General features: G+C 51.5%; 3 protein-coding genes across 8 annotated transcripts in view; 1 reads left to right on the top strand and 2 right to left on the bottom strand.

Moving 5' to 3' along the window:
* Positions 1 to 3,876: 3,876 nt before the first annotated feature.
* On the bottom strand, positions 3,877 to 14,984 carry LOC146064922 (uncharacterized). The gene is made up of 7 exons (XM_083178938.1): positions 13,196 to 14,984; positions 12,718 to 12,932; positions 12,474 to 12,600; positions 11,337 to 11,429; positions 10,572 to 10,697; positions 7,387 to 7,482; positions 3,877 to 7,258 (listed from the first exon to the last, which is right to left on the bottom strand). Exons 1-7 carry the CDS (start codon positions 14,208 to 14,210, stop codon positions 6,798 to 6,800), a joined length of 2,133 nt encoding a protein of 710 aa, XP_083035064.1. The 5' UTR covers positions 14,211 to 14,984; the 3' UTR covers positions 3,877 to 6,797.
* A 9,581-nt stretch (positions 14,985 to 24,565) lies between these two features.
* LOC146064924 (zinc finger protein 777-like) lies at positions 24,566 to 52,017 on the bottom strand. 3 transcript variants are annotated; one of them, XM_083178944.1, is made up of 8 exons: positions 51,865 to 52,017; positions 45,762 to 45,837; positions 45,533 to 45,659; positions 41,859 to 41,963; positions 39,547 to 39,660; positions 36,014 to 36,118; positions 35,749 to 35,859; positions 24,566 to 31,466 (listed from the first exon to the last, which is right to left on the bottom strand). In XM_083178944.1, exons 2-8 carry the CDS (start codon positions 45,831 to 45,833, stop codon positions 30,625 to 30,627), a joined length of 1,476 nt encoding a protein of 491 aa, XP_083035070.1. In that variant the 5' UTR covers positions 45,834 to 45,837; positions 51,865 to 52,017; the 3' UTR covers positions 24,566 to 30,624. The 3 variants fall into 3 exon arrangements, with proteins under 3 accessions (XP_083035070.1, XP_083035072.1, XP_083035071.1); XM_083178946.1 differs by having other exon boundaries at positions 51,860 to 51,966; XM_083178945.1 differs by lacking the exon at positions 51,865 to 52,017 and adding an exon at positions 45,928 to 46,669.
* Positions 52,018 to 59,662: 7,645 nt separating this feature from the next.
* Positions 59,663 to 60,666, top strand: part of LOC146064926 (zinc finger protein 39-like) — a 12,882-nt gene continuing 11,878 nt past the window's right edge. Inside the window, exon 1 of one of the 4 annotated variants that reach the window (XM_083178948.1) lies at positions 59,663 to 59,716. In XM_083178948.1, the coding sequence (XP_083035074.1) occupies positions 59,678 to 59,716 (39 nt within the window). In that variant the 5' untranslated portion in view covers positions 59,663 to 59,677. The other 3 variants (XM_083178947.1, XM_083178951.1, XM_083178950.1) reach the window with 3 other exon arrangements.

The following is a 60,666-nucleotide window of genomic DNA, read 5'->3' as shown; positions in this document are numbered from 1 at the left end:
GTACAGAGACGTAACACCAGGATAACACAGCAGACAGGGCTGCAGCTCAGACTCCTCCCCCCAATCAGCTGTTTCCATATACTATAGCGTCCAATCAGCTGTCTACATATACTATAGCGTCCAATCAGCTGTCTCCATATACTATAGCGTCCAATCTGCTGTCTCCATGTACAGGGGGCTCCGCTGTGCTATAGCGTCCAATCCGCTGTCTCCATGTACAGGGGGCTCCGCTGTGCCATAGCGTCCAATCAGCTGTCTCCTTGTACAGGGGGCTCCTCTGTATTATAGCGTCCAATCAGCTGTCTCCGTGTACAGGGGGCTCCTCTGTACTATAGCGTCCAATCAGCTGTCTCCATGTACAGGGGGCTCCTCTTTACTTTAGCGTCCAATCAGCTGTCTCCATGTACAGGGGGCTCCTCTGTACTATAGCGTCCAATCAGCTGTCTCCGTGTACAGGGGGCTCCTCTTTACTATAGCGTCCAATCAGCTGTCTCCGTGTACAGGGGGCTCCTCTTTACTATAGCGTCCAATCAGCTGTCTCCATGTACAGGGGGCTCCTCTGTACTATAGCGTCCAATCAGCTGTCTCCGTGTACAGGGGGCTCCTCTTTACTATAGCGTCCAATCAGCTGTCTCCATGTACAGGGGGCTCCTCTGTACTATAGCGTCCAATCAGCTGTCTCCGTGTACAGGGGGCTCCTCTTTACTATAGCGTCCAATCAGCTGTCTCCATGTACAGGAGGCTCCGCTGTGCTATAGCGTCCAATCAGCTGTCCATGTACGCAAGGCTCCGCTGTGTTACAATAATTACACAATTATATGCAGACTGTACAGCTTTATTACACACATCCATACACCATTCACACACAATCATACATATACTCACCTTGTCACACGTTTCCCCACAGGTCTGTCCTCTTCTTCAGTAGGATCCGCGGCTTTAAAATAAAATGCAAAACCCAAACTCTAAACTTAAGAAGCCACAGGCGACTCTCCCGTAGCGTCAGTCACACGGAGTCCCCTCAACCAAGCAGGGGTGGGCTCAGCCCTGATTGGATGTAGCTGTTTCCATGGAGATGCGGTTTTGAATGTGCACATTTTCAGGTAACAGAAACACGTGCAATTTGTACCGCGAATTACACTATTACATGTGCGATTTTCTGTGCTGCAAACAATGACATGTTACATGGTATTCAATATAAAATACTCGCATATAAAGCTATTACCCATACTGCACCAGGTTATATCTCTGCACTTATCACAAAATATCTCCCATCTCGACCACTCCGCTCTGCACAAGATCTGCGTCTCTCTTCTGCACGGATCACTAGCTCCCATTCACTATTACAGGACTTTCATCGGGCTGCTCCCATCCTATGGAATGCCCTTCCACACACAATAAGACTCTCCACCAGTCTCCAAACTTTCAGTGTTACCTGAAAACTCACCTCTTCAGGCAAGCCTATCATATTTATATACCGCACACATAACCCTCTGAGGCACTTATGTATTATATAGCTTCTCCTCTGGACTTGTAACTTGGTGACCGATTCAGATCTGTTCACTTAGGTCAGAATCCGGCCCCGTTTCCGACGGTGGGGGTTGCACATGCGCGAATATACCCATATGCAACCCCCCTTCGGTGAGTTCACACTTACTATGCAATCCGCTCACTGATGGACAAGCAGGGGCACTGTCTTCCGCCTTGCATTTCATGGCTGGGGGCATCTGTCCGGCCTATTGTGTGAGGTGCGGCCTACACCTGGCAGTAACACATATGTAATCATCAGTGTGGTGGGGGCGTCTGTCCGGCCTATCGTGAGAGGTGCAGCCTACAACTGGCAGTAAAACAGATGCAATAATAAGAGTGGAGGGGGAATCTGTCTGGCCGATTGTGTGAGGTGCGTCCTATGCCTGGCTGTAACACAGATGCATTAATTAGTGTGGCGGGGCGTCTGTCCGGCCTATTGTGTGAGGTGCGGCCTACACCAGGCAGTAACACAGATGCAACAATCAGTGAGGCGGGGGCGTCTGTCCGGCCTATTGTGTGAGGTGCGGCCTACACCAGGCAGTAACACAGATGCAACAATCAGTGTGGCGGGGGCGTCTGTCCGGCCTATTGTGTGAGGTGCGGCCTACACCAGGCAGTAACACAGATGCAACAATCAGTGAGGCGGGGGCGTCTGTCCGGCTTATTGTGAGAGGTGCGGCCTACACCTGGCAGTAACACAGATGCAACAATCAGCGAGGCGGGGGCGTCTGTCCGGCCTATTGTGAGAGGTGCAGCCTACACCTGGCAGTAACACAGATGCAACAATCAGTGAGGCGGGGGCGTCTGTCCGGCCTATTGTGAGAGGTGCGGCCTACACCTGACAGTAACACAGATGCAATAATCAGTGTGGTGGGGGCGTCTGTCCGGCCTATTGTAAAAGGTGCTGCCTACACCTGGCAGTAACACAGATGCAATAATCAGTGTGGCGGGGGCGTCTGTCCGGCCTATTGTGTGAGGTGCAGCATACACCTGGCTGTAACACAGATGCATTAATCAGTGTGGCGGGGGCGTCTGTCCGGCCTATTGTGTGAGGTGCGGCCTACACCTGGCAGTAACACAGATGCAATAATCAGTGAGGCGGAGGTATCTGTCCGGCCTATTGTAAGAGGTGCGGCCTACACCTGGCAGTAACACAGATGCAATAATCAGTGTGGCGGGGGCGTCTGTCCGGCCTATTGTGTGAGGTGCGGCCTACACCTGGCAGTAACACAGATGCAATAATCAGTGAGGCGGAGGTGTCTGTCCGGCCTATTGTGTGAGGTGCGGCCTACACCTGGCAGTAACACAGATGCAATAATCAGTGAGGCGGTGATGCCTGTCCGGTCTATTGTGTAAGAGGTGCGGCCTACGCCTGGCAGTAACACAGATGCAGTAATCAGTGAGGTGGTGATGCCTGTCCGGCCTATTGTGTAAGAGGTGCGGCCTACGCCTGGCAGTAACAAAGGTGCAGTAATCAGTGAGGCGGTGATGCCTGTCCATCCTATTGTGTGAGAGGTGCGGCCTACGCCTGGCAGTAACACAGATGCAGTAATCAGTGAGGCGGTGATGCCTGTCCGGCCTATTGTGTAAGAGGTGCGGCCTACGCCTGGCAGTAACACAGGTGCAGTAATCAGTGAGGCGGTGATGCCTGTCCATCCTATTGTGTAAGAGGTGCGGCCTACGTCTGGCAGTAACACAGGTGCAGTAATCAGTGAGGCGGTGATGCCTGTCCGGCCTATTGTGTAAGAGGTGCGGCCTACGCCTGGCAGTAACACAGGTGCAGTAATCAGTGAGGCGGTGATGCCTGTCCGGCCTATTGTGTAAGAGGTGCGGCCTACGCCTGGCAGTAACACAGGTGCAGTAATCAGTGAGGCGGTGATGCCTGTCCGGCCTATTGTGTAAGAGGTGCGGCCTACGCCTGGCAGTAACACAGGTGCAGTAATCAGTGAGGCGGAGGTGTCTGTCCGGCCTATTGTGTAAGAGGTGCGGCCTACACCAGGCAGTAACACAGGTGCAGTAATCAGTGAGGCGGGGGCGTCTGTCCATCCTATTGTGTAAGAGGTGCGGCCTACACCTGGCAGTAACACAGGTGCAGTAATCAGTGAGGCGGAGGTGTCTGTCCGGCCTATTGTGTAAGAGGTGCGGCCTACACCAGGCAGTAACACAGGTGCAGTAATCAGTGAGGCGGGGGCGCCTGTCCATCCTATTGTGTAAGAGGTGCGGCCTACGCCTGGCAGTAACACAGGTGCAGTAATCAGTGAGGCGGGGCGCCTGTCCGCCCTATTGTGTAAGAGGTGCGGCCTACACCTGGCAGTAACACAGACAAATGGTTTTAGTTTGTTTTTATTTAAAACCAAAAACAGGTTTTATTGCTAAACTTAACACTACAGAATTCAGGCAGTAAGAAAGATATATAAAATGCAAAATCCTAACTACGTAACATATTGCAGCACTGACACCAGTAGTGAGTGAGGCCTACACCTGCACCGTGCCGGTAATGGACATAACTTCAGCTCTGGACACACTGAGCAGAGGGGTCTAGCATCTGTCCAGCAGCCTGTACAGTGCTTGGCCGGAAGAGTCTAGCACCTGACACGCCGCAGTCTGTATGGTGCATGGTCATAGCGGTCTAGCACCTGACACACCGTAGTCTGTATGGTGCATGGACAGAGCGGTCTAGCATCTGACACGCAGCAGCCTGTACAGTGCTTGGCCGGAAGAGTCTAGTACCTGACATGCCGCAGTCTGTATGGTGCATGGCCAGAGCGGTCTAGCACCTGACACACCACAGTCTGTATGGTGCATGGTCAGAGAGGTCTAGCACCTGACCCACCGCAGTCTGTATGGTGCATGGTCAGAGCCCACAGTCTGTATGGTGCATGGACAGAGCGGTCTAACACCTGACACCGCAGTCTGTATGGTGCATGGACAGAGCGGTCTAGCACCTGACACACCAAAGTCTGTATGGTGCATGGTCATAGCGGTCTAGTACCTGACATGCTGCAGTCTGTATGGTGCATGGTCAGAGCCCACAGTCTGTATGGTGCATGGTCATAGCGGTCTAGCACCTGACACACCACAGTCTGTATGGTGCATGGTCAGAGCCAACAGTCTGTATGGTGCATGGACAGAGCGGTCTAGCACCTGACACGCCGCAGTCTGTATGCATGGACAGAGCGGTCTAGCACCTGACACACCACAGTCTGTATGGTGCATGGTCATAGCGGTCTAGTACCTGACATGCTGCAGTCTGTATGGTGCATGGTCAGAGCCCACAGTCTGTATGGTGCATGGTCATAGCGGTCTAGCACCTGACACACCACAGTCTGTATGGTGCATGGTCAGAGCCAACAGTCTGTATGGTGCATGGACAGAGCGGTCTAGCACATGACACACCGCAGTCTGTATGGTGCATGGACAGAGCGGTCTAGCACCTGACACGCCGCAGTCTGTATGGTGCATGGACAGAGCGGTCTAGCACCTGACACACCACAGTCTGTATGGTGCATGGTCATAGCGGTCTAGTACCTGACATGCTGCAGTCTGTATGGTGCATGGTCAGAGCCCACAGTCTGTATGGTGCATGGTCATAGCGGTCTAGCACCTGACACACCGTAGTCTGTATGGTGCATGGACAGAGCGGTCTAGCACCTGACACACCGCAGTCTGTATGGTGCATGGACAGCGCTTATGAGGAGAGTGGATATCAGGGACGGGATACTCTGCGGGGGAAATAAGGGGGCAGCACTTATGGAGGAGAGAGCGGATATTAGGGAGGGGACGCTGTGCGGGGGAAGCGCTTATGGAGGAGGAGAGAGCGGATATCAGGGAGGGGACACTCTGCGGGGGAAATAAGGGGGCAGCGCTTATGGAGGAGGAGAGAGCGGATATCAGGGAGGGGACATTGCGGAAAAAGTAAAGGGACAGCGCTAATGAGGAGACAGCGGATATCGGGGAAGGGACACTGCGGGGGAAGTAAGGGGACAGTGCTTATGAGGAGAGAGTGCGGATATCAGGGAGGGGACGCTCTGGAGGGAAGTAAGGGGACAGCGGTTATGGAGGAGGAGAGAGCGGATATCAGGGAGGGGACGCTCTGCGGGGGAAGTAAGGGGACAGCGCTTATGGAGGAGGAGAGAGCAGATATCAGGGAGGGGATGCTCTGCGGGGGAAGGGGACAGCGGTTATGTAGGAGGGACCAGATGTCAGGGAGGGGACGCTCTGTGGGGGAAGTAAGGGGACAGCGCTTATGGAGGAGAGAGCAGATATCAGGGAGGGGACGCTCTGCGAGGGAAGTAAGGGGGCAGCGCTTATGGAGGAGTAGAGAGGAGATATCAGGGAGGGGGCAGCGCTTATGGAGGAGGAGAGAGCAGATATCAGGGAGGGGGCGCTCTGTGGGGGAAGGGGACAGCGGTTATGAAGGAGGGACCAGATATCATGGAGGGGGCGCTCTGTGGGGGAAGTAAGGGGGCAGCACTTATGGAGGAGGAGAGAGCGGATATCAGAAGGCACCCAGGATGCTCTGCGGGGGCAGTGTTATAGTCAGCGTGGCATTTCTTCACCCATTTTAGTACGGCGCCATATATCCCCTACTGGCAACTTGCCGTCACTTGCGGAATCCTATCCGTTTGCTAGAAAATTTGCCGCCTTCACGTAACGGCTGCTCCCTCTATGATCAGGGAACACGACAAGACATAAAAAAGTAGTAGTTAAAATAAATATTATACAGTGCAACAACTTGGAAGCAAAGGCTTCATCAGCCAAACCAGTCACCTAATACTGCGTCAAGGCATAGAGGGCCGAGTGCTGGGGTGAGAGACGCTGGGGACCGCACCCCTCAGCACCGGCGTCAGTGCGTCTACTACATGTACATAGAATGTGTCCTGCTAAGAGGATTCTGGGAAGACTGGTATCTTAGACTAAGGCACACTTCTGTCCCCAGCAATGCTCACCCACATCTACAAGGCCATTCCCTGCTCCTTAACTAAACAAGCCACAAACCGCTCCGGAATGCTCAGTCTGAGGGGGCCGATGGGAGAAAAACTATAATTTACTGAATGTCACAGCGATATCACCCTCAGATAGGAGATGGCCCCACATTCAGGTCTCTAGAGGCAAACTCAGCGATTCATGACATAGCAGGGAATCACCCGGTGACGAGGATCCTATGCTGGTGACCACTCTGGTGCTGAAGTAACAGGCTTCTCTCGTCTCTATAGGAGGCATTAATAAATTAAAATCCAGTGTACGTCACAGGAGAGCCCAGCAGCTCACCCTACCGGCCCCTGCATTGGGTGGGAGAAACCGGTATCCACACTGATGTCACCGAAGCGTAGCGTTTGGGGAAAGCCGGCACAAGTGTCAGAGCCCACCGGCCGGTGGAAAAGCGAGTGCGTGTTCGGGGCTCCACTACAGTGAGGGCAGGACACAAACGTCTCATTGGAGCGGTCGCTGTAGGTTCTCTCACACAGAGGGCACTGGTACAACTTGTCCTCTGCCATCCAATCTGCCCTCTCCACCGCAGCCAGGTTCCGGCAAGGAAGCCGATGGGTGGGCTCATCGGTGTCGCCATCTGAATCCGACCTCTGCTCGTTGCTCCTCCTCTGAGGCGGGCGTCTCTTCCTCTTGCCAGGACGGGGACCCTCCGTGTAGCCGGGATTGTAGAGAGCTGCAATCTCCGGTAAGGGCTCTTTGTATGAAGAGGGGACATGTGACAAACCAGCTCCATAATCTGCGGAAACACAACATCTAAAGAACATGCTCGGCCTCAACAACACAACACCTCACACTCTACTGTGCCAACGTGAGGCAAAACTACAAGTACCAGCATGCCCTAGAGGCTGCACTAGGGAAACAAACCTGTGTCAGGAGTCGGGTCTTTCTCCTCTTCCGGGGAACTGAGGTCTGGTTCCCTAAATATCCACTGGGAGAGATCAGGATCGAAGACTGGGAGACCTGTAAACAGTAAGGTGAGGCGTGATAGTCTGCACACAGAACAGCGACCATTACTGGTGGTGACACCGGGAGACCTGAGGGCGGTAAGGAGAGGAGCGATAGTCCGCACACAGCACAGCGACCATTACAGGTGGTGACACTGGGAGACCTGAGGGCAGTAAGGAGAGGAGTGATAGTCTGCACACACCACGGACAGTACAGTGAGCATTACTGGTGGTGACACCGGGAGACCTGGGGACGGTAAGGAGAGGAGCGATAGTCCGCTTACACCACGGACAGTACAGCGAGCATTACTGGTGGTGACACCGGGAGACCTGGGGGCGGTAAGGAGAGGATTGATAGTCCGCACACAACGGACAGTACAGTGAGCATTACTGGTGGTGACACCAGGAGACGGTAAGGAGAGGAGCGATAGTCCGCACACACCACGGACAGTACAGTGAGCATTACTGGTGGTGACACCGGGAGACCTGAGGGCGGTAAGGAGAGGAGCGATAGTCCGCACAAACCACGGACAGTACAGCGAGCATTACTGGTGGTGACACCGGGAGACCTGGGGGCAGTAAGGAGAGGAGTGATAGCCCGCACACACCACGGACAGTACAGTGAGCATTACTGGTGGGGACACCGGGAGACCTGGGGTCGGTAAGGAGAGGAGCGATAGTCCGCACACACCACAGCGACCATTACTGGTGGTGACACTGGGAGACCTGGGGGCAGTAAGAAGAGGAGGGATAGTCCGCACACACCACGGACAGTACAGTGAGCATTACTGGTGGTGACACCGGGAGACCTGGGGGCAGTAAGGAGAGGAGAGATAGTCCGCACACACCACGGACAGTACAGTGAGCATTACTGGTGGTGACACAGAGACATGGGGGCGGTAAGGAGAGGAGCGATAGTCCGCACACACCACAGACAGTACAGTGAGCATTACTGGTGGTGACACCGGGAGACCTGGGGGCGGTAAGGAGAGGATTGATAGTCCGCACACACCACGGACAGTACAGTGAGCATTACTGGTGGTGACACTGGGAGACCTGGGGACGGTAAGGAGAGGAGCGATAGTCCGCACACACCACGGACAGTACAGTGAGCATTACTGGTGGTGACACCGGGAGACCTGGGGGCAGTAAGGAGAGGAGAGATAGTCCGCACACACCACGGACAGTACAGTGAGCATTACTGGTGGTGACACTGGGAGACCTGGGGACGGTAAGAAGAGGAGGGATAGTCCGCACACATCACGGACAGTACAGTGAGCATTACTGGTGGTGACACCGGGAGACCTGGGGGCAGTAAGGAGAGGAGAGATAGTCCGCACACACCACGGACAGTACAGTGAGCATTACTGGTGGTGACACCGGGAGACCTGGGGGTGGTAAGGAGAGGAGCGATAGCCCGCACACATCACGGACAGTACAGTGAGCATTACTGGTGGTGACACCGGGAGACCTGGGGGCGGTAAGGAGAGGAGCGATAGTCCGCTCACACCACGGACAGTACAGTGAGCATTACTGGTGGTGACACCGGGAGACCTGGGGGCGGTAAGGAGAGGAGTGATAGTCCGCACACACCACGGACAGTACAGTGAGCATTACTGGTGGTGACACTGGGAGACCTGGGGGCGGTGAGGAGAGGAGCGATAGTCCGCACACACCACGAACAGTACAGCGAGCATTACTGGTGGTGACACCGGGAGACCTGAGGGCGGTAAGGAGAGGAGCGATAGTGCGCACACACCACGGACAGTACAGTGAGCATTACTGGTGGTGACACCGGGAGACCTGGGGGCGGTAAGGAGAGGAGCGATAGTCCGCACACACCACGGACAGTACAGTGAGCATTACTGGTGGTGACACCGGGAGACCTGGGGGCAGTAAGGAGAGGAGTGATAGTCCGCACACACCACGGACAGTACAGCGACCATTACTGGTGGTGACACCGGGAGACCTGGGGGCGGTAAGAAGAGGATTGATAGTCCGCACACACCACGGACAGTACAGTGAGCATTACTGGTGGTGACACAGAGACATGGGGGCGGTAAGGAGAGGAGCGATAGTCCGCACACACCACAGACAGTACAGTGAGCATTACTGGTGGTGACACTGGGAGACCTGGGGGCGGTAAGGAGAGGATTGATAGTCCGCACACACCACAGACAGTACAGTGAGCATTACTGGTGGTGACACTGGGAGACCTGGGGGCGGTAAGGAGAGGAGGGATAGTCCGCACACACCACGGACAGTACAGTGAGCATTACTGGTGGTGACACTGGGAGACCTGGGGGCGGTAAGGAGAGGATTGATAGTCCGCACACACCACAGACAGTACAGTGAGCATTACTGGTGGTGACACTGGGAGACCTGGGGGCGGTAAGGAGAGGAGGGATAGTCCGCACACACCACGGACAGTACAGTGAGCATTACTGGTGGTGACACTGGGAGACCTGGGGGCGGTAAGGAGAGGAGGGATAGTCCGCACACACCACGGACAGTACAATGAGCATTACTGGTGGTGACACCGGGAGACCCGGGGGCGGTATTTTTACTTTCATTACTTTGTATTACTGGCCTTTCCCACAACACAGATGTAATGATCCTGGTGCCGCGGAGAATACCTCGTACCACGCGTAGACCCAATATAGAGGTGATTCGGCAGCACTCAGTCACAAATAAGCATGGAGACGGCCAGATGACGCCAACGTTTCAATGTCATTCACATTTTCGTCAGGGCAGCAGTTAACATTAAACAATTCACATTCTTGTGGTGCTAGCCATCACCAGATCCTCCTCCTGAGTGGAAACCGGCCACTGCCGAGGTCGCGCCCGGAAGTTGTCACCCCGTGCACCCATCACCACCATTTTGCTTAAGGGAAACAGTGCATAGAATGAATACAATTAAGTATTGGCAAAGTTAACTGAGGATGGGTGCACGGGGTGACAACTTCCGGGCGCATTCACGGCAGTGGCAGCTTTCAGAACCCTCGCCCCTGATACCACAACATGGCTGCCCCAGTGTGTGTGGCCACTACTAGAACCCATCACACACACTCAGACACAACCTCACACAGTAAGACGCTCACTCACTAGAGTTAGACGTGTCCAGCTCCTCCTCCTCCTTCTCCGGCACCTCCAGGTCCCTCCAGTCCGGCAGCTCGTCATGTCTGATCCTCAGTAAGATGTCAGGACTGATGCTCTGACCTCCGCCTGGCACTGATGGAGAGAACACAGGGGTCTGAGTGACATATGGCGCTACACGGCGGTGACACGCAGACAGGTACTATACATGGCAGTGACACGCAGACACGTACAACACGGACACCGGCCACTATACACATGAACTTAACAGATGCGGATCAATTGGTCACCAGCAAGTTCTTAGACAGTCATTAGGTCAACACCCAAGAAGGTCGACATGAGTCTAAGTCGACATGGGTTAAGTCAACAGGGTCATTAGGTCAACATGGGGTTTTTCACGTTTTTTTGACCCGACATGGACACAGGTTAAAGTGCACCGCGTCCCCTCGCATGGCTCGGGACTATTACATTCTCCCACCACGCCCTAGTGGACGGTAGGGCATGAAATACCGCCTGTCGGCACATGTCGGCTCAGAAAAAAAAAACAGTAAAAAAAACCAATGTCAACCTTTTGATTGTTCACCTAACCCATGTTGACCTAATGACCCTGTCGACGTAGACTCATGTCTACCTCCCTGCATAGGGGACTAGACGAGACCCCAGAGACCCCGCAGTGTTAGGGAAAGATACTACAATGAGTGGCCCAGAGACATCCCTGAGAGCTGGAGACGTGGAGCAATCACCCGACACAGACAGCAGAAGGCTGGTACTGACCTCTTGTAGCTTCCCGGTCCTCAGCCGGACATTTCTTATTAGGGTCCCCATCTCTTATCTTCAGAAGAACATCTGCGTTCACTATCTTATACCCTGCGGAAATGAGTGGGGCAAATCATCACCTCCCTCTATATAACACATGCCATCTGTACGACGCAGCACAGCACCACCTCCTCTCTCTATAGAACACCTCTGGTCACGTGCCATCTGTACGACGCAGCACAGCACCACCTCCTCTCTATATAACACCTCTGGTCATGTGACATCTGTACGACGCAGCACACCGTCACCTCCTCTCTATATAACACCTCTGGTCATGTGACGTCTGTATGATGCAGCACATGTCACCTCCTCTCTATATAACACCTCAGGTCACATGACATCTGTACGACACAGCACAGCGCCACCTCCTCTCTATATAACACCTCTGGTCACATGACATCTGTACGACGCAGCACAGCACCACCTCCTCTCTCTATAGAACAGCTCAGGTCACGTGATGTCTGTACGACGCAGCACATGTCACCTCCTCTCTATATAACACCTCTGGTCATGTGATGTCTGTACAACCCAGAACAGCGTCCCCTCCTCTCTATATAACACCTCAGGTCACATGACGTTTGTACAACGCAGCAGAGCGCCACCTCCTCTCTATATAACACCTCTGGTCACATGATGTCTGTACGATGCAGCACAGTGTCACCTCCTCTCTATATAACACCTCTGGTCACATGACATCTGTACGACGCAGCACAGTGTCACCTCCTCTCTATATAACACCTCTGGTCACATGATGTCTGTACGATGCAGCACAGCGTCACCTCCTCTCTATATAACACCTCAGGTCACATGACATCTGTACGACGCAGCACACCGCCACCTCCTCTCTATATAACACCTCAGGTCACATGACATCTGTACGACACAGCACAGCGCCACCTCCTCTCTATATAACACCTCTGGTCACATGACATCTGTACGACGCAGCACAGCGTCACCTCCTCTCTATATAACACCTCTGGTCACATGACATCTGTACGACGCAGCACACCGCCACCTCCTCTCTACATAACACATCTGTATGAAGCACAGGAAGTAATGTCATTTATGTTATGTCACAGAACAGGTCTCACGTACCCATGGCCTGCATTGCGGCGTGGATCTCCCGCATCACATTCTTGTACAGCTCTTTCTGCCAGTCCTCTAACACCCCCCACTCCTCAGCGGAGAAGGAGGCCGCCACATCCTGGAACATGACTGACCCCTGGAGGAAAATGAGGGGACAACACAGATTAATGAATACCAAATATGCAAACCCGCGCATGACACTGACATATACAGGAGATGCCCCATCATTTAACGGAAGGATCGCACCACGCACCTGGCCGGGGAAAAAGTTCTTATCCTCCGCGATCGCTCTACGTTCGGCAGAGTCCTTTGTCTCCCACTCCTCCTTAATGGTCTTGTTTTTGGGGCTTCTGACTGGCGGAGAAGAAAGGACATCACCGCGCTCTTTTGCACCTACGTCGCCCTTATGTGGACCCTTGCACAGAGCGTCGCTGTGTGTGCCATCATCGGCGCGGCAGGAGTCCACACCTGCAGAGACAGATTTACAGCTTCACCAAAAGCTGCCACAGAACATGCCAGGCGCTTCCCACAAAACTACCCAGGGGTCCTATGTAGCGCCAGGACCTAGCATGACCACCAGGATGTGGAGGGACCGCTTCTTATTTGGACCCTGTGGGCCTGTGTGGTGGGTCTTTAGCAGACCAAACACACAATACCACAAAGTGTTCTAGTAAGTTCTGTGCTACACCCAATCCCAGACACCACCATATCCCCCACACCACATCACATACCTTCCATCTTCACAGCATGGCCATTACTCCGGCAGCCATTCAGAGGCCGGCTTCCTCTTGGAGATTTCATTGGGGGTGTCAGGGGTACGGTCTTGCCACTTCCCTTCATGTTGGGACTTTTCAGAGCACAGTGGTTGGTGACCCTTCTTTTCGGAGACAACCCGGCCGCCATCTTCAGGTTTTTCATAATACTGCGTATCCTGGTCTCTCCCATGGGAAGGTTTTTGAACCAGCGGGCGTATCCTGGCCTGCAGTCCGGCTGCGGGGTGAGGTAAAAAGGGGCATCCTTGCACTTCATCTTCTCTGGCCTCTCGGCGGTGTACTTCTGATAGGCTTTGACCACATCTCTCTCAGGCTGCTCCGGGCTCTCGTAGATCTGCATGGCTAAGATGTGCGCTGGATGCAGTTTTCCCCCGTTCCGGCCTGGGGTAAGTTTCTTTGTGTGCTCCAGGTACTTCCTCCCCTGAGGGTCGGCTTTCAGTACGATATCGCCCCACTTCAGGCTGTGCTGCTCCATGGTGCGGAGGCTGAAATGGAGGCCAATGTTAAAGAACAGCATGTGGAGAAGGGCGGTGGGGCTGTGGAGGCCGATGGCACCGGTGGAGTACAGGAGCTCAATCTCCCTCTCGGTCAGTGGCTCGGCATGGTTGGGGTGGTTCCCTTTACCAATGGTCTTCAGGTAGCTCTGCTTCTCCTTCATGGTGCTCACCGTCTTCAGGAACTTGGTCTCCCGAGAGCGGTAGATGGCGTGCGGGTAGCCACATTTCTCGAAATGGCGGTCCAGGCTGCCCAGGATACCACGCAGGGTCCCTGGTTCATACTCAGAGCCGTCCTGCTTGCGGTGGGAGCGGATGAAGTTGGCCAGGTGGGTGTCCAGCTCACCTACAGGGATGGTAAGCAGTGGACGTTGCTCCTGCACCCGGCACAGGTACGACTGGACAATGCGCAAGTCGAACTTCGTCTTCTTCAGGGTGTTCTTATTATCCAGCCGGATGGAATCCGCCATGGCTGTCATCACGTAACCCTGGGGTTGGTATCACACCAGTGATGTCATATAGGGGACAATATCACAACAGTGACCTCACACAGGGGACGGTATCACGCCAGTGACCTCACACAGGGGACGGTATCACGCCAGTGACCTCACACAGGGGACGGTATCACGCCAGTGACCTCACACAGGGGACGGTATCACGCCAGTGACCTCACACAGGGGACGGTATCACGCCAGTGACCTCACACAGGGGACGGTACCACGCCAGTGACCTCACACAGGGGACGGTATCACGCCAGTGACCTCACACAGGGGACGGTATCACGCCAGTGACCTCACACAGGGGACGGTATCACGCCAGTGACCTCACACAGGGGACGGTATCACGCCAGTGACCTCACACAGGGGATGATATACAATGAATCATAAAGTTGATGCTACTACACATCCAGAGGATGGTAGCACATGAGTGACGTCATACAAGGGATGGTACCACACAAATGACGTCATACAAGGGATGGTACCACACAAATGATGTCATACAAGCGATGGTATCACAGCCGTGACCTCATACAGGGGGTGATTTCGCATCGGTGACGTCATGTCGGTAGTGACATCACATCGGTTACGTGAAGACAGCCTCATGGAGCTCCCGTGAGTGCGGGGTGCAGGGGTCTCCCTCTCCGTTACACAGCCGGGCCGCTCCCTCCGTAACCTGCACCGGGGATGCCGCAAGAGCAGCACAGGCCGGGGACAGGGCGCATGCGCGCGGGTACAATGGGAGGAGGTGACGCGTGCGCATTACAATGGGAGAGGTGACGCATGCGCATTACAATGGGAGCAGGTGACGCATGCGCGCGGGTACAATGGGAGGAGGTGACGCATGCGCATTACAATGGGAGAGGTGACGCATGCGCATTACAATGGGAGAGGTGACGCATGCGCGGTGATACCCTGGGAGGAGGCGACGCATGCGCAGCACTGGGGAGGGGGCGTTAGTGTGGGCATGTGAGAGGGGACATCGGTACTGCGGCTGCGCACTGCTCCCGTCTCACACACACTATATACATACACTATACATATACACACACTATATATACATTCATACACTATACATACACACACACACTATATATATACATACACGCACTATATATACATACACACACACTATATATACATATACTATACATACACACACGCAATATATATATATATATATATATATATATATATATATATATACTCTATATACATACACACACACTATATATATATATATATATATATATATATATACATACACTATACATATACACACATTATATATACATATACACACACTATATATACATACACACACTATACATACATATACACACACTATATATACATACACTATACACACACACTATACATACATACACACACTATATATACATACACTATACATACACACACACTATATATACACACACGCTATATATACATATACTATACATACACACACTATATATACATATACACACACTATAAATACATATACAAACACACTATATATACATACACACACTATACACACATTATATATACATATACACACACACTATATATACATACACACTATATACATACACACACACTATATATACACACACGCACACTGTATCATACCTCCCAACATGACCCAGTCTCCAGGACAGGGGTAGCCGGACTTTTGGAACCCAGGATCTACTTTTTGTACACTTACTTACTGGGGATCTGCTGGAATCTCCCCCTGTGCAAAATATTCACCTCCCAGTGCAATACGCCCATTGTTCTCATTACAGTATGTCACACAGAATGCGCCAAAAATCGCAATAAATCACACAGAATGCACCAAAATTCTCTTCACAAGTGTAATGTCGGCTCAGGTGCTGCCTGTGATGGAGTTTTGTGCCCAATTAAATATATATATATGTACTGTTAAGGGAGGCACAAATCACAAGCAGCAAGTGGGATGACATTACACTTGTGAAGATGCCCACTTCCCCCTCCCCCCCATGTAAAAGTATAGCAGAAGCCTCCCATGTGGACTGGAGAAACCCCCACCCACCCCACATGTAGTGCATGTCCCCACTTTAACATCTTACTATACTTGTCAGGATCCCCGCTGCCGCTGATAATCCCCACAGACACTGCAGGCGCCCGAATCCCAGCGCTGCTGAGCCCCCGGTCGGAGTCACTGCTTCGCTTCTATCTTTCTCCTGGTTGGAAATCCCGTGTCACAGGTCAGAGGTTGCGTGATGCGCACATTCCTGATCATCGATGCTATATAAATAATTTGTTGCTGGTTTTTACTTATCTTTTGGGATTCTCTAGAACTCGTCCTCTATCTCTTAGTTTTCCAAATACTTTGTATCAACGGCAAATGTATGGCTTCATGACAAAATCTCATTGTGAGCATAGAACATAATATGTATCACATGTAAAATAGACTAATTATTGTTAGTAATAATTATAAATGTTGCACGTATCCATATAATTCCCAGTCCCACTCTTAGGGCCTCATTCAACAACGCTCACTAAGCAGCAGTCGTTTACTGCTTAGCGAATCGGTGCCGAATTACCCCCTCAATGACCAATTAGGGAATGATATAGGAGACTCCTACAGTGGATCATTTCGAATACCTTCTATGTGAAACACATTGCTCCTGTCGAAGTCGAGTTATATATACCCCACAGTAGAATAGTATGGCCGCCATTTTGGTTCGCAGAGTTACGTAAATAGAGTATAGGAACCAGTAGGAGTAATTATGCGAACCCTGTGCGCAGCTATACTAAGGGCGGGATGTATTAAAATACATGGCCGCCCTTCGTGGCCCCCCCGCCGCGATGCCAGGGGTCTCCGTCACCTCCCTGCCGCCTGGCTCTCCCCTCATGCCGGGGACAGCTAAGCATGCTGTCCCCGGCGCCTCCTCCTCCCCCCTGCAGCCGGAAGGATGTCTGGCTGATTCACTAGGGGGAGGAGGGGTTTACCTTCCAGGGTCCAGGAGGACCTTTCAGGAAGGTAAGCCCAAGAGGGGGTCGGCGAGGCGGCGGGTTTGCGTCGGCGGGCGTCGAAAAGAAGTCCATAGGCTTCTATAGGGTATCGCCACCCAAAGGTGGCGATACCTTTCAATGCGGTATCATTTTTGATACATTGGAAAATGCGGTAAAACCGGGGTTTTACCGCATTTTCCGTTTGATACATCTCGCCCTATGTCACGGACCCACCGGTCGCCTGCTCCGATACGTCAATCTGAGCAAAATAGTTACAAGATTTTACAGTGATTTTAAAAGTACACACGATTTTTAAATGCAATTTCAAAAATAAAAAGGGAAAAAAGACAGAACCTATCTTACACTTAAATACAGATCCTGACGTGGGGGGGTCCTCCACAAGAAATCTCTCGTCGCCTACAGCCTGTTTTGCTAGACCCCCAGGTAGTGACTCTGACTATAGGGAGAAGGGTCTTAGTTATACCTTGCAGACTCCCTCATCCCTCCCACCCTTGGGATTCCACTCTTTCCATGCTGAAGGAGTGTGGAAGGTCCCTGGCAATGTACAGTCTGCTGTTTTCAAAGTGATTGATCCTCTTTCCTTGCATAGCAGACCCACTGATAAGAGATGTTAAGGAAGGGGACAAACTCTAACCTCTTCTTCTGGACCATGGTTTATGAGGGGCTCAGATCTTATCTTACATCCTGACTCCGGAGGAGTCCACAGATGTCACACTGAGGGGATACAGGCCTCAAACTCAAACCAGGGTCACCTACAGTTTACATACAAGACATGTCCTGATTCCAATACTCACAGGAGACATAACTATTACACCAATATCAGACATACATTGCTTGAACAGATAATCATAACAGGAGGCATACGTTAATTTGATCGATCACCTGATCTGATCGTTACACCCTAATACACATAAATTCATTTCCCACACGCACAAATAATAAAATATACTTATATGGTTTAAATTCGCTACACATAGTATAAATGGTAAAACACGATTTCCCCTGGACATAATTCGCATCTGTGTGTTCCGTCTCTCATGCGCAGCGCTCCGGTGATTGTACCAGTCAAAAGTTAGGGACCAAATACATATCTAATGTTTTACATGGCCATGAGGACAGTATGGCTGAAAGTTCCGGATAAAACAGGTCACACAGCATGACCCCTAGACCTATGACGAAGCCTGTGGATAAAGACACAGCTGTGGAGAACTTTACTGTCCCCTTTTGTCTGGGCCCTATATAATGTTGAACACAGCATAAGGACTCTCTCACTCTTTCATTCTATCTTCTATTTTGGACTGTACTCTGGATTGAATACAGGAATGTGTATCCAATTATTGCTTATTTTTAAATGTATCCAATATTCTGTTCTACTTTGCAACATTGTATCAATTTGATTATTGTATAACATTAAATGAAATGCCGAATAGCCCTGGTGAATGCAAGATAATTAAAGCCGGGCACAGGTTTAATTTGGTTGGGTATTGAAGATCATGTGAAACACCCTGCTTCCCCTCAAATAGCCGGGCCGGGAATGACAGCTGCAATCTTGAAAAAGGATAGTTTACATCCGAAACGCGTTGATTTGGCGGTTTCTGAGGGTGGAGGACAGCAGCACTTGTCACAGAGATCAAAGTAAGAACGGACTCTGATCTCAGTGTCACCCGTCCATACTGATAGCGTCTGCAGCACTCACATCGGGACACTGTTATAGCCGCCGGAGCTGCTCTGTCCAGGATCCCTCACCGCTTCGCCTTGTTTTTGTATATTTTAATCTTGTATTCGTTGCCTGGATTACGTTTGTATTGGAATAAATCCTGTTCATTTCATCATCGCCTGCTTGCCGGTATATGGGGATAAATAAACCATTATAGGAACGCAGGTCAGAACTTTAATGTAAGTTCATTGCTATGCTATACTCTGAAGTCTTTGTTAAAGATACCTTTATGTGCACACCTGAATAGAATATTGAAGTAAGTTTTAGGGGAATCTCAAGTCCCCTGTATGGTAGAGTGGCCAGAAGGAAGCCACTCCTTAGTATAAAGCACATGGCAGCACCCCTGGAGTTTGACAAAATGCACCTGAAATACTCTCAGACCATGAGAAACAAAATTCTCTGGTCTAATTAGACAAAGATTTAACTTTTTGTGGTGAATGCCAGGCGTCAGGTTTGGAGGAAACCGGGCACCGCTCATCCCCAGGCCAGTACCATCCCTACAGTGCCCGCATGGTGGTGGCAGCATCATGCTGTGGGGATGTTTATCAGTGGCAGGAACTGGGAGACTAGTCAGGTGAGGCATGGTGGTGGCAGCATCATGCTGTGGGGATGTTTATCAGTGGCAGGAACTGGGAGACTAGTCAGGTGAGACATGGTGGTGGCAGCATCATGCTGTGGGGATCAGCGGCAGTAACTGGGAGACTAGTCAGGAGAGGCAAGGTGGTGGCAGCATCATGCTGTGGGGATCAGTGGCAGGACCTGGGAGACTAGTCAGGTGAGGCATGTTGGTGGTGGCAGCATCATGCTGTGGGGATCAGTGGCAGGATCTGGGAGACTAGTCAGGTGAGGCATGTTGGTGGTGGCAGCATCATGCTGTGGGGATCAGCAGCAGGAACTGGGAGACTAGTCAGGTGAGGCATGGTGGTGGTGGCAGCATCATGCTGTGGGGATCAGCAGCAGGAACTGGGAGACTAGTCAGGTGAGGCATGGTGGTGGCAGCATCATGCTGTGGGGATCAGCGGCAGTAACTGGGAGACTAGTCAGGTGAGGCATGGTGGTGGTGGCAGCATCATGCTGTGGGGATCAGCAGCAGGAACTGGGAGACTAGTCAGGTGAGGCATGGTGGTGGCAGCATCGTGCTGTGTGGATCAGCGACAGGAACTGGGAGACTAGTCAGGTGAGGCATGGTGGTGGCAGCATCATGCTGTGGGGATCAGCGGCAGTAACTGGGAGACTAGTCAAGTGAGGCATGGTAGTAGCAGCATCATGCTGTAAGGATCAGCGGCAGGAACTGGAAGACTAATCAGGTGAGGCATGGTGGTGGTGGCAGTATCATGCTGTGGGGATCAGCGGCAGGATCTGGGAGACTAGTCAGGTGAGGCATGGTGGTGGCAGCATCATGCTGTGGGGATCAGCGGCAGTAACTGGGAGACTAGTCTGGTGAGGCATGGTGGTGGCAGCATCATGCTGCGGGGATCAGCGGCAGGATCTGGGAGACTAGTCAGGTGAGGCATGGTAGTGGCAGCATCATGCTGTGGGGATCAGCGGCAGGATCTGGGAGACTAGTCAGGTGAGGCATGTTGGTGGCAGCATCATGCTGTGGGGATCAGCAGCAGGAACTGGGAGACTAGTCAGGTGAGGCATGGTGGTGGTGGCAGTATCATGCTGTGGGGATCAGCAGCAGGAACTGGGAGACTAGTCAGGTGAGGCATGGTGGTGGTGGCAGCATCATGCTGTGGGGATCAGCAGCAGGACCTGGGAGACAAGTCAGGTGAGGCATGGTGGTGGCAGCATCATGCTGTGGGGATCAGCGGCAGTAACTGGGAGACTAGTCAGGTGAGGCATGGTGGTGGTGGCAGCATCATGCTGTGGGGATCAGCAGCAGGAACTGGGAGACTAGTCAGGTGAGGCATGGTGGTGGCAGCATCATGCTGTGGGGATCAGCGGCAGGACCTGGGAGACTAGTCAGGTGAGGCATGGTGGTGGCAGCATAATGCTGTGGGGATCAGCGACAGGAACTGGGAGACTAGTCAAGTGAGGCATGGTGGTAGCAGCATCATGCTGTGGGGATCAGCGGCAGGAACTGGAAGACTAGTCAGGTGAGGCATGGTGGTGGTGGCAGTATCATGCTGTGGGGATCAGCGGCAGGATCTGGGAGACTAGTCAGGTGAGGCATGGTGGTGGTGGCAGTATCATTCTGTGGGGATCAGCAGCAGGAACTGGGAGACTAGTCAGGTGGGCATGGTGGTGGCAGCATCATGCTGTGGGGATCAGCAGCAGGAACAGGAACTGGGAGACTAGTCAGGTGAGGCATGGTGGTGGTGGCAGCATCATGCTGTGGGGATCAGCAGCAGGACCTGGGAGACAAGTCAGGTGAGGCATGGTTGTGGCAGCATCATGCTGTGGGGATCAGCGGCAGTAACTGGGAGACTAGTCAGGTGAGGCATGGTGGTGGTGGCAGCATCATGCTGTGGGGATCAGCAGCAGGAACTGGGAGACTAGTCAGGTGAGGCATGGTGGTGGCAGCATCATGCTGTGGGGATCAGCGGCAGGACCTGGGAGACTAGTCAGGTGAGGCATGGTGGTGGCAGCATCATGCTGTGGGGATCAGCGACAGGAACTGGGAGACTAGTCAAGTGAGGCATGGTGGTAGCAGCATCATGCTGTAGGGATCAGCGGCAGGAACTGGAAGACTAGTCAGGTGAGGCATGGTGGTGGTGGCAGTATCATGCTGTGGGGATCAGCGGCAGGATCTGGGAGACTAGTCAGGTGAGGCATGGTGGTGGTGGCAGTATCATTCTGTGGGGATCAGCAGCAGGAACTGAGAGACTAGTCAGGTGGGCATGGTGGTGGCAGCATCATGCTGTGGAGATCAGCGGCAGGAACAGGGAGACTAGTCAGGGGAGACATGGTGGTGGCAGCATCGTGCTGTGGAGATCAGCGGCAGGAACAGGGAGACTAGTCAGGGGAGGCATGGTGGTGGCAGCATCATGCTGTGGGGATCAGCAGCAGGAACTGGGAGACTAGTCAGGTGGGCATGGTGGTGGCAGCATCATGCTGCGGGGATCAGCGGCAGGATCTGGGAGACTAGTCAGGTGAGGCATGGTGGTGGCAGCATCATGCTGTGGGGATCAGCGGCAGGATCTGGGAGACTAGTCAGGTGAGGCATGTTGGTGGCAGCATCATGCTGTGGGGATCAGCAGCAGGAACTGGGAGACTAGTCAGGTGAGGCATGGTGGTGGTGGCAGTATCATGCTGTGGGGATCAGCAGCAGGAACTGGGAGACTAGTCAGGTGGGCATGGTGGTGGCAGCATCATGCTGTGGGGATCAGCAGCAGGAACAGGAACTGGGAGACTAGTCAGGTGAGGCATGGTGGTGGCAGCATCATGCTGTGGGGATCAGCATCAGGAACTGGGAGACTAGTCAGGTGAGGCATGGTGGTGGTGGCAGCATCATGCTGTGGGGATCAGCGGCAGGACCTCAGAGACTAGTCAGGTGAGGCATGGTGGTGGCAGCATCATGCTGTGGGGATCAGCGGCAGTAACTGGGAGACTAGTCAGGGGAGGCATGGTGGTGGTGGCAGCATCATGCTTTGGGGATCAGCGGCAGGAACAGGAAGACTAGTCAGGTGAGGCATGGTGGTGTCAGCATCATGCTTTGGGGATCAGCGACAGGGAACTGGGAGACTAGTCAGGTGAGGCATGGTGGTGGCAGCATCATGCTGTGGGGATCAGCGGCAGGAACTGGGAGACCTGTCAAGTGAAGCATGGTGGTAGCAGCATCATGCTGCGGGGATCAGCGGCAGGAACTGGGAGACTAGTCAAGTGAACCATGGTGGTAGCAGCATCATGCTGCGGGGATCAGCGGCAGGAACTGGGAGACTAGTCAGGTGAGGCATGGTGGTGGCAGCATCATGCTGTGGGGATCAGCGGCAGGACCTGGGAGACTAGTCCGGTGAGGCATGGTGGTGGTGGCAGCATCATGCTGCGGGGATCAGCGGCAGGAACTAGAAGACTAGTCCGGTGAGGCATGGTGGTGGTGGCAGCATCATGCTGTGGGGATCAGCGACAGGAACAGGGAGACTAGTCAGGATGGAGGGAAAGATGAATGCAGAGACATCCTGGATGAAAACCTCCAGAGTGCCCTTGACCTCAGACTGGGGTGACGGTTCATCTTTCAGCAGGAGAATGCCCCTAAGCACGCGACCAAGATATCAAAGGAGTGGCTAGAAGACAACTCTTTGAATGTCCCTGAGTGGCCCAGCCAGAGCCCAGACTTGAATCTGATTGAACATCTCTGGAGAGATCTGAAAATGGCTGTGCACCAACGCTTCCCATCCAACCTGATGGAGCTTGGGAGGTGCTGCAAAGAGAAATGGGTGAAACTGGCCAAAGATACATGTGCCAAGCTTGTGGCATCAAATGCAAGAAGACTTGAGGCTGTAATTGCTGCCAAAGGTGCATCAACAAAGTACAGAGCATCGGCTGAATAGTTATATACATTTGATTTCTTAGTTTTTATTTTAATAAATTAGCAGAAATCTCCCCAAAACTTTTTCACATTGTCATTATGGAGTATTGTGTGTAGAATTTTGAGGGGAAAAATAAATCTGTTCCATTTTGGCATAAGGCTGTAACATAACAAAATGTGCAAAAAGTGAAGCGCTGTGAATACTTTCCGTATGCACTTTATATTTAGATGTCATGCTGAGCGAACCTCTATGTCAGGGGTGGGGAACCTCAGGCCCGGGGGCCGTATGCTGGTCTGAGTGGCCCTCCCACTCGCCCAGCGGCTTTGCTGGGAGTCAAGAACAGGGGAATTTCTCTTACAAATTGTCCTGCTGCAGCCGTCCCGCGCTTCGGTGGCTGCCGCTGAATAGGACTGACAGTCTCCGGCTGCTGTTGATTAAGAGGAATCTCGTGAGAACTACCAACCTCTCGCGAGATTTCACTTAATCACCAGCAGCCGGAGACTGTCAGTCATATTCAGCGGCTGCAGCAGGACAATTTGTAAGAGAAAGTTTTACATATGGCCCCCAAAGGCTTTTTTCCCAATACAAATGGCCCTTGGCACAAAAAAAATTCCCCACCCCTGCTCTATGTGTTGGGGGCCCCGGACACTCCTGAGACCCTGTATGCAGTGACACTCAGCCTTTGTTTACAGCCCGGGCTGAAATGGGATACAGGCCTCTGGAAATATGGGCTAGATGTTTGCAGAACCTGCTCGATGTGAGAATGAACAGCAGATCTTTAGGTAAAGTCATCCATGGCATCAGGATGTCCTCACTCTATGGTCTTAATTTAAAGATACAATGACAATAGGAATCAATTAGCATTTTGGGCCATAAGGTCATCTCAAGAAGAAGAAAATGGGGAAATTACACATTTAACGGTTCCAACCAGTGAAGACGGTCAACCCAAGCAGTTCAACCCAAGCTAATTGAGTGTGATGGGACCATGGGCATTTTCCAGGGGCACTATGTAAGATGCCAATGTATTAGAAGGGCGCGTGTACATTGGAAGAGGGCTGTACCTTGGCTGGTCCAAGCAGCTTACAAGTGACCACATCTGTCTCCTGAATCTTCAGCACGTGAGAGAAGGCACAACGATGACTACATTCCATACAGAAACCTTTATTTATAGGCCTATCTATACAGTAATATACAGGTCAGTGTGCACTAAGCTGCGCACACTTCACAATTAGTCAAATAAAATGTGAATATACAGACACATGAGAACAAATTAACCAAGGGTCCAAGAAGCTGCCTCACGTGTGAGATCAATCAGCAGCAAAGGCCATACCCAACATGTGCAGATGTGATAAGCAATCCGTATAAATGTGGTCAAACCAAATAAGTGGGTGGGGAGGATCTTGAAACGGAAGACAATTAAAGTAAAAAGATGTATCCCAATGTGGAAGTCTATAATTATCACAACTCTACTTTCCATCCTATGCAGTCATCCCTGCAGGCATCATAGCCGCCAGTAAAGGTTTTAAGAAGACATTTGAGGACACCATAGTGACATTTTATAAGAGCCCCCATGTATATGAAGGCAACGTCTCACCTTCTGCGGCTTCCTGAAGCTCCCTTTACTGTTCAGCCCATATGAAGCCTACACTATCAACTAGGAATGGCCCTCATAATTATTTATGGTTTCTGTCCAATGTTGAATGTTTCTGCCATCAATGGAGGAGTACAGTCTGGACACATAGCATAACCCTGGTCCCGAGGGTCAAAGAACAGGGATTACCATCAGTTGATGAAACCATCAATGGTCATCCATTGCATTATTGGAAAGCGTTGATGGCCACTCGTCACAGATGGTAACCATTGATGACAACCACTACGATTGCCATCGATCCTGTCAACCAAGCACAGACTTCCTTTTGTCCAACCTGACAGTAGTCATGTCGCAACTGATACAGTGATTGTTGTCTACATAGGGCTATATTCTAGAAGGTGTCAGATTTGCCATGGAAAACGCCACAGTCTAATTGCTGAAATAATTCCGGCTCCTCTTACATGTTGTATGATGCATCTGCAGGAGAATTTGCAGCTATTTCTAGGCCATTATATATGGACTGGAGGTGCAATCATCATGCAGACATCTGCCGGGTGCTGGGACAATGCGCAGGGCATAGAGAGCATCGTACCCATTCTGTGCCATGAAAGAGATCATCGTACCCATTCTGTGGCATGAAAGAGATCTTACTTTATTAGTAGTGTATTAGTTATCCATCTCTTTCATCAAAAAGCTAAATATTATTCCAGTTTTCCAGTTAAACCTGCGTTACCCAGCCCACTGGTAAATGGAATGTACACGTGACCATGGAGGGGTCTGTGGTCATACTGCTCATATCCTCACTCCATACGGAAAGTGATAACTTTGCATCCCTAGAACGTGATGTATTAGATGCAGTTGCTCGGATGTGGCATCTGGGTCTTGGCCAGCCAACACTTGATAGAGTTTTATTTTGTTAGTAATGTGTTCTAGACTCCCACCCCAAGTGCTTGAGTCTTTAGGTCCTGGGACAAGAATGTGTTGTCTAGATGTACACCAAGACCATCTTTCACTCATCGCCTCCTCTCTGTTGCGGAGATGATTGCATGCCCCCCAAGGATCCCACTTATGAAAGATGGTCATGTTATAAGAACGCTAAACGAAGAGGTAAGACGTCCAAAATCATGGTGGCATTCACCTCTCAAACCGACGCAGCTCCCGTCAGCCTATCATAGCTGATCTTTACCAGTGAGAAGACCAGAAGCACAATATTCTATTCTTCTTTCTGCTTACGGAAAACTAGACCAAAGGCACTAAAGATGGCAGCTATGATCCCAGAATTAGAGCTGGAATGCCAGTTGAGCACATGGCAAGTCTTGGTGAAATGTCTCCTCGTTTCACGCTTATACTAATAGACTAATTGGCACAGTCCCTCAAAATAAAAATGTCAGAAAACTCGACATAGATGGTTGTCAAATATACTTGGTGATCGGCAAGCAATGCAAAACTTGAGACACTACTGGGGATATAATGATGTTCCCAGCTGCGCTAAAGCATGGAACCATATACACACTGACCAACAGCCTGAGAACAGTATCGGAGACAGATGATGTTGCAGCTGATGGCACATGACCAAGCTCATCCAAAATCTCCTAATTGCCTTCAGAGAGGCAGTGCAGGGGATAGTTACTGCCTGTCAGGTCCTGAGTTTGTTAAGTTTTCCCACAGCCTTCCAGTGGACCTTTCTGACTGGTCGCATCAGATGTGACCATACCAGACAAGTGGTTAAATAGGGAGCTCTAGAACAGGATTGGATCTGAAAGTCATGTGCTGCATAGTGACACTGTGAATGGATGAATCAGTCTCAGCTGATTTCAGGCAAGATGGGGAGGCCCTTGCTATGATGGACCTCAGCTGCAGCGGAGTCTGGAGATAGCAGTCCACCAGCCAGTAATTTGGCAGAGCCAGGTAGGGAAGGAGGGTCTAAGTACATGACTTTTGACACCGCAATTCCTGAGAGAGAAGTTCAGGCGAGAGCGTGACCAGATAATAGGAGGCAGATTATGTGTTACGGTACATTCACCTTTTCAGAGGGCAAATTCTATAGTAGGAACTTCAATTGCATGGAGCACTGGTTTAAGACCCTCTGCAAGTATTTGGATCCTCATATTATTTAGGAAGGTTTCGGATGATGCAAAATGGAGAGGACGTTCATTGGGACTGTAGAAGCCTGACCGCCGAAGGCAAGATGTTTTTTTCCTGATCCTTCTTACATGTAGTGCCAACAAAATCCATGGACAAAGGTTTAGTGTCCTGCTTCCGAATATAACAGTGGACTCTCCATCACCGATCAAGGTTAGCTAATGGACCCCTGGCAAAAAGGTTCGGAGTTAAATGCAGGTGGTCCAGAGGTCACTGACCTGCCCATTGGTGTGGCTAGTTTGTATGAAGCGGGAAGCAGCCAAGGCCTGGGTTACTGGTAGATGGGGCAAAGTACTGGGAGGAAAGGTGAGAGAAGGCTCAGAGAGGAGGAGACCTGGAATATATAGAAGCACACTGCCAGTACAATATGCACAAATGCTCTCCTATGATGGCCGTCTCCCCTCCATAAGCCTGAGGTCTCGAGCAGCATTTACACGTGTGACCACAGACCTGTCCATTTTCATGATTTCCAGTTGTGTGACACAGGCAGAGTGGTTACACAGTTCCCCTTTATAAAGCAATGGGCCTTGCTAGGGCAGGGCACACGGGGTTCTATGTGGTGATTAGAGGTAGTTGTGCGCAGATGGCATAACTGTCGTATCCCAATATACCAAGGTGGTTCCCTTGTAGTACCCATCTGATGCTGTAGGAGGAGCTAGTCATGCACTAAGATGGACTGTATGCAGTCACAATGGCTCCGTCATCTTACTGCCAGCAATAGGGTTATTGGAGGTGATTCTGGTTGACTCGCAAGGATGCAAAGTCAACCAGACATCGCCGATATGCCCCCCCGTAGTACACCTCTGTGGTGTCTCAGATCTGCTGGCGACCTTTGCGGGAAGCTGCCCGCGAGTACACGCAGTGGAGCGTGTCAATCAGAATGGGGGCCATAATACCAATATGAAGTCCAATAGTTGTGTTTTCGGGCCTAATTAATTTTAGTACACAAATGCAATGGCAATCCTCTAGGCTACAGCGCTAATGTCGGCAAATGATGCTGTAGCCCAGGAATGAAAAGAGAAGTCTACCAGAGCCATCGGAAGCTAAAATTCTCCATGCAAGCAGCATCGCAGCAGCACCTTCACGTATGCTCATTGTGACTGCGGTTTACCGATAATCGCTCTGTTGCGTGAACATCGCCATTGCACACAAACATGAATCAGACCCTTTGGGCCCGATTCAGAATGTGTCACAAAAATCCCTATTCCCCATTTCCACACTTCATATCAGATTGCAGTTTCAGTGCTGGCCAGGGCAGCTACCGGGCAACAGTGATCCTGGTGAGGTGGTTACTGGGAGGTCAGGCGTGATGTGATCCCGGTGAGGTGGTTACTGGGATGTCAGACGTGATCCTGGTGAGGTGGTTACTGGGATGTCAGGTATGATGTGATCCTGGTGAGGTGGTTACTGGGATGTCAGGCATGATGTGATCCCGGTGAGGTGGTTACTGGGATGTCAGGCATGATGTGATCCTGGTGAGGTGGTTACTGGGAGGTCAGGCGTGATGTGATCCTGGTGAGGTGGTTACTGGGAGGTCAGGCGTGATGTGATCCTGGTGAGGTGGTTACTGGGATGTCAGGTGCGATGTGATCCTGGTGAGGTGGTTACTGGGATGTCAGGCGTGATGTGATCCCGGTGAGGTGGTTACTGGGATGTCAGGCATGATGTGATCCTGGTGAGGTGGTTACTGGGAGGTCAGGCGTGATGTGATCCTGGTGAGGTGGTTACTGGGAGGTCAGGCGTGATGTGATCCTGGTGAGGTGGTTACTGGGATGTCAGGTGCGATGTGATCCTGGTGAGGTGGTTACTGGGATGTCAGGCGTGATGTGATCCTGGTGAGGTGGTTACTGGGATGTCAGGCGTGATGTGATCCTGGTGAGGTGGTTACTGGGATGTCAGGCATGATGTGATCCCGGTGAGGTGGTTACTGGGATGTCAGGCATGATGTGATCCCGGTGAGGTGGTTACTGGGAGGTCAGGCGTGATGTGATCCTGGTGAGGTGGTTACTGGGAGGTCAGGCGTGATGTGATCCTGGTGAGGTGGTTACTGGGAGGTCAGGCATGATGTGATCCTGGTGAGGTGGTTACTGGGATGTCAGGCGTGATGTGATTCTGGTGAGGTGGTTACTGGGATATCAGACGTGATCCTGGTGAGGTGGTTACTGGGATGTCAGGCACAATGTGATCCTGGTGAGGTGGTTACTGGGATGTCAGATGTGATGTGATCCAGGTTAGGTGGATACCGGGATGTCCGGTTAGGTGGTTACTGGGATGTCAGGCGCGATGTGATCCTGGTGAGGTGGTTACTGGGATGTCAGGCGTGATCCTGGTGAGGTGGTTACTGGGACGTCAGACGTGATCCTGGTGAGGTGGTTACCGGGATGTCCGTTTAGGTGGTTACTGGGCTGTCAGGCATAATCCTGGTCAGGTGGTTACTGGGACGTCAGACGTGATCCTGGTGAGGTGGTTACTGGGATGTCAGGCGTGATCCTGGTTAGGTGGTTACCGAGATGTCCAGTGAGGTGGTTATTGGAATGCCAGGCATGTGTGTGTGGGTTGGAGGGGGCACAGTCCAGTACATTCTAGATCTTACTCTGAGGCTGCTAATGTTTGAAGCTGCAGTCTGCGTGGATTAATCACCTATATTGGGCCTGATTCTGTCGGACATTTGGCTGCCGGCTTATTACCTTATGCTGATGTGACTTGGTACCCATCTATGGTGTGTGGCCATCTGCCATAGGCCGCACTGCTCGCTATTATCCCATCAAAAGCTGCCATATTTAGTATCAGGACATACACTCACCCCGTGCGCACACCCTTCCAGACAGCACTCTATATGCGCCCAGGTGTGTCTGCGCAGTAACCGCCCAGAAATCACTGTCAGGGAAATCTGCCACTAGATGATCAATTCCTCCACAATGTCATTGTGTGTGTGTATGTGTGTTAGTGTGTGCGTCAGCGCGGTATAGAGCACGCGCAGTCTGCGGTTACCTTTTGCGGCTGTTGGCAGGTTACCCCCCATGTGTACGGGATCAGGGTGACATGAGAGACCGCTAGGACCATCCACTCACCATACTTAGCTTATTACTGATGTATTCCACTACAGACTGATGTTCCCCTGATACCTAGTTACTGTGTAATGGCAGTAGCAGCGAGTGTGTACAAGGCCGTCACTGCTCCTCCCGGGGAGGTCACTGCATGCAATATGCTACTATTTTCAGCAGAATGACACAACTACAGGGCAGAGTTCGGACACCACAAAGTCAGGAAGAGAAGCCTACTCCAGACCAGACTGCGGCTCAGCGCCTGGGATCTACATTTGGTTGTGGTGCTGACAGATAAACACCGCCAGGACAGAGATCAGGTGAGGTCTCCCCCTTGATTCTTCTCTGCGTGGGGACGCTCCATGCAGCTGTAAACCTCACCAATCTCCTGAGTTCAGAGCTGGACTCTTAGCGTCTAGAAAACGCGTCACTTTTCTGGCCACAGAGTCTTCCAAGTCAGTTTCCGACGTTCTACTAACCTCTGGTGAGACTTCTGGTGACCGAGGAGGCTGGTCTTTTGCCGGAAGCTCTTCCCGCATTCAAAGCAGATGAAGGGCTTCTCTCCGGTGTGAGTCCTCTGGTGGACAGTGAGGTGTGAGTTGACGCTGAAGGTTTTGTGGCACTCGGGGCACTGGTAAGGCCTCTCCCCGGTGTGCGTCCTCAGGTGGACTTTGAGATGGTAGGATTTAGTGAACCTCTTACCGCACACCTGGCATCCGTACGGGCGCTCTCCGGTGTGCGTCCTCTGATGGACTTTCAGATGGGCACTCTTGTGAAAGCGTTTCTCGCACACGAGGCACTTGTACGGTCTCTCCCCTGTGTGAATCCTCTGGTGGATTTTCAATTTGTAGGAGTTGGAGAAGCCCTTCCCGCAGTCCCCACATATATACGGAGCAGGGCAGCTCCTAATAATGGTGGGAGGCGCCGGCGGTGGCACGATGTAGTCCTCTCCATCTTCGTGCTGCTCACATGCCCACGTGGCATGGACAGTCTGGTGTAGGAGCAGGGTTTCGCGCTCGCTGAAGCTCTGCTGGCACTGCGAGCACTGGAACGGCCGGGCCTGTGAGGGGCTTGACGGGTCATTGAAGTCATAGGCGCACTCCGATATGGGCTGACCGATCCTAAATATGGACTGGCATTTCCGGGGACGTGGGAGCCGGATCGGCGACGGGTTGTCCCACTCTTCGAGGGAGCCGTTTTCTAACTCAAGCTCGTTGGGCTGATGACTAGGCCGGTCCTCGTCAGCTGGGCTGCTTACAAAGCTGTTATCTGTGAGGGTAAACACAACCGTTATAGCAGCTAATCAACATTTATCATCAATAATTGGTGGCTGGAAGCAATGGAAGAGGAATATTGCATTGTCTTGCGCTGGGGATGGAGGACAGACATTTGTCTGAAATATTCTCAGAGTGTTTATCCTTAACCAAATATCCTGGGCTGTCTCTCAATCCCCTGCGGCCGGCAGCCATGCTGGGTGTGGGGGACTTGCAGTGCATGGGTCAAGGATGCCACAGCAATGGAAATTACAGCATTGTCCTAAAAAGGGGAGGATACACACCTGCAGTGATTATGGGGGGAATTCAGACCTGATCGCAAGTCTGCAAATTTGCAGCGGCCAGCAATCAGGTAGATGCTGCCTTGCTAAAGTGAAATCCTACCTTGCGAATTTATGTGTACAACTGTCAAAGACCGCAGCCATGCGAAAAATGTCCAAATCCACCCGTAAGAAGCTCACCATCTAATGCTTTTTTCACTAGTCACCAGTCATCGCAAAATCGCAAACTAAAAGTAGCCAGAAACTTACCCCCCACCCCCAACAGGCTTTAGCACACCCGACACTCCCAGCATTTTCCCGCACACTCCAGCATTTTTCCCGATACTCCCAGTGTTTTCCCCGATACTCCCAGTGTTTTCATGGACACACCCAGCGTTTTCCCCGATACTCCCAGTGTTTTCCTGGACACTCCCAGCGGTTTCCCAGACACTCCCAGCGGTTTCCCAGACACTTCCAGCGGTTTCCTAGACACTTTCAGCGGTTTCCCCGACACTCCCAGCGGTTTCCCCGACACTCCCAGCAGTTTCCCCGACACTTCCAGCTGTTTCCCGACACTTCCAGCAGTTTCCCTGACACTTCCAGCGGTTTTCCCCCGATACAACCAGTGTTTTCCTGGACACTCCCAGTGGGTTTCCCCGACACTCCCAGCGGTTTTCCCCGACACTCCCAGCGGTTTCCCCGACACTCCCAGCGGTTTCCCAGACACTTCCAGCGGTTTCCTAGACACTTTCAGCGGTTTCCCCGACACTCCCAGCGGTTTTCCCGACACTCCCAGCAGTTTCCCCGACACTTCCAGCTGTTTCCCGACACTTCCAGCAGTTTCCCTGACACTTCCAGCGGTTTTCCCCCGATACAACCAGTGTTTTCCTGGACACTCCCAGTGGGTTTCCCCGACACTCCCAGCGGTTTTCCCCGACACTCCCAGCGGTTTCCCAGACACTTCCAGCGGTTTCCCAGACACTTCCAGCGGTTTCCCCGACACTCCCAGCGGATTCCCCGACACTTCCAGCAGTTTCCCCGACACTTCCAGCTGTTTCCCGACACTTCCAGCAGTTTCCCTGACACTTCCAGCGGTTTCCCCAACACTCCCAGCGGTTTTCCCCCGATACTACCAGTGTTTTCCTGGACACGCCCAGTGGTTTTCCCCGACACTCCCAGCGGTTTCCCCGACACTTCCAGCGGTTTCCCCGACACTTCCAGCGGTTTCCCCGATACTTTCAGCGGTTTCCCCGATACTACCAGTGTTGTCCCGGACACTCCCAGTGGTTTTCCCCGACACTCCCAGCGGTTTCCCCGACACTTCCAGCGGTTTCCCTGACACTTCCAGCGGTTTCCCCGACACTCCCAGCGGTTTCCCCAACACTCCCAGCGGTTTTCCCCGATACTCCCAGTGTTTTCCTGGACACTCCCAGTGGTTTTCCCCGACACTCCCAGCGGTTTCCCCGACACTTCCAGCGGTTTCCCCGACACTTCCAGCGGTTTCCCCGACACTCCCAGCGGTTTCCCGGACACTCCCAGCGGTTTCCCCGACACTTCCAGCGGTTTCCCCGACACTCCTAGCGGTTTCCCAGACACTCCCAGCATTTTTTTTTTGGCACGCCTGCATTTTTCTTAACACTCCCACTAAACACCCAGTTTCCATCCACAGACGCCTTCAATCACCTTGTGGACGATGTGCAAACAGAAAAAGTAGCAGATTTCCTTGCTGGACGGCGCCATGCACGCAAGTTGCGGCCCAAATGCAGTACATTGATAATCACCCGGTGCGCATATCTGCAGCCTTGCGATCAGGTCTGAATCGTACCAGATGAGAGGACTAAAAGGGGTCGATCACTTGTCAGGCAGACCGCCATTATAACGCTAGGAAGAATATATGTAGTGCTGAATGTTGCCATTAAACTAATTGCCATGCTCCTGTCCACAGGTTTTTAAAGTCGGTCCTCAGGACCCCACACAGTGCATGTTTTCCAGGTCTCCTCACAGAATCAAGTGAAATAATTGGCAACCTGTGGATCTTTTAAAATGGGTCAGTGAGTAATGAGCGCACCTGTCGGGTGACCTGGAAAACGTGGAATGTGTGGGGTGCTGGGAACCGAGTTTGAGAACCACTGCTCTAGTCTAACTAGATGGTTATCCATTTGTGTTACTCCTTGTGGTGTGTCTACCCTCTACCATACCTTTATGTCACCTGCAGAAAGGCATGCTTCTCCTTCTATATGATTTGCAATGTCACCAGCATAGATATTAAAGAGCACTGGTCCAAGTACAGATCCCTGGGGTACTCCACTGGTAACATGTCCCTCCGTAGAATGCAGACCATTTACTACAACTGTCTGTTTCCTATCCTGCAACCAGGTTCTTATCCTTTCCACTGGTTTATAATGCAATCCCATACCTTCCAGTTTATTTAACACCGTATAGAAAATAGAATATCTCAAGATATGAAATCTGGGCACTTTAATAAGAGAGGGTAATACTCCCCTGTTAATGTGTTAGGTCCTGATGTCTTTCTTCACTTTCCTTGTTCCATATAGGTACATGAAATGACAAGAGAAAGGAGATAGAGGCAACTCCCCTCGCGTAACACTGTTACTTACTCAGAACTGTCGTTTTGATTGCATGTAAGGAAACGATGTGGACAACACACATTACAGCATCGTTTCCAGGTCCCACCGGTCCTATACAGTTAAGTGGCTCCAGTGAGGGTTTCGTTTATCAATAACGGATACTTGTTTTTATTCAATACAGTATCCACATTGTATCAATTTTTTCATCTTCTACGGGATAATACCCCATCTTCCCTTGGAGGAAGGAAAGAAATGTGAGGAGAAAGATCCACCTTATATGCCATCAAAACTACAGTTCTGAGTGAGTAACAGGATTTAGGAGATTTACCGCACCATATACATATCGACTACGGTTTCAGGTACACCACATACGGTGTGATATGTGCTGTTAAAGTGTAAATCCTGTGAGTGTCTCTTGAAGGGGGACAACCCCCATACCAAAGTTGCCTTATATACTGTTCAGCTATTTTGTTTCAAACTAATTCTTATTGGCTATATAGTCAAACAGTGTTACACGAGGGGAGTTGCCACTATCTCCCTTCTCTTGTCATTTCATGTACCTATATGGAACAAGGAAAGTGAAAAAAGACATCAGGACCTAACACATTAACAGGGGAGTATTAGCCTCTCTTATTAAAGCGCCCATATTTCATATATTGAGATATTCTTTTTTCTATACGGTGTTATCTAGGGGTGTCCAGGTGGTTCCCTTCATCTCATAAGAAATACAGGCAGTTTTTTTGCGCAGATAAGTCTAACCCCATTCTTTTCAAAATCAGTTTATTTAACAGTATACGATGTGGGACGGTGTCAAATGTCTTACTACAGTCCAGTCCCCCCCATCTATTATGTTTGTCATGGAGTCAATAAGGTCAATAAGATTTCTTTGACATGATCTCCCCTCAGTAAATCCATGCTATTTGGGTTCCAGTAAGTTTATTGACTTAAGATATTCCACAACTCTTTATTTTAATAGTGTTTCCATTTCTTCCCTACTACTGACTGGTCTGTAGTTACTTACCCCTGACTTGCTTCCACTATTGTGCAGTGGTACTACATTTCACTCTTTTCCAGTGCTGTGTAATTACTTCTATAGGTAGTGACTGGTTGAATAATTCTGTTATTAATGTTACCAGCACATCTTTTAATCTCTTTTAGTATGCTTGGATGTATCCTATCTGGCCCCAATGAGTTAACCACTTTCAGTTATGAGAGTACTGTTCTTCTCCTCTGTAAATCAACTGTCATCTACATTATTTTTAGGGATGTCCTTGCATTCCCGGGAGCCCGCCTTTCTATGGGCGTGCCCATCATTTTTGTGGGCACGCCCATGAAACGCCGGGTGTCCACTCCGGAATGCACCTAGTCTTATTATTCCTCCAATTGCTTTTCTCCTTTCCCTCAGAAGATAACAGACAGGGAAACTTACCGGTGTGTGGCTCATTCAGGATCTCCTCATCCGTTTCCTGGACATTCAGCCAGAAAGGCTCAGCGTCCCCTCCTATAGTGACAGAAATACTCGATCTCATGTCTTCTTCACCTGAGGATCAGATGGAGTGCAGAAGAAGGTTTTCAACATGTCCGTCCTACAGCCATTACCCCCAGGTCCTACTTATCTCACAAAGTGGCATCGGTGCATCAAATTGAATGAAAGGTAGTGCTGATCCCCACCATTTTGTCGCCCTGTCATTTACCTAGATCCTTCTCTCCATCCCCAGGCTCCGGTTCGGGGCAGGCCTCGAACACCAGATCGTCTGGCTTTATCCGCAGAAAGATGTCTGGCTTTACCATGGGAACCTCTGAACAAAGAAAGAGGAGTGAAGATTTCTGTAGAGCGCACCAAAAGGCTCAGAATGGGCTTGTGCTGTGTAGTAATCTCTAAGATGGACAGTCGCTGGGTCATCTCCACTCTTAGAGCACTTAGAGTTACCCCTGAAACCTATGGTGCACAATAAAATAAACCTCTAGGGTCTGGACCAGTGGTGGGATCCCAAATGGGTCCCAGGATCCGATTGTCACATGCTCCTCTTTGGAGCTGCCTGATGTGAAGGCCCAAAAACAAGTATGCAGTGACAGCTCAGATAGGGTTGATAAACAATTTTCTAGACGCGTTGCACACATTTTAAGCAGTCTAGTCTGTCACCTGAGCAGTGGAAGGTTATACAGATATGGTGAGAGATAGAGGTGAGGTAACTGTCAGTCACAGGAGAGGACGAGTTATACGGATACGGGGAGGGATAGAGGTGAGGTAACGGTCAGTCACAGGAGAGGACGTTTTATATGGATACGGGGAGGGATAGAGGTGAGATAACTGTCAGTCACAGGAGAGGACGCGTTATAGGGATACGGGGAGGGATAGAGGTGAGGTAACTGTCAGTCACAGGAGAGGACGTGTTATACGGATACGGTGAGGGATAGGGGTGAGGTAACGGTCAGTCACAGGAGAGGACGTGTTATACGGATACAGTGAGGGATAGAGGTGAGATAACTGTCAGTCACAGGAGAGGACGTGTTACACGGATACGGTGAGGGATAGAGGTGAGGTAACTGTCAGTCACAGGAGAGGACGTGTTATACGGATACGGTGAGGTAATGGTCAGTCACAGGAGAGGACGTGTTATACGGATACGGGGAGGGATAGAGGTGAGTTAACTGTCAGTCACAGGAGAGGACGTGTTATACGGATACGGGGAGGGATAGAGGTGAGATAACTGTCAGTCACAGGAGAGGACGCGTTATACGGATACGGTGAGGGATAGAGGTGAGGTAACTGTCAGTCACAGGAGAGGACGCGTTATACGGATACGGTGAGGGATAGAGGTGAGGTAACTGTCAGTCACAGGAGAGGACGTGTTATACGGATACGGGGAGGGATAGAGGTGAGATAACTGTCAGTCACAGGAGAGGACGCGTTATAGGGATACGGGGAGGGATAGAGGTGATGTAACTGTCAGTCACAGGAGAGGGCGTGTTATACGGATACAGTGAGGGATAGAGGTGAAATAACTGTCAGTCCCAGGAGAGGACGTGTTATACGGATACGGTGAGGGATAGAGGTGAGGTAACGGTCAGTCACAGGAGAGGACGTGTTATACGGATACAGTGAGGGATAGAGGTGAAATAACTGTCAGTCACAGGAGAGGACGTGTTACACGGATACGGTGAGGGATAGAGGTGAGGTAACTGTCAGTCACAGGAGAGGACGTGTTATACGGATACGGTGAGGTAACGGTCAGTCACAGGAGAGGACGTGTTATACGGATACGGGGAGGGATAGAGGTGAGTTAACTGTCAGTTACAGGAGAGGACGGGTTATACGGATACGGTGAGGGATAGAGGTGAGATAACTGTCAATCACAGGAGAGGACGCGTTATACGGATACGGTGAGGGATAGAGGTGAGGTAACTGTCAGTCACAGGAGAGGACGTGTTATACGGATACGGTGAGGGATAGAGTTGAGGTAACGGTCAGTCACAGGAGAGGACGGGTTATACGGATACGGTGAGGGATAGAGGTGGGGTAACTGCCAGTCACAGGAGAGGACGTGTTATACGGATACGGTGAGGGATAGAGTTGAGGTAACTGTCAGTCACAGGAGAGGACGTGTTATAGGGATACGGTGAGGGATAGAGGTGAGGTAACGGTCAGTCACAGGAGAGGACGTGTTATACGGATACGGTGAGGGATAGAGGTGAGGTAACGGTCAGTCACAGGAGAGGACGTGTTATACGGATACAGTGAGGGATAGAGGTGAGGTAATGGTCAGTCACAGGAGAGGACGGGTTATACAGATACGGGGAGGGATAGAGGTGAGATAACTGTCAGTCACAGGAGAGGACGTGTTATACGGATACAGTGAGGGATAGAGGTGAGGTAATGGTCAGTCACAGGAGAGGACGGGTTATACAGATACGGGGAGGGATAGAGGTGAGATAACTGTCAGTCACAGGAGAGGACGTGTTATACGGATACAGTGACGGATAGAGGTGAGGTAACTGTCAGTCACAGGAGAGGACGTGTTATACGGATACGGTGAGGGATAGAGTTGAGGTAACGGTCAGTCACAGGAGAGGACGTGTTATACAGATACGGTGAGGGATAGAGGTGGGGTAACTGCCAGTCACAGGAGAGGACGTGTTATACGGATACGGTGAGGGATAGAGTTGAGGTAACTGTCAGTCACAGGAGAGGACGGGTTATACGGATACGGTGAGGGATAGAGGTGAGGTAACTGTCAGTCACAGGAGAGGACGTGTTATACGGATACAGTGAGGGATAGAGGTGAGGTAACGGTCAGTCACAGGAGAGGACGTGTTATACGGATACAGTGAGGGATAGAGGTGAGGTAATGGTCAGTCACAGGAGAGGACGGGTTATACAGATACGGGGAGGGATAGAGGTGAGATAACTGTCAGTCACAGGAGAGGACGTGTTATACGGATACGGTGAGGGATAGAGTTGAGGTAACGGTCAGTCACAGGAGAGGACGTGTTATACGGATACGGTGAGGGATAGAGGTGGGGTAACTGCCAGTCACAGGAGAGGACGTGTTATACGGATACGGTGAGGGATAGAGTTGAGGTAACTGTCAGTCACAGGAGAGGACGTGTTATAGGGATACGGTGAGGGATAGAGGTGAGGTAACTGTCAGTCACAGGAGAGGACGTGTTATACGGATACAGTGAGGGATAGAGGTGAGGTAACGGTCAGTCACAGGAGAGGACGTGTTATACGGATACAGTGAGGGATAGAGGTGAGGTAATGGTCAGTCACAGGAGAGGACGGGTTATACGGATACGGTGAGGGATAGAGGTGAGGTAACTGTCAGTCACAGCAGAGGACGGGTTATACGGATACGGTGAGGGATAGAGGTGAGGTAACTGTCAGTCACAGGAGAGGACGTGTTATACGGATACAGTGAGGGATAGAGGAGAGGACGTGTTATATGGATACAGTGAGGGATAAAGGTGAGGTAACTGTCAGTCACAGGAGAGGACGTGTTATACGGATACGGTGAGGGATAGAGGTGAGGTAACTGTCAGTCACAGGAGAGGACGTGTTACACGGATACAGTGAGGGATAAAGGTGAGGTAACTGTCAGTCACAGGAGAGGACGTGTTATACGGATACAGTGAGGGATAGCGGAGAGGACGTGTTATACGGATACAGTGAGGGATAAAGGTGAGGTTACGGTCAGTCATGTCGGAGATTACACATAATAACTACCTGAGTTGGAGTTAATACATGATGCAGGCTGCTGAGGCTTCTGGGACTCTGATTTACCTTCTTCCACCACTTCTCGAATCCACAATGAGATGTCTGGGTTAAAAACAGGTGCACCTGTGGAGAGGCACACTATGCTGTTTAGTCCTGTATGTATGCCAGATCCAACAGAGAGGCTCTGTGTGGGCGTGCCCAGCACAACAGCGAGGCTCTTCATGGGCGTGCCCGGCACAACAGAGAGGCTCTGCGTGCCCGGAACAACAGAGGGGCTCTGCGTGGGCGTGCCCAGCACAACAGCGAGGCTCTTCATGGGCGTGCCTGGCACAACAGAGAGGCTCTGTGTGGGCGTGCCCAGCACAACAGCGAGGCTCTTCATGGGCGTGCCCGGCACAACAGAGAGGCTCTGCGTGGGGGTGCCCAGGACAACAGAGAGGCCTAGCGCGGGGGTGCCCGGCACAACAGAGAGGCCATGCGTGGGTGTGCCCGGCACAACAGAGAGGCCATGCGTGGGTGTGCGCGGCACAACAGAGAGGCTCTGCGCGGGTGTGCCCAGCACAACAGAGAGGCTCTGCGCGGGTGTGCCCAGCACAACAGAGAGGCTCTGTGTGGGTAGGCCCGGCACAACAGAGAGGCTCTGCGCGGGTGTGCTCAGTACAACAGTGTGTTGTATTAATAAGATCTGAGTGTGGTGTATTAGTGGTTGGGGATCTGAGTGTGGGTATGGTGTATTAGTGAGAGGAGATATGTGTGTGGGCATGGTGTATTAGTGGGAGGGGATCTGAGTATGGGTATGGTGTATTAGTGGGAGGGGATCTGAGTGTGGGCATGGTGTATTATTGGGAGGGGGGTCTGAGTGTGGGCGTAGTGTAAAAGTGGGAGGAGATCTGACTATGGGTGTGTTGTATTAGTGGGAGGGGATCTGAGTGTGGTGTATAAGTGGGAGGGGATGAGTGTGGTGTATAGGTGGGAGGGGATCTGACTATGGGCGTGGTGTATTAGTGGGAGGGGATGAGTGCGGTGTAAAAGTGGGAGGGGATCTGAGTGTAGTGTATTATACCCCTTTTCCACTAGCCTAAATATCCCGGGTTTTTGCACGGGAGCGCGCAAAACCCGGGATTTTAGGAAGGTGGAAACACTCGCTGGAAAAATAACCCAGGTCGTGAGACCCAACATTTCTACCCAAGTAGCGACCAGTCACTGTGCAGTGTTAACGGGTAACCGGGGTCGATGCGACCCAGGTCCTGTTCACTACAGTGCAAAAGCCGGCGCTGGGAGATGCTCTAATTTCCCAGCGCCACCCCGACCCCACCTCCTGGTGATGTCACTCGCCCGGCATTATGCCGGGTGGGGACTCTAGTGTGAATGGGTTGGCAAGCCGGGTCATACCCAGGTTGTACCCGGGTACAAAATCCCGGGTGCGACCCGGCTTGCAGATGGAAAAGGGGTATTAGTGGGAGGGGACCTGAGTGTGGGCATGGTGTATCAGTGGAAGGGGATCTGAGTGTGGTGTATCAGTGGGAGGGGATCTGAGCGTGGTGTATCAGTGGGAGGGGATCTGACTACGGGGGTGGTGTATTAGTGGGAGGGGACCTGAGTGTGGTGTATCAGTGGGAGGGGATCTGACTACGGGGGTGGTATATTAGTGGGAGGGGATCTGACTATGGGGGTGATGTATCAGTGGGAGGGGATCTGAGCGTGGTGTATCAGTGGGAGGGGATCTGACTATGGGGGTGATGTATCAGTGGGAGGGGATCTGAGCGTGGTGTATCAGTGGGAGGGGATCTGACTATGGGGGTGATGTATCAGTGGGAGGGGATCTGAGCGTGGTGTATCAGTGGGAGGGGATCTCACTATGGGGGTGGTGTATTAGTGGGAGGGGACCTGAGTGTGGTGTATCAGTGGGAGGGGATCTGACTACGGGGGTGGTGTATTAGTGGGAGGGGACCTGAGTGTGGTGTATCAGTGGGAGGGGATCTGACTACGGGGGTGGTGTATTAGTGGGAGGGGACCTGAGCGTGGTGTATCAGTGGGAGGGGATCTGACTACGGGGGTGGTGTATTAGTGGGAGGGGACCTAAGCGTGGTGTATCAGTGGGAGGGGATCTGACTACGGGGGTGGTATATTATTGGGAGGGGATCTGAGTGTGGTGTATTAGTGGGAGTGGACCTGAGTGTGGTGTATCAGTGGGAGGGGATCTGAGCGTGGTGTATCAGTGGGAGGGGATCTGACAATGGGGGTGGTGTATTAGTGGGAGGGGACCTGAGTGTGGGTGCGGTGTATCGGTGGGAGGGGATCTGATGGCGGTGTGGCGTTACCTGCTGTGAGGATATTCTTCTGCTCTTTCCGTCTCTCCGCAGCCTGTGCTGCCCCTTTTATCTCCTCCACCCGCAGAAGCTGCTCTGGGTTGAGGATAGTGTAACCTGTGCAGAGACGGGAGCTGTTAGGGCTGTCAGACACAATATAGACCAGGAGACACCATATATCCCTGTATATGCACATCAGTCACTATGGGGGAAATTTACTAAAGGAAATTTGTAAAAAATAGGTGTATTTGTATCCAGAAATACACTTATTTTTGACATTTACTATCCCGAAAATACGGCAATTCGTATTCGTATTGATGTGCTATCAATACGAATACGAATTGCCGTGTTTTCGGGATAGTAAATGTAAAAAATTAGTGTATTTCTGGATACAAATACACCTATTTTTTACAAATTTCCTTTAGTAAATTTCCCCCTATATATAGGGTTACTTATCATATGAATAACAGTCATACGGGTCCCTTACTAGACCACTGGGGCACACTTATACGCGGACATGTATGGTGGGGATAATGCACAATATCAGTTATTGACGTGTGCATGTCCAGTCTGTGACACGGACATGTGTATGCTTACCCTGCAGTATAGCCTAGAGAGGGGACAGTAGGAGTCTGCCAGAATGGGGCGATGGGACACACCAGCGCGCGAGTCGCTCGCGCGTATGAAGGCCCGTCTGTCCACTAGCCTGCGCCAGCACATGAGATCTGGCTGGCTGATGGCGGCTCCATCTGTATGTCTGTCTGTAATCACCTAGTTTGTCTTATCCCTGTTGATTCCAATTGTAAAGTGCAATGGAATCTGCTGCGCCATATAACAAACTGTAAGGGAATCTGCTGCGCCATATAACAAACTGTAACGGAATCTGCTGCGCCATATAACAAACTGTAACGGAAACTGCTGCGCCATATAACAAACTGTAACGGAATCTGCTGCGCCATATAACAAACTGTAACGGAATCTGCTGCGCCATATAACAAACTGTAACGGAATCTGCTGCGCCATATAACAAACTGTAACGGAATCTGCTGCGCCATATAACAAACTGTAACGGAATCTGCTGCGCCATATAACAAACTGTAACGGAATCTGCTGCGCCATATAACAAACTGTAACGGAATCTGCTGCGCCATATAACAAACTGTAACGGAATCTGCTGCGCCATATAACAAACTGTAACGGAATCTGCTGCGCCATATAACAAACTGTAACGGAATCTGCTGCGCCATATAACAAACTGTAACGGAATCTGCTGCGCCATATAACAAACTGTAACGGAATCTGCTGCGCCATATAACAAACTGTAACGGAATCTGCTGCGCCATATAACAAACTGTAACGGAATCTGCTGCGCCATATAACAAACTGTAACGGAATCTGCTGCGCCATATAACAAACTGTAACGGAATCTGCTGCGCCATATAACAAACTGTAACGGAATCTGCTGCGCCATATAACAAACTGTAACGGAATCTGCTGCGCCATATAACAAACTGTAACGGAATCTGCTGCGCCATATAACAAACTGTAACGGAATCTGCTGCGCCATATAACAAACTGTAACGGAATCTGCTGCGCCATATAACAAACTGTAACGGAATCTGCTGCGCCATATAACAAACTGTAACGGAATCTGCTGCGCCATATAACAAACTGTAACGGAATCTGCTGCGCCATATAACAAACTGTAACGGAATCTGCTGCGCCATATAACAAACTGTAACGGAATCTGCTGCGCCATATAACAAACTGTAACGGAATATGCTGCGCCATATAACAAACTGTAACGGAATATGCTGCGCCATATAACAAACTGTAACGGAATCTGCTGCGCCATATAACAAACTGTAACGGAATCTGCTGCGCCATATAACAAACTGTAACGGAATATGCTGCGCCATATAACAAACTGTAACGGAATCTGCTGCGCCATATAACAAACTGTAGAGGAATCTGCTGCGCCATATAACAAACTGTAACGGAAACTGCTGCGCCATATAACAAACTGTAACGGAATATGCTGCGCCATATAACAAACTGTAGCGGAATATGCTGCGCCATATAACAAACTGTAACGGAATATGCTGCGCCATATAACAAACTGTAACGGAATATGCTGCGCCATATAACAAACTGTAACGGAATATGCTGCGCCATATAACAAACTGTAACGGAATATGCTGCGCCATATAACAAACTGTAAATAGTAACTAAATAGGGACAGTACAGAGATATCGTAGGGACAGTAGAAAAAGTATAGGGACAGAGATACAGATATAGATACAGTGCGCAGAGCAGTACAGGCATATTCCACAATATAGCACTAGGCATTAGCGCTCATCTACTACACCACACCCTCACCACACCATGCCTGGCTGCACCCCCACTGTACTACACCACACCCCCACACACCACGCCTGGCCACACCCCCACTGTACTAAGCCACCCCCTACTGTACCATGCCTGTCCGCATCCCCACTGTACTACACCACACCCTCACAGCACCACGCCTGGCTGCACCCCCATTGTACTACACCACACCCTCACCGAACCACGCCTGCTCGCACCCCCACCACACAAAGCCTGGCCACACCCCCCACTGTACTACACCACACAACGCCTGGCCGCACCCCCACTGTACTACACCACACCCTAACCGCACCACGCCATGCCAGCCCTTCTCTGTCCTCATTCCGCCTTTCCAGGGAGCACAGAGTCACAATGCGTTCGGGCCGCCGATGTTTTGTGTCTGCGCATGTGCGAGCGGGGCGTACGGCCAAATCCCGCATGATATGTGAACACTCCGAACAGGGGGTGGAGAGGGGCGTGAAGGGCTATTTGGGCTCATTAACATATGCATACCCCCCGCGTTTCATGGGCGTTCCCATGAAAACGCTGGGCGTACGTATGGTAATGCGGCCGTGACGCACGTGTAGGGGGCGGACATATGACATCGCCGGATGTCAGCTGCCCGCCCAGATCCCTGCTTTTGCACGGAGAAATGTCCGTGTGGTCTGAGGATGCGGGAGCTGGTGGAGCACTCGGTCCTGCATTTGATGGTCTGCGACCATCGAATGATGGGGGAGGTTCCCTTAGATGGAGGAGGCGTATTCCATGAAAAATACACGTGCGGTCCGTTCGGCCAGCTTCTTACCGCATACGGACGGAGTTGGCGATCCGTATGGAAGGCGGGGTTTCGCACGCACGGTCCTGGCCGCATAATCGTCTCCAGCCGCAACGATCAGAATAAGGGCCAATGTGCACAATATATCTTTCCCAAAACCCAATGTACACCCAACACTAACTGTGCCTACTGCCCATGCAGCTGATTTCATTGCCTATTATACACTAGAAAACACTATTTTATTGAGTGGCTACTATGAGGCCCATTAATGCCCCAGGAACCACCAGCTCACCAGGTCCATAGACACCTGTGCGATGGAGCGTTCATGGGTCTTATCTCAGCTAGGGGGTCTCTATCCTGGGGGGCTGCTATGGTTTGTGTGTCTGCTTGGGGACCCGGTACCTGACTGGGATCGAATCGCTGCAGCCTGCCCTGACTGTCAGGCCAAGTTCCATTACTACGTTTTACGGCTCATCTTTTCCTGTGCGCTGTGACCCCAGCTACCTGGATGATGACTTTCTATGCAGGGATATAAGCCTCTCACCCATGGTCAGCAGCGCGGCGTGGATCTCCCGCATCACATTCTTGTACAGCTCCTTCTGCCAGTCCTCTAACACCCCCCACTCCTCGGCAGAGAAGCAGGCCGCCACATCATGGAAGGTCACCAGGGCCTGGAAAATAAGGAGGGGAAAACAGCATGGCGTTCTCAATGTGAGGGGTGTACCGCAATTGGCATCGCCTACCGTGCCACTATCTGTATGTTTTTCTCTTACCCGTACTGATACCTGCTGGTGCAGGATGGTGCCTACCAAGCTGGGGTCAGACGATTCCGTCAAGTCCGCCATGGCCCTGGGGAATAATACACATAGTTGGTTCTTATGGCTACTGCACCAACAGAGCCACCGATTCCCACAACCATGTTGTTCCACTAAGACTCACCTATGTCCTCCTCAGCTTCCCTAAGAATGTTATAGACCCTGCTGCAGACCACATGGCTTATCGGTTTGGGAAGGGGTCTGGTTTATAAAGCTCTCGTACAATGTTCCATGAAGCTCTGCCTGGTTCCTCAGTGACAGAGCATAATCGCAGAGAGATGATAGACTTGTGGTGGCCACCATAAGGTCAGACGCAATCAGTGGCATATCAGTGCGGCTATACACCCTGGGCCGGCGACCCTCTGCCCCTCACCGGCGGTGAAGGTGACATCACTCAACAAGTGCCGGGAGAAGAGATATGGGTGCCGGGCATATACTTAGGCCTTTCTATGTAGGCAAGCTGCTTCTCAATGCCCCCCACAAGCTGGACCATACACCTAGACTAGACTAGCATAGTCTTTTCCTTTAGCAGCCCTATTAACCACCTCAGGGACAAACAAGTTCAAGACAGGTGGCAAACAACTATGGACACTATAATGTGGGGAGTGATTGCTAATGAGCGACACTACGTAACAAAGCTGATGTCAGAGCTTAACACACCACACTTATAAGTCTGATTGTTTGTTACTAACTGCACATTAGGGAGTTTTATTGTTATACGGTGACGGTAATGAGTATCCATTACACGGTCACAGGAATTAGTGACAGTATAGCTATGGTGAAGATGATGAGCGAGGGTTGCACGATGAAGGTGATGAGCGATGGTTGTACGGTGAAGGTGATGAGCGATGGTTGTACGATGAAGGTGATGAGCGATGGTTGTACGGTGAAGGTGATGAGCGATGGTTGTACGATGAAGGTGATGAGCGATGGTCGTACGGTGAAGGTGATGAGCGAGGTTTGTATGGTGAAGATCATGAGTAACCATTTTACAGTGAAGGTGTTGCGTGAATGTTGTATGATGAAGGTGATGAGCGAGGGTCGTACGGTGATGTTGATGAGTGATGGTTGTACGGTGAAGGTGATGAATGTACGGTGAAGGCAATGAGCGATGGTTGTACTGTGAAGGTGCAGAGTGAGGGTTGTACGGTGAAGGTGATGAGCGATGGTTGTACGGTGAAGGTGATGAGTGAGGGTTGTACGGTGAAGGTGATGAGTAAGGGTTGTACGGTGAAGGTAATGAGTGAGGGTTGTACGGTGAAGGTGATGAGTGAGGGTTGTACGGTGAAGGTGATGAGTGAGGGTTGTACGGTGAAGGTGATGAGCGATGGTTGTACGGTGAAGGTGATGAGTGAGGGTTGTACCGTGAAGGTGATGAGTGAGGGTTGTACGGTGAAGGTAATGAGCGAGGGTTGTACGGTGAAGCAGCAGAGTGAGGATTGTACGGTGAAGGTGATGAGCAATGGATGTACAGTGAAGGTGATGAGTGAGGGTTGTACGGTGAAGGTGATGAGCGATGGTTGTACGGTGAAGGTGATGAGTGAGGGTTGTACTGTGAAGGTGATAAGTGAGGGTTGTACGGTGAAGGTGATGAGCGATGGTTGTACGGTGAAGGAGCAGAGTGAGGGTTGTACGGTGAAGGTGATGAGCAATGGATGTACGGTGAAGGTGATGAGTGAGGGTTGTACGGTGAAGGTGATGAGTGAGGGTTGTACTGTGAAGGTGATGAGTGAGGGTTGTACGGTGAAGGTGATGAGCAATGGATGTACAGTGAAGGTGATGAGTGAGGGTTGTACGGTGAAGGTGATGAGCGATGGTTGTACGGTGAAGGTGATGAGTGAGGGTCGTACGGTGAAGGTGATGAGTGAGGGTTGTACGGTGAAGGTGATGAGCGATGGTTGTACGGTGAAGGTGATGAGTGAGGGTTGTACGGTGAAGGTGATGAGCGATGGTTGTACGGTGAAGGTGATGAGTGAGGGTTGTACTGTGAAGGTGATGAGTGAGGGTTGTACGGTGAAGGTGATGAGCAATGGATGTACAGTGAAGGTGATGAGTGAGGGTTGTACGGTGAAGGTGATGAGCAATGGATGTACAGTGAAGGTGATGAGTGAGGGTTGTACGGTGAAGGTGATGAGTGATGGTTGTACTGTGAAGGTGATGAGTGAGGGTTGTACGGTGAAGGTGATGAGCAATGGATGTACAGTGAAGGTGATGAGTGAGGGTTGTACGGTGAAGGTGATGAGCGATGGTTGTACGGTGAAGGTGATGAGTGAGGGTTGTACGGTGAAGGTGATGAGCGATGGTTGTACGGTGAAGGTGATGAGCAATGGATGTACAGTGAAGGTGATGAGTGAGGGTTGTACGGTGAAGGTGATGAGCGATGGTTGTACGGTGAAGGTGATGAGTGAGGGTTGTACTGTGAAGGTGATAAGTGAGGGTTGTACGGTGAAGGTGATGAGTGAGGGTCGCACGGTGAAGGTAATGAGTGAGGGTTGTACGGTGAAGGAGCAGAGTGAGGGTTGTACGGTGAAGGTGATGAGCAATGGATGTATGGTGATGGTGATGAGTGAGGGTTGTACTGTGAAGGTGATGAGCGATGGTTGTACGGTGAAGGTGATGAGCAATGGATGTACAGTGAAGGTGATGAGTGAGGGTTGTACGGTGAAGGTGATGAGCGATGGTTGTACGGTGAAGGTGATGAGTGAGGGTTGTACGGTGAAGGTGATGAGTGAGGGTCGCACGGTGAAGGTAATGAGCGAGGGTTGTACAGTGAAGGAGCAGAGTGAGGGTTGTACGGTGAAGGTGATGAGCAATGGATGTACGGTGATGGTGATGAGTGAGGGTTGTATGGTGAAGGTGATGACTGAGGGTTGTACGGTGAAGGAGCAGAGCGAGGGTTGTACGGTGAAGGTGATGAGCAATGGATGTACGGTGAAGGTGATGACTGAGGGTTGTATGGTGAAGGTGATGACTGAGGGTTGTACGGTGAAGGTAATGAGCGAGGGTTGTACGGTGAAGGAGCAGAGTGAGGGTTGTACGGTGAAGGTGATGAGCAATGGATGTACGGTGAAGGTGATGACTGAGGGTTGTATGGTGAAGGTGATGACTGAGGGTTGTACGGTGAAGGTAATGAGCGAGGGTTGTACGGTGAAGGAGCAGAGTGAGGGTTGTACGGTGAAGGTGATGAGCAATGGATGTACAGTGATGGTGATGAATGAGGGTTGTATGGTGAAGGTGATGACTGAGGGTTGTACGGTGAAGGTGATGAGTGAGGGTTGTACGGTGAAGGTAATGAGCGAGGGTTGTACGGTGAAGGAGCAGAGTGAGGGTTGTACGGTGAAGGTGATGAGCAATGGATGTACGGTGATGGTGATGAGCGAGGGTTGTACGGTGAAGGTGATGAGTGAGGGTTGTACGGTGAAGGTAATGAGCGAGGGTTGTACAGTGAAGGTAATGAGCGAGGGTTGTACAGTGAAGGTGATGAGCGATGGTTGTACAGTGAAGGTGATGAGCGATGGTTGTACGGTGAAGGTGATGAGCGTGGGTTGTATGGTGAAGGTGATGACTGAGGGTTGTACGGTGAAGGTGATGAGTGAGGGTTGTACGGTGATGGTGATGAGCAAGGGTTGTACGGTGAAGGTGATGAGCGATAGCTGTACGGTGATGGTGATGACTGAGGGTTGTACGGTGAAGGTGATGACTGAGGGTTGTACGGTGAAGGTGATGAGCGAGGGTTGTACGGTGATGGTGATGAGCGAGGGTTGTACGGTGAAGGTGATGAGTGAGGGTTGTACGGTGAAGGTATTGAGCGAGGGTTGTACGGTGAAGGTGATGAGCGATGGTTGTACGGTGAAGGTGATGAGCGAGGGTTGTACGGTGATGGTGATCAGTGAGGGTTGTACGGTGAAGGTAATCAGTGAGGGTTGTACGGTGAAGGTGATGAATGAGCGTTGTATGAAGAAGGTGATGAGCGAGGGTTGTACGGTGATGGTGATCAGTGAGGGTTGTACGGTGAAGGCGATCAGTGAGGGTTGTACAGTGAGAGTGATGAATGAGCGTTGTATGAAGAAGGTGATGAGCAAGTGTTGTATGGTGACTGTGATTATGATGGTCTGTAGGATGAGAGGCACTATGATGATGGAAAGTCAGACGTGGGGCACTATGAGGGAAACTATGATGGGAAACAGTATAATGGGGGCAGTAGCAATGAGAGACACCATGACAGAGGGCACATTGATGATGGTCTATAGCAGGGATGGGGAACCTTCGGCCCTCCAGCTGTTCTGAAACTACACATCCCAGCATGCCTTGTAACAATTTTGCTATGTGGTCATGCTACAATTATTGCAGGGCATGCTGGGATGTGTAGTTCATCAACAGCTGGAGGGCCGAAGGTTCCCCATCCCTGGTCTATAGGATTAATGGCACTATGATGGGAAGTCGGATGAGTGGCACTATGATGGGTTAGCAGTATAATGGGGGCAGCAGGAATGAGGGGCACTATGATAGGGGGCAGTAGATATGAGGGGCACTATGATAGGGGGCAGTAGATATGAGGGGCACTATGATAGGGGGCAGTAGATATGAGGGGCACTATGATAGGGGGCAGTAGATATGAGGGGCACTATGATAGGGGGCAGTAGATATGAGGGGCACTATGATAGGGGGCAGTAGATATGAGGGGCACTATGATAGGGGGCAGTAGATATGAGGGGCACTATGATAGGGGGCAGTAGATATGAGGGGCACTATGATAGGGGGCAGTAGGAATGAGGGGCACTATGATAGGGGGCAGTAGATATGAGGGGCACTATGATAGGGGGCAGTAGATATGAGGGGCACTATGATAGGGGGCAGTAGGAATGAGGGGCACTATGATAGGGGGCAGTAGGAATGAGGGGCACTATGATAGGGGGCAGTAGATATGAGGGGCACTATGATAGGGGGCAGTAGATATGAGGGGCACTATGATAGGGGGCAGTAGATATGAGGGGCACTATGATAGGGGGCAGTAGATATGAGGGGCACTATGATAGGGGGCAGTAGGAATGAGGGGCACTATGATAGGGGGCAGTAGGAATGAGGGGCACTATGATAGGGGGCAGTAGATATGAGGGGCACTATGATAGGGGGCAGTAGATATGAGGGGCACTATGATAGGGGGCAGTAGATATGAGGGGCACTATGATAGGGGGCAGTAGATATGAGGGGCACTATGATAGGGGGCAGTAGATATGAGGGGCACTATGATAGGGGGCAGTAGGAATGAGGGGCACTATGATAGGGGGCAGTAGGAATGAGGGGCACTATGATAGGGGGCAGTAGATATGAGGGGCACTATGATAGGGGGCAGTAGGAATGAGGGGCACTATGATAGGGGGCAGTAGGAATGAGGGGCACTATGATAGGGGGCAGTAGATATGAGGGGCACTATGATAGGGGGCAGTAGATATGAGGGGCACTATGATAGGGGGCAGTAGATATGAGGGGCACTATGATAGGGGGCAGTAGATATGAGGGGCACTATGATAGGGGGCAGTAGATATGAGGGGCACTATGATGGGGGCAATATAAGGGGGTCAGCAGCAATGGGGGGACTATGGTGGGGGCTGTGTAAGGGGGCAGTAGCAATAAGGGGCACTAAGATGGGGGCAGTGTAAGGGGGCAGCAGCAATGGGGGGCACTATGGTGGGGGCAGTATAAGAGGGCATCAGCAATGGGGTGACAATGGTGGGGGGCTGTGTAAGGGGCAGTAGCAATAAGGGGCACTATGATGGGGGCAGTATAAGGGGGCAGCAGCAATGGGGGGACTATGGTGGGGCAGTATAAGGGGGCACTATGGTGGGGCAGTATAAGGGGGCAGCAGCAATGGGGGGACTATGGTGGGGGCTGTGTAAGGGGGCAGCAGCAATAAGGGGCACTATGATGGGGGCACTATGGTGGGGCAGTATAAGGGGCAGCAGCAATGGGGGGACTATGGTGGGGGCAGCAGCAATAAGGGGCACTATGATGGGGGCCTCTCAGGCCTGGGGGACACCATGTTGTGGAGCACACACCTTACCTGTCCAGCTCAGCAGATGTTCTTCTTCTGGATTTTATCTTCCAGAGCAGGGAACATTAGGCAAAGGCTGATATCTGCTGCGCATGCGCCAGAGAAAGTGACTGGGGAGCGCGCACATGCGCAGTACGGCGCTGCTTCTGGCTTGGGCACAAGTGCGCTACGGCCGGCTCAGCGTGTACGGCGCATGCGCACTACTGTGTATCTCGTGGTGGCTGTTGCGCCATCTTTGTTATGGGCAATGCGTTACTCTGAGTACCTGCTTGCTTGCAATCTTCTTCATACTCTATTCACCCCACATACCGCTGCCCGGAGTCCTCTCCTCCATACAGGAGAGCATGGTACCTGGCAGATCGCTACTGCAGGCTATCTGTGTCTGTACATCTCAGCATGCTGTTGTTATTATTATTAATAATAATAATTATTATTATGTCAATGATGATGCTGCCAGGCTGGCAATGCCAAACCATGCCATCAGGGCATACCTCCCAACATGACCCTCTCCAGGAGGGACACAATGCTCTGTTTCTGGACTTATCCCTTAATTAATGATTGCCATCACCTGTGTTGCAGCACCTTTCTTATCAGTTATCCTGTTTAAAACAGGTGATGTCAATCATACATTAAGAGGGAAGTCCTGAAACAGAGCAATGTGTCCCTCCTGGAGAGGGTCATGTTGGGAGGTATGTCAGGGGAGTGTATCAGGGTGCGGGAGGTGCGGGGGAGTGTGTCAGGGTGCGGGAGGAGCGGGGGAGTGTGTCAGGGTGCGGGGGGAGCGTGTCAGGGTGCAGGAGGAGCGGGGGAGTGTGTCAGGGTGCGAGCGGAGCGGGGGAGTGTGTCAGGGTGCGGGGGAGCGTGTCAGGGTGCAGGAGGAGCGGGGGAGTGTGTCAGGGTGCGGGAGGAGCGGGGGAGTGTGTCAGGGTGCGGGAGGAGCGGGGGAGTGTGTCAGGGTGCGGGAGGAGCGGGGGAGTGTGTCAGGGTGCGGGGGAGCGTGTCAGGGTGCAGGAGGAGCGGGGGAGTGTGTCAGGGTGCGAGCGGAGCGGGGGAGTGTGTCAGGGTGCGGGGGAGCGTGTCAGGGTGCAGGAGGAGCGGGGGAGCGTGTCAGGGTGCGGGGGAGCGTGTCAGGGTGCGGGGGAGCGTGTCAGGGTGCGAGAGGAGCAGGGGAGTGAAACGCCGCCTTAGCCTATAACGTTGGCAGTTTGACCATGACCTCTTCTTTTTCGAGTCTCCTGCCACGCTACTCAACTCCACTGGGCAGTATTCAATGAGAAAGTTCTCCGTGCATGGAGAGCGTTTTATTTCGCTCTCCATGCACTCTCCGTGTTCCGGAGGGCTCGCTGCCACTCCTGCTCCCTGTATTCAATGTATTTAAGACTCGCCGCCACTCGCGGCGAGTCTTTACCCCTGCAGCGGACGAGCGTCCGCGGCAGGGAGCTTTCAGGGAGCCGGGGGACGGAAGCAGCCAGAGAGATTAAAGTCTCCCTGGCTGCTCCAGAGGAATGTGGAGGGTAGGGGGGCTCCCCTGGACCCAGGCAGCACAGGCTGCCCCCCCCCCCCCCCCTATAGCCAGCGGGGGACCCAGTATTCACTGCACCCGATCGTGCATATTAACGATCGGGTGCAGTGAATATATGAATATCTAATGAGCGGCTCGAGCGCTCCGGCCCCCTGCTGGCTGCACTGTGTAAAAAAAAAAAAAAATATTTTTTTTTTTTTAAATTAAATATATATTCATGTGCTATAAGCACATGAATAAAAATAACATGCCCCTTCACAGAAAAAAAAACCTGATTTTTTGACACCAAAATTAAAAAAAAAAACCCTTTTAGTTTAAAAGTTCACATTCCAGATCTCCATGAAAAGATGGAGAATTTCTACACGGAGAGAGACGGAGAAAATCACTTAGAAAGACGGAGAATATTTCACATTGAATAGGGTTGCTCGCTTTTGGAGAGCAAAATGCTCCGTCCAAGGCGAACAAAGCACAAATTCTCCATAAAACACGGAGAATTTTTCTCATTGAATACTCCACTATGTGCTGCCTGGCACCCATTCCTCCTGATGTCTCCAGATTGTGCCCACTTCCACTCCGGTCCGCAGTCCTCTGGACCTCCTTTTGAATGTATTTTCGACCCAGGCGACCAGACCACCTTGCTCTCTTACTAATATCCTTGAAGCTTCTGAAATCTCATGCTACTGTTATATTGACCTCACCACTGATTTAATGATGCCTTCAATGCCACTGAGTTGTGCTGTTCTATTTTCCACCGGTGACCCCACTGTATGCTACACCTCTGATATCTGCATACCGGTGCGCCTCAGATGGCTGCCTTGGATGGTTCCTCCATGGGCAGGATGCTCTTTATATTAATCTATTCATGCAGAGTATATCCCACTACACACGCATCTGTTTTCCCACGTATTCCTTGGGTCCCTCTATGGTTGATCTCCAATGGTGTAACCTCTGTAGTGTGCCCAACATGGCTGCCCCACCTGGTGCGCTCGTGGATGAGATGAAAAAGTCATGCAGTATTGGGACACTACTACGAGCTTTAGAGGACAACATTTTGTGTAATCTACTCTAGGCGAGACCTCTTCCATCCAAGGTAATCTACGTAGACAGCTGCCTCCTTGCAAATGATTATGTTCCAGCCAACCAGCTCCTGCCATTTTTAAAAGCCATGACAGTTAGGAGCAGATTGGCTGGAGGACCACTTATTCTTTGTAGTGAATAAAGGAAATAGAAAAGCACTACAAATGCCCAAAGGCCGCAACCGTAACTTCAGACGCAGCAGTGGCCTAGCAATGTAGGTGTGCCGGCCATTCTGTGCAATACCAAGTTATCTACCATTTACAAGCCCTTCCCTTGGGTACAGTCGCGCGTCTACATGTGGAGATGCCCACCTTCAGCACGTTAACCAATGGTAGCACTATCTGCTAGAGTATGGTCTCCAACATGAGCGATTATGGGTCTGTGAATGCCCATAAGGCGGACCATTTATGTTTAAGAATAGTAACACACCCACTTCCTGTCAATCAGTATAGAAAAAGTTGCAGAACTCACAGGACGGCCTTGCGTATACTTACTATGGACCGTATGCATGAGTATCGATAATCGGCCTCTGTGACAGTCCGCAGCTGTGCATTTAGGTCCCATGGTGCGCTAAGAGGGACTGTTTGGCGTGACTGATGCCACAATGTATGAGGACACATCTGTAAGATGGACTCGGGGTCTAGTCATGCACTCTGGGAAAGGTGCCAGTGATGGGTGCAGCCATTCCCCTCCACATGAGAAGCAGAACTTAGTAACTGGTCACATATTACTAATACGCCACCGCTTCATGTACAGCAGGTCCGAAACATTCCTCTTTTATTACAAATAATAATCATTTCCATATACACACACACTAGCCGGATATATGGCCACCATACATGTAACGTCACTCTACCAGGTCACCTGCTGCTCTACCAGTATTGTCCCTGGTCTATTGGATGGGCTAGCACCACCTCCAGTCGCCTCATGGTTCTTCTCCTGCATATGACCGCCATACATGTAACGTCGCTCTACCAGGTCACATGCTGCTCTACCAGTATTGTCCCCAGTCTAATGAATGGGCTAGCACCACGTCCAGTCACCTCATGGGTCTTCTCCTGCATATGGCCACCATACATGTAACGTCACTCTACCAGGTCACATGCTGCTCTACCAGTATTGTCCCCACTATATTGGATGGGCGAGCACCAAGTCCAGTCACCTCATGGATCTTCTCCTGCATATGGCCACCATACATGTAACGTCGCTCTACCAGGTCACATGCTGCTCTACCAGTATTGTCCCCACTCTATTGGGTGCGCTAGCACCACCTCCAGTCACCTCATGGGTCTTTTCCTGCATATGGCCGCCATACATCTAGCATCGCTCTACCAGGTCACCTGCTGTTCTACCAGTATTGTCCCCGGTCTATTGGATGGGCTAGCACCACCTCCAGTCACCTCATGTGTCTTCTCCTGCATATGGCCTCCATACATGTAACGTCACTCTACCAGGTCACATGCTACTCTACCGGTATTGTCCCCGCTCTATTGGATGGGCTAGCACCATGTCCAGTCACCTCATGGGTCTTCTCCTGCATATGGCCGCCATACATGTAACGTCGCTCTACCAGGTCACATGCTACTCTACCGGTATTGTCCCCAGTCTAATGGATGAGCTAGCACCACCTCCAGTCACCTCATGGGCCTTCTCCTGCATATGGCTGCCATACATGTAACGTCGCTCTACCAGGTCACCTGCTGCTCTACCAGTATTGTCCCCACTATATTAGATGGGCGAGCACCACGTCCAGTCACCTCATGGGTCTTCTCCTGCATATGACCGCCATACATGTAATGTCGCTCTACCAGGTCACATGCTGCTCTACCAGTATTGTCCCTGGTCTATTGGATGGGCTAGTACCACCTCCAGTCACCTCATGGGCCTTCTCCTGCATATGACCGCCATACATGTAATGTCGCTCTACCAGGTCACATGCTGCTCTACCAGTATTGTCCCCAGTCTAATGGATGGGCTAGCACCACGTCCAGTCACCTCATGGGTCTTCTCCTGCATATGGCCACCGTACATGTAACGTCTCTCTACCAGGTCACATGCTGCTTTACCAGTATTGTCCCCACTCTATTGGATGGGCGAGCACCACGTCCAGTCACCTCATGGGTCTTCTCCTGCATATGACCGCCATACATGTAACGTCACTCTACCAGGTCACATGCTGCTCTACCAGTATTGTCCCCACTCTATTGGATGGGCTAGCACTTGGTCCAGTCGCCTCATGGGTCTTCTCCTGCATATGGCTGCCATACATGTAATGTCACTCTACCAGGTCACATGCTGCTTTACCAGTATTGTCCCCACTCTATTGGATGGGCGAGCACCACGTCCAGTCACCTCATGGGTCTTCTCCTGCATATGACCGCCATACATGTAACGTCACTCTACCAGGTCACATGCTGCTCTACCAGTATTGTCCCCACTCTATTGGATGGGCTAGCACTTGGTCCAGTCGCCTCATGGGTCTTCTCCTGCATATGGCTGCCATACATGTAATGTCGCTCTACCAGGTCACATGCTGCTCTACCAGTATTGTCCCTGGTCTATTGGATGGGCTAGCACCACCTCCAGTCACCTCATGGGTCTTCTCCTGCATATGGCTGCCATACATGTAACGTCGCTCTACCAGGTCACATGCTGCTCTACCAGTATTGTCCCCACTATATTGGATGGGCTAGCACCACCTCCAGTCACCTCATGGATCTTCTCCTGCATATGGCCACTATACATGTAACGTCACTCTACCAGGTCACCTGCTGCTCTACCAGTATTGTCCCTGGTCTAATGGATGGGCTAGCACCATGTCCAGTCACCTCATGGATCTTCTCCTGCATATGGCCACCGTACATGTAACGTCGCTCTACCAGGTCACATGCTGCTCTACCAGTATTGTCCCCACTATATTGGATGGGCGAGCACCACCTCCAGTCACCTCATGGGCCTTCTCCTGCATATGGCCACCGTACATGTAACGTCGCTCTACCAGGTCACATGCTGCTCTACCAGTATTGTCCCCGGTCTATTGGATGGGCGAGCACCACCTCCAGTCACTAGTGTTCTCTCTAAGCTTCTTTTGCTGGGTGAAACACCCTGCCCTATTTTAAAACCTCAAAATACACCCTGCCCTTTTTGTGTGTGGCACTGTGTGCCCTTACGCTGCCCCCCCACCGCATTGACATGCCGCTAAGAACTTTTTTGTGTGCCATCATGTCTAATGGGTATTACGGTGTATGCCATCATGTGTAATGGGCATTATGGTGTGTGGTATAATGTGTAAGTGGTATTACAGTGTGTGCCATAATGTGTAATTGCCAATACGACAGAAAATGTAATGGGCATAGGAGGGAAACACAAGGACAGGCGCCAGTAATAGCATAGCAGTCCCACTAAGTTCAGAAGGGAAGCTATATAATACATAAGTGCCTCAGAGGGTTATGTGAGTTTTCAGGGAACACTTGAAAGTTTGGAGGCTAGTGGAGAGTCTTATTGTGCGTGGAAGGGCATTCCATAGATGGGAGCAGCCCGATGAAAGTCCTGTAATAGTGAATGGGAGCTAGTGATCCGTGCAGAAGAGAGACGCAGGTATGTAAACTTATGAGCACAACTGTATATTGTATATAGACTGTACTGTAGTTACATGTATAAGCAGTGTGTAACATAAAGGTAATACTTTTGTACCTTTGCTATTGTGTATTCCTGTGCGATCTATGTAACCCGGAAGGTGCTATGCGAGAGGCATAAGGTGCGCTGCGCAGTGGCACAGATCCTGGGGTCCTCACACAGAGCAGGACAATGTACAGTACGTATGGAGCTGGACACATATAGAGTAGAGCAGCACACATATGGGGCAGAACAGGACACGGATGAATCAGGACATGTACAGAGCATAGCGGCACATGTACAGAGCATAGCGGCACATGTATGGAGCAGAGCGGCACAAGTATGGAGCAGAGCGGGGCATGTATGAAGTACACAGGTTCCATGTCTGCGTGGCACCCTGCAGTAATCAGCCACAGTGACCAGTGACGGATTTCCGGCATTCTCCAGGATTTGGTGGCAACCCTCCAGGAGGCTTTTCCTGGAATCCGGGTGACTGGAAAAGCTTGGACAGCCTCCAGCTGCGGCGCTGCCTGGGTGAGGTGTGTGCGCTGTCAATGGACCCTGCTGCGCATGCCCATTGCCCAGCGCAGCTCCTCCCACTGGCCGAGAGAGAACCCACTGCTTGGAAGAGAGGCTGCTCTGCTGCGGAAGAAGGAAAGCCACGCCCCCTGCAAACACAGAACAAGGCCGCGCAGTGCAGGCAGCATTCCTATGAGGTCAGTGCTGGAAGCGGGCATGCGTACAGGCTGGATGTACTGTGTACCCGCTCCCCCACCCCCGCATTGTGAGGTCGGAGGGCAGAGCGGCAGTCATGAAGGCTAATGTGCATCCATGCCACTCTTCGGGTTTCAGAGGTTTAGCTATACTCCAGTGGCGCACACAGGAGGGGGGTGGGGGTATCCCAGCCCTCTGCCCCCCACCCCACCTCTGATGGAGCACATGTTTTAAGGTATTTTTTCTGTCTGATCACAAGTCGCGATAGCAGCTCCGCCCTCTTACTGAATTAGCTCCACCCACTCGCTTGGGGGGGAGGTCTCCAGGAATCGATGATGCGTGAGGTGACAACCGTATAGGGATGGCCATCGTTGCCATTGCCATCGATGTTTGCTATCGATGGCAATTTGGCAACTGGCCATCGATAGTGCTTAACTATGCAATGGATGACTATCGATATTTTTACATATCGATGGTCATCCATTGTGTTTGATTGATTGGCTTGTGGGCCAATCAAAACACGGGGGCGGGGCTTCGCGGGTGTCGGGGGGCGGAGTTATGCTCCATGTCCCAGCACTTTGGGGGAAAAAAAAAGCCGCAAAACATCGTTTTGCTATTCCATCGATGGAGGGAAACCATCTGGTACTCCCCCATCGATGGCAAAAATATTCGACATCGGCCATTAGCCATCGATGATTTCGAATCATCGATGGTCGATGGCCATCCCTACAACCGTATCAGTGACCGAGACCCGTAGTATAGCGAATACCGCTGTCAGCCTGGGTCTAGGGCAGCACAGTACTACATGGAGACATTCTCACCTCTGGTGACGTCATGGCTTAGAGGAATGACGCAATATGACGTCATCCAGACAGATCTGAGCTAAGAGATCACATGACTCGCCTCCTGGCTACTAGAACATGGCGGCCCACGGTGTGTGCGGGGTACAGGGCGGGTACGGGGGCCGGGAGGGGCCGCTGCGGGACACTATCGCACCGTTCTTCAGCGGCACCAGGTGCACGAGTCACTGCGCATGCGCGGGTCACTGTCGCTGGGGTAGAATACTACAGCGCATGTGCACGGAGGTAGTTACAGTACGCATGCGCCGCCGGGTGATAGTTACAGTACGCATGCGCCGCCGGGTGATAGTTACAGGCGCATGCGCAGTGCAATCACTGCGGCTCCTGTACTGCTGGGGAGAAGCGGAGACCAGAGACTGGTGAGAGGGGGAGACCGGGGCTGACGTCAGCTCCTCTCCAGCCGGGCATGCTGGTACCTGTGGTTCTCCCACCGCTGGGCTCAGGCTGGTAGAGTAGTGTTGGGTCCTGACAGCCAGTAATGCTGGGACCTGTGGTTCTCCTACTGCTGGGATCAGGCTGGTATAGGAGTGTGTGGTCCTGACAGCCGGGCATGCTGGGACCTGTGGTTCTCCCACCGCTGGGCTCAGGCTGGTATAGTAGTGTGGGGTCCTGACAGCCGGGCATGCTGGTACCTGTGGTTCTCCCACCGCTGGGCTCAGGCTGGTATAGTGGTATGTGGTCCTGACAGCCGGGCATGCTGGTACCTGTGGTTCTCCCACCGCTGGGCTCAGGCTGGTATAGCAGTGTGTGGTCCTGACAGCCAGGCATGCTGGTACCTGTGGTTCTCCCACTGCTGGGCTCAGGCTGGTATAGTAGTGCGGGGTCCTGACAGCCGGGCATGCTGGGACCTGTGGTTCTCCCACCGCTGGGCTCAGGCTGGTATAGGAGGAGTGTGTGGTCCTGACAGCCGGGCATGCTGGTACCTGTGGTTCTCCCACCTCTGGGCTCAGGCTGGTATAGTGGTATGTGGTCCTGACAGCCGGGCATGCTGGCACCTGTGGTTCTCCAACCGCTGGGCTCAGG

The sequence above is a fragment of the Crinia signifera genome, chromosome 3, assembly GCF_055691185.1.
Source record: "Crinia signifera chromosome 3, ASM5569118v1, whole genome shotgun sequence".
Lineage (NCBI taxonomy): Eukaryota > Metazoa > Chordata > Amphibia > Anura > Myobatrachidae > Crinia > Crinia signifera.
The sequence above is the reverse complement of the archived record's forward strand: the minus strand, read 5'-3'. Positions and strand labels throughout refer to the sequence as shown.

What these genes read in the sequence shown, in the direction of transcription:
- LOC146064922 (XM_083178938.1), bottom strand. Translation starts at nt 14,210, where the DNA reads ATGACAGCCATGGCGGATTCCATCCGGCTGGATAATAAGAACACCCTG. An exon ending in GGACCGGGAAGCTACAAGAG is followed by an intron (nt 10,698 to 11,336) that starts GTCAGTACCAGC and finishes TCTCTCCATCAG; the next exon opens with TGCCAGGCGGAGGTCAGAGC. An exon ending in GCTGGACACGTCTAACTCTA is followed by an intron (nt 7,483 to 10,571) that starts GTGAGTGAGCGT and finishes TACTGTTTACAG; the next exon opens with GTCTCCCAGTCTTCGATCCT.
- LOC146064924 (XM_083178944.1), bottom strand. Translation starts at nt 45,833, where the DNA reads ATGGCGGACTTGACGGAATCGTCTGACCCCAGCTTGGTAGGCACCATC. An exon ending in ACCAGCAGGTATCAGTACGG is followed by an intron (nt 45,660 to 45,761) that starts GTAAGAGAAAAA and finishes CTTATTTTCCAG; the next exon opens with GCCCTGGTGACCTTCCATGA. An exon ending in GAAGAATATCCTCACAGCAG is followed by an intron (nt 39,661 to 41,858) that starts GTAACGCCACAC and finishes GCCTCTCCACAG; the next exon opens with GTGCACCTGTTTTTAACCCA.